Consider the following 72089-nt stretch of genomic DNA (forward strand, 5'->3'; position numbering starts at 1 on the left):
CCCTCCGGTATTGAGTTCTGTGTGCACAGTCCTGGGCACGGGACCTGCCCTGAGCTGCTAAGGACTCAGGAGAGGACAAAAGCGGAGTCAGCAGGGCCTTCCAGGGCCCTTCGGAGAAGGTTGGATGCAGATGGGGCCAGCTTCACTTTTCGACATGGGATCTTTTGTCTTTCTCAACCACAGTCTATTGTGGATGGGGTAAAGATAGGAGAGGACTGTCCTGGGGCCTAGATTTGAAATGAAAATAAAAATATGCAAACCAGAAAAGGCACCGATTTCTGAATGATCTCAGCAACAAAGAACACCAGGCCCATGTCCCCTGAGGCTGGGCATGTCCGCTTGTCCACAGATTTATTATGTGTCTGGGTACTATATGACAAGTGAATGGGAGCTCTGTGTGCCGAGTGGGGATGAATGCCCGTGAGTCACATGACGGTTGCTGTGGGAGGGGCGTTCCAGGTACTTTATTGTAGTACCTTTTGTAGTTTGACCGTCTGTATAATAAAGCCATAAGACCGCCTTTATACTTTTCTGTACTTCTAAGGTTTCTCCTACTTCATTATTTAATCTACAAACCTGGCCAGGTGTGATGGCGCAGAGGGGTAGGTAGAGGCAGGAGGATTGCTGCAAGTTTGAAGCCAGCATGGTCTACACAGAAAGACAGCCATGATTCCAGAGGGTGAGGGCGGCACAGAGTGAATAGAGACCAGGGTCTGTGGCGGTCAAGGATGAACCCCAGGTGACCAGGACTCTCTAGGTCATCTCGCTCTTTGCTCCTCCTTCCAGGAATCCCATCTTCCAGGAAGTCTCCCGTCAGCCGAGCCACTTCATTACTATAGACATTATTATAAATTTAATTCAACAACATCATTATTTTAGAGTTGTATAGGTTGGAAGTCCAACTGGGTCTCTCTGGGCCAAAGTTCAAGCCGTACCATGTTCTGGAGAAGCATGCTGGTCTTTCCTAGCTTCTAGGATGTGTCCTCCTCCTGGGGCTGTGGCCTCTTCCTCTCTCTACCAAGTCATCGGGGCTCTGCTCCTCTGCTCTCCCAGAGGCATGTCTCGCTCAGCCAGTTGGGCCTGCAGGCAGCTTGAGGCTTGAGATTCATCTTATCGTCGACACCCTGCCCAGAAAAGCTCTACCTAGAGTCAGGCCACTACAGCTCCCACCTGGCTTTACCGCTGCCATTTTGTTTTGCAGAGATGACCCTTCAGCCTTATTTGGGGCACAGAGCAAATGAATGCGCATCATCTGCTAGGCAGGCTCCAGGACCAGAGGAGCGTGGGAGGGGTGCTGGAAAGAGAAGGGCCAAGCACCTTCATCTCAAGTCAGAATTCCAGATGACCCACGGGACACACAGGTGCACAGCAACTAAAGAAATGGTCAGAGCCCTCGGAGGGCTGAAACCGAGAGTGGGCCAGGTGTAGTGGGACACCAGTAATTCCAGCCTAGCACACGGGAGACGGGTTGGAAAAGAGAATTTGAAGTCAACCTAGAGCATGTAGTGGACCCTGTCTCAAAACAACATAAGAGCCGGGTGGTGGTGGCGCACGCCTTTAATCCCAGCACTCGGGAGGCAGAGCCAGGCGGATCTCTGTGAGTTCGAGGCCAGCCTGGGCTACCAAGTGAGTTCCAGGAAAGGCGCAAAGCTACACAGAGAAACCCTGTCTCGAAAAACCAAAAAAAAAAAAAAAAAAAAAAAAAAAAAAAATAAGCCAACCAACCAATGATCTGTCCATCCATCCATCCATCCATCCATCCGTCCAGCCAGCCAGCCAGCCAGCCAAACAACCAACCAAACAACCACAGCTAGACATGTGGACATCTCTGGTTTCTGTGCGTCAAAACTGCCATTATAGGAAACGGCTCAAAAGAGCACACCCACAGTAGTGTAGCTGGCCTTTCAAAACCAACAGTTTGCTTAGACACTAGGCTGTACATTTTCTCTATGTAGCAACGTGTCCTAAGGGTCCGTCCAGCCCCTCCCGGGATATGTGTGTCCACCAGGCTGTGCCGTCCTCCAGGAAATAAATAGGAGTTCCAGGAAAATGACCAACTTGAGGGCTGTTGGTTTCTGCACAAACCTGGCAACAGCCTCCCAGCTGACAGAGTCGGGACATCTCATGGGCTAGCTCCAGGGCACGTCCTTTTATCTTTTAATGGGGGCGGGGGCACACTCCACCCAAAGGCAATTGCTCTCAGACCTACAGTATTTCCTCCTCCTCCTTTTCTAGATAAAGAACCTCACCAGTCCTCCCCAACCCCAAATTAAAACCAGAAAGAGCAATCACAACAAAACCCCGCATAAAAAACTTCTACACGAACCAGAGGAATGAGGGATTCCTGCCTCATGAGTGTTCCTTGAAAACCCCTGAAGTCCTTGGCTGGGAAAGCCCAGGACAGTCCCTTGAACAAGGTCTGTGGTATCTGAGGCCCATTGCTACATAGCAATATGGATGCTTAAGGTTCACCGATGGGCACTGTCCCCGTAAAAGCTGAACGGTGTCAGAGGCAAGACTTGGCTAACTTGATGTGTGGGAAGAAAGGCAGGTTTGTGGGGCCCAGCAGATCCTGCGTGTGTATTCATAGAATAGTACGTGAGTTTGGGACCAGACCTCACAAAGGGACAGAGGGGAGGAAGGGAGAGATGGCAGAGAGCCCTGGGGACATTTACACACTTTGGTCATTACAATCCCAGGCCACACCATCACTTAATTAGGGGCTAATGACAAAGAATTATCTGACTCATTCTCTGCCTGCAACACTCTATATAATGTAGGTAACAGAGGCTTCCTCTGTAGCCCCCACCTCCACTCCATGGCCAGCTCCCTTTCTCTCTTTGTGGTGGCTGGATCTCCTGAGGGTGGTCACCGGGCACAAGCTAGCTAAAGGCTGGGAGCAGTTGCTACCTTACACCCAGCTAACGTAGGCATAAATATGTGTCTATGGAATTGGGGAGGGGGGTCAGGGTCAGAGGGGACAGAATCAAGCTGCACTGTAAGGTCACACCTCATACACCCAGGACACTGATGTTTGTGCGTTGTGGTCACACACCCTGATGAATCCTCTGATCCACACAAGTCACTATACCTGTAGCCGAGGTATAGGAGAGACTAGGCTGGCGCGTGACTCTCCTCCAGCACTCTCTTCTGCTGGCATGGCCGCCGTGGCACCGTTTAACCAACACATTATGATTCATAACAGTAGCAAAATCACAGTTATGAAGTAGCAATGAAAATAATTGGATGGTTGGGGGTCACCACAGCATGAGGAAGGTTGAGAACCACTGTGATAAAGCAACCAAGGGGGACTGAAAAAAGATGATACAGGAGCCTGTCAGGGTCACTCGGAGGCACATGTGGCAAGATTTACGTCGAGCTGGAGTTCCTAGGGCAAACAGTGACAAAAGTGGTTTTGAGTTCCCAGAGGTTCTACAGCTACAACTATGAGGTCCGTCAAAGGCTGGAAGGGGTTCAGGTGACCTCACTGCACCCACTATTTTGGAGGGTGGGAAACCTCATGGGCTTGGGTAGTTCTAGCTTCCCCAGAGGATGGCCAAGGCTGCCTACAGGTGAAGACCTCGCAGTGCATTGTGGACTTGTTGGTCTCTTATAAGGTACAGAATATTTGGACTTGGGTGGATCTGGGGTCCGGAGTCTCGGCTTCTGAAACATCAACAGCAGTGGGCATCCACGGATGGATGTGGAGATAGAGGGCTATAAAGGATTAAGCTTGTCTCAGGTGTGGGCAAGTATGTTCATTTCTCACCTAAAAGAAGCATTTTGAGGTAGAGATTGTTCATTCTGCTTGAGGCCCTTGTATCAGCTAGTCAGGCCTGTGGCATCAGCCCCGAGCTTTTCTGGTCCCCTGCCCCCAATGTTCCTACCTAGCTCAGGTAAAGCATGTTACTCTATCAGCATACCAGGTAAAATGTGCCCATAGGTGTAACTGTGGCATGACTATGATGCGTGCAACCAATGATGTTCAGATTAAATTTCAGGCTTACTCTGCAAGAGGTACCACGTTTGGTACTGTCAGCCTAGGCAAACACCTTGGCTAGGGAAATGATAGACCCCAAGGGGCAAGGGCAGCTGGGGTGTTAGGAAGCTCTGTCCTCGGAGCATGACACAGCTGTGGTGCTCTTGAAATCAGAGCACCAGTGTTACCCCCATGCGCCCCTCACAACTGCTGAGGGGAGGAAACGGTGGTATTCTTACTCTGCCTGTGTACAAGTTGCCTGTTTTCTGTAAGTAACTCCTCACTATGATGCTGTAAGTCTCAAACTCTGGTTCATCAAACTAGACTTGGGTGGAACTGTTTCTTTGGTTTCTCGTTGCCTTCTCTATTTGGGGTGACTATAAATAGACTCCCTAGGAAATTCATGAAACATATAGTCATGTCATAGAGAGCCAACCCCAGAGACATCCCTTGTGGGAGCCCACAGAAGTTTCCTAGTGAGATCTGAGCTTGCTTTACCCAGCAGGGCTGCATAACGGGATGGACTGACCACATACATGGTCACCAGGTGTTTGGAAGGGTCTACACTTGGCTGTGCTAGGGGGAGGTCTTTTGCTCCACCCTTTGGCATTCCTATAAATAGCCCTTTAGAAGAGACAGAAGGGGCCGGTGGATAAGGATCCAGGCCCTCCTGAGGCTATTCTATGTTTCTATCTGTTTCTCTCTCACCTCTATATTTTTATCTAAATCTCTTATCCCTCACTCCTCAAGAGTACCCTGGGGGAAAAGGTCGGGGCGGGTCCCCCACAATCCCTTGCCTTCCCCACATCAGAATCAGACTGCTTCACTGTGTGACTGGTACCCATTTTAACTTGTTCTTACCAGCGAGCCAGTGAATGTGAGGCCCAAGCTGAAGGTTTGCTCTGTCTCATCGCCTAAGATGACTTTTCTCCTCAGGGACAGTAGCCCAAGGAAGCCACTCTCCATGGATGAAAGCAGGACAAGACATTGGTACAGCCTACAGTCTATCCTTGTTCTCACTTGAGAGTGCGGCAGGACAGCTCTCAGGGGTCCACAGGAACGGCCCTTCTGTAACCCACTGGAGAATGTGGTGAACTCTGGTTGGCTGCTGGCCTGTCCATCAGGCTTGCTGCTCAGTGAATGTGGGTGGAGCTGGCTTAGCATATTTTAAAGCTGTCCCGCGCCCCAGGGGTCCACATACTGTCAAAATCTGTTTACTGGGTTTGGTGACATCCGCCTTTAATCCTAGCACTTAGAAGGCAGAGGCAGGTAGATCTCTGAGTTTGAGGCTGGCCTAGTCTGCAGAGTGAGTTCCAGGCTATAACTTGAAAAAAAAAAAAAGTCAATGAACAAATTGTATTAGTAAAAAGAGCAAATACATGTGTTATATTTTAAAATCAGAATCTTCTCATACAATTACTGAGCTCCATTTTCCATTTTACTTTTGGTTTCTGAAATACTGTGTAAATTTTTGCTGGGCAAATATTCTTCTATATTATTTTATCCTACCTGAGTTTTATGAGCTCTGGTTTTTAATGTGAATAAAATTTATCAAAAGTAATAGTGATGATTCTACCACTAAATATTCTATTCGTAAGAAATTGTTCCTACTTGTAACATTCTCAGAAGAACTTTAGTGTGTGTTGGAAGAAAATTTTTTAAAATGTATTACATCTTTCAATGTCATAACAAGGATCATCCAAGTTCTGATCAAGAAAGACAGACAACATTTTAAAAAAGGTTTTAATGTGTTGTTTTTGAAAGTATTGGGTGGGTCTCTAACTAGGAAGGGCTGAAACTATTCATGACTTCTTAGGAATCACTTTTTAACATTTTTTGAGACAGTTCATGCTGCTGAACTCGCCATGAACTTGCTCTCCTGAGGTTTGTGTCCCACATCCTGTGATTACAGGTATAAATCACAAAACTAGCATAGGACTCCAGTCAATTGAACAAAACAGCCATCAATTCTAATCACATTTGTAAGTGTTTTACAAATGAGTAATATTTTTATAAATTCCAAGAGGATGATGCTGACATTATATTTTATTACACACTTAATCAAATATTCTTTTATTTCAATTTCATAATTTTTTTGGCTTGTTGGCAATAGCTCTTTTGTTTAGGCTGAGTATATTTTTGTAGGTTCCTGAAGAACTCGATAGCCTTGGATCTGGCCTCTTGTGCCAGGTGCACAGACAGGTGCTGACTGAGTGTTTAAATGAACACACCCAACTAACGCTGAACCAGAAATCACTTTGGTGATCACCATCACTTAGACATGGTTCATGGTAAAAGGGGGATTGCTACTCCCTTGGAGGCAGATGCTTTCAGGTGGAAAGCGTGGGTCAGGGGTCAGCTGTGTCAGGTGTATGAGCAGGAAGGTAGCTTCCATGCTGACAGGATCCGGCCAGTTTTCCAAAGTGGCCCACTGGGTGTTAAATGTGACACCCAAACAGGCCACCCCATGAGCCCTGGACGTTTGAACTGGGGTTCAAGGAGTCTGTCACTTTGGATGACTCCATAACTAACCATCACCTGGGTCCCGCCTTTTGCTCACCTGACCACGGTCACTCCACAGAGGACCAATCAGAATGCTGCTTTTGTAGAAGTGAGGGCAGGGGTGGTACCTTCAGTTCCTCAGGAACAAATCAGGAGCCAAGTACAGGCGCAGTGACTTAAGGGCCTGCCCCAGCTGGAACTGGTAAGGGAGCGAGAGAAGCTTGGTAAGATGGGGAGTCGCTTGAACAGGGACAGTTCCTGCCTGATCCAGGGACGACCTTGAAGTGATGTGCTCCTCGGAGAATGTCTACCCCAGGCAATGGGCTGGACTTTCACACTGCCAGTTGCTCAGCCATGGCTGAGGCTGTTCCCACGGGGTAGTAAGCTCCAGCCGGCTTTGCAACCCTGCTCTGGAGAAGGTGAGCAGGAGCACCGAGGCAGGCTTGCCAGACTCGAGTGAGTGATTCACACAGCGCCTCTTCAGAGACTGGTTTACCAGGCCTTGTCCCGGGCTCCGGATGGGCACCCCCAGTGTTCAAGGCAGAACATGAGTGTTCAGGCTCACCCTTATTTGCGCCTCCCATTTGCTGCCTACTCACCTATGGCTTGAGAATTTCCTAAGCCCCGTCTGCTTTAATCTGTGAAGTGGGAAATAGTATCCCTCTCTGTGACTGGGAGAGTAAACCTCGTGTTGACAGTACTGTGCTGGGTCTGCATGCACCAGGGGCTCTGTGAACAGCAGCAGTGGTTTTTGTTGTCAAATGAGAGTGTCTAAGAGGCGGGTCTGGCATGCACCAGGGGCTCTGTGAACAGCAGCAGTGGTTTTTGTTGTCAAGTAAGAGTGTCTAAGAGGCTGCACCATGCCCTCCAAAGCACCGACTCTTCCTAAGCATGGCTTGGCACTCTTTTTAGCTTCTGGATAGGTCTCTGACTAGAGGGTTGAACTCAGGAGGCTGTGGACCAGTTGTTACTGGGAACACGGATTTTCCTGCCCCTCTTGGTGTGTGTGGGTAATTGTAATTTCCCTGAAAGGAAAGGGGCTGCTTTTTCAGCTCCTTGCCATCAGCGGCTGAAGACACTCTGGCTAGGGTGCATACCGTGGGCTTTGCTACTGGCTCCACCCTCTTGAGATCTTATAGACAGCTTTGCTGGGCCTGGCATGGACCCTGACACCAAGACCTCCCTGGGTGCTGCCCTAGGGAGCAGAGATGGGGCCTCCTTACTTGCCGCTGGGAGGCTGTTTAGATGTGTTAATAGCTTCAGAAATGGGGTACAACTCTTCTGCTCCCCCTCCTTGGCTGCCTTTCGTCATGCCGCCTATGTCTTCACTATTTCACTTTCCTATCGCTCTCAGCCCGCTTCGGATGTCGCCCAGATCAAAGAAACATGCACCAAGGGCTCCCAATTTCCTACTTTGTCTCCTTTGGTCTGTCTATCCCCCAAATGCTACAATGCTGTCTCAGAGTCAATAACTGGGAGAACCTAGAGTATCTCCCCCTCCTGCGGTGGGGGAGAGCCCAACCTAAATGCCTACACCCACACGGAGCCTTCTGTACGGAAGTGCACACATGTAGTTTGTGGAAGGATTTTTATACATTCCTCTAAGAAAAATCGAACCAATAGAAAGGTAAGCAACCCTCCGTAAGATGAGAATTTCCCTCTAGGGAACCAATGATCCTTCTGAAAGCAGGAAGGACTTTTACCCCCACACACAGTACATTAGAAGGCAGGCTGTGTCTCTTAGACCTCTAGTGAAAGTGAGATTTAAACAAACACTCCAAACTGAAGGTTTTTGTATAAATTTGAGGACAGACTTGGAGGAGTGATGTTTACTCCTTGGCTAATTTGTAGGTTTTGGCCCACTGTGTTTCTAGACCTTTTCTTGTCATTGCTGACTTGGTTTCACGTAGAGGCAAATGTGGAGACTGCAGCAGCATGGATCGGCCACAAGGTGGCACAGCACCGCTATATTTGGTCCCTGAGCAAATACATAGGGGATCATCCACCGGGAGCAAGGATGTTGGAATTCCAGAATTTATGCAGTAAATCTGAAAAGTGTAACTGACTGTCGGGCCTTCCGTTACTGAGGCCAAAGCAGTGTATCAGCTTATTTTAACTCCTATTCCATTATGCCAAACAGCATTTAAAAAGCCATAGCACCTTCATAAAACACCATCTATACTAAGACCCGTATTAACCAACACCAGTACTGATACCAAAACCTTATGCATGACAGTCAGATAGTGGTGACCACACACAGGAAAAACCAAGTTTCTTTCTTACATTTACTTAAAGGATTAGAGCTGATATAGTAAGACACTGATGGTAAGTCAACATAAAGATGACAGCTTTGGTTATACTCAGCACATGCTACAATTCACTACAGAGGTAACACACGCACAAGCGTTCCAAGTGAAGCTACGTGGGTGGTGGAGGTGGGCCCCTAAAATAGCAGACAAACTTGAAAGAACTGTAATCCATGAAGTACAGCTAAGACCAAAGACAGAAGGAGGAGCCACACCTAATGCCTGCTGCCACACTGGGCTAGCAAAGTGCACTTGCTTTGAGAGTGGACTACACACAAACATTAAGGCTACAGTTTTCCAGTATTCACCTCTGTAACACCCCTGTTTCTGACACATCACCTCTCACTATTCATGGACAGCATTTGCAGCCTGTAGTGACCCAACCAAGCTGGTCACAACAAGACTAAAAATCTCTACCGAACTGGCCTAGTGTGTCTCCATCCTGATCCATCAAGGGTACTGACAACTGGTTAGTAACAAACTAACCAGTTTGTGGGGCTTAGAGGTGGATCCGATGAGGAATCCAGGAGCTCACCTGGAGCTGTCCTTTCAGCTCTGATGGGTCGAGCATACGCTAATCTCCGTGTGACAGGAAAACCAACCAGGAATCCCAGAGGTAGTACAGCTGCCTTGAGAAATGTTGACGACACATGAATTATGAGTAACCGGAAGAGAAAACGGTGCCCAGGCCCCAGAGTGGGCCAGGTGTGGGTCTGCTGGTTTACCCCTTTGCATTCTGCAGTGCCCATTTTATGCCAGCCCTAAATAGCCATTTTATGGCTGTGTTTTCTAATTTATAGGAAGGCAGATTTTAAAAGTAATCTTACCTAGGCAAGATACTCTAGCAGTAACAACCTGCAGTAGAAAGCTAGCCTAAGAGGTTTTTAGTAACTGACCTTTGCATTTTTTTGTAGCTTACTGATTTTACTCGTCTTCCTAAAATCTTTACTAAACAGATGGGTTAAGAACTTGCTTTTAAAACAAACTCAGTAACATGAAATGGGAGAACAAACATAACAGGATAGTCTAGTGGCTTGTTATACTTAGTTAATACATGTCTGTAGCAAACAGAGGAATCCTATGATTATTAGGTCTAAATCTATGCCATGGTTTTACTAACTATGTGGGTAGAAAGAGAGACCGCTGTAAGAATAGTATTTACTGTCTGAAGGTGCCTGAGCCATCCTACTTTAAACATGAGCTTTAACAGTGTCCACAAACACTTCAACAACCTCCAACTTCACTCTAAGAACTCCGGTCCCCGGACAAGCTGATGAACACACCACACCCAGGGATTCTGCAGACACTGAAGAACTGAGTAGCCCCGAGAACCAGGTGGGGTTTGCACTCTTCCCTGTGTCTGCTTACTGTGTTCCCGAATACCGACTCAGGCTTTGATAAGGCTTTCTGCTGGAGTAGGTAAAAGATCGAAATCGTATAGTTTTGTAATCGTGATTCAGCATTAAATCTTTATGAGACGATGGCAGGATGTGGAACCTATGGTGACTTTTCCTCTGAATCCTGAGGCAACTGCTTTAGAAGTAGTGAACGAGTTTCGGCCACCAGAGAGGCTGTTTTCTGATGTGCCTTATTTTAAACTACACTTTTACACGTGAAAGAATTAAAGAGTAACTACACACTAGCTTTATTAGACTAGTTTTACACAAAGAAGCCAGAATAGTTTCTTTGTCTACCTAAAATACAAGGTACATGCATCCAGATTATTCTAAAACATGCTGCAGCAAAGTCTGTATTTAAGATGAGTTTCACGATTGGTTTTTCTCTCTCAGGGCAAAGCTGATCCATTATACATTTCCTGAATGAGTTTTCATGCAGTGGCCACACTACCATCTCCGTTGGTGGGGGCACTGGCTCACTGGGACATTTTCTGAATGGGATTCAACATGCAAACTTGCTTTATTTTGGTCTTCCTTCAATGGTCGCTCATTCTCATTCATAAACTCACACTGGATAACTGCCCCCCGCCCCCAGTGCAGACGTCACACTACAATGTTCACAGCACCACTATTCAATGTGAGGAAGGTTATAGCTAAACATGAATACAGCAACATGACTAGACTACCTCTGTGAGAAAACAAAACATTTACAAGTGTTAATTTCTTGACATACATACATAGAAAATTCAGTCTTGATCTGGACCAGGCTTTGAGGTCCAGTTTGAATGTGATCACGCCACTGCTCTGTAGTGTGAATTCTGGTCTCTTTGACCCTACCTGACCTCTCTGCCCCTGACTTTTCATCATCTACTTTCAATTCTGCCATTTTCTCAGTTTCATGTTGGTTCTGCCAAGTGGGCAACTGACTATAAACAAAAATATAGAACAAAGTGTCTACTGTCTCACAAGGATTATACATGTGAAGGGACTCAGAAAAGTATTAGCTATTATAAAAATAGAAGTGATAACATATATCAGCAAATCTAATATAAACAACATTCTGAGAGTAAAAGGTAAAACTGCATCCAACTTAACGAGTATCATTTTTCGTAGCCTTTTGCCAGAACTACTCAAGTGTGCCCATGCTCTGAAACTTCCCAACTTTTCCTGTGAGCACACTTAGTGGTGACCGGCCACTAACGGAGAAGCCCCTTCCTGTCCACTCAGCTTCTCCCTTTAGCCCCTGGCCAGGTCACACTGGGAAGTTAGGCACAAATACATTAATGGCTTTAGTCCTAACCCCTGGATTGCCTGGACTGTCCCTTCACAAAGCAACCAGAAGGACTAGGTTTAAGATACTCCTAAGTCACATGTAAAACTCTACCTCAGCAATGGCAGATATTAAAAATGCCATCTCTTGTTGGGTGTGGCAGCACACACCCCAAGTCCCAGGTACTCAGGAAGCTGGGACAGGAGGATCACTTGAGCCTAAACAACATAATGAGATGTGTGGGTGGGGAGCTCAGTGGTAGAGTGTCTAGCATGTACAAGGCCATGGGTTCAATCCCCACCCAGCAAACTCTACAAAACCCTACAGCTTCTTCAGCTCCATTCGACAAGGCCCTCAGCCACTGTGGCGGCCATTAAGACGGCTTGTGTTCTGGGGTTCTGCTTGGGGCTGTGGTGAATGCTGTCCTTCAGTAAACACCTTGCTATTCTTGAAAATAAAAACAAGGTGGAGTCAATTAAAATCATTTTGAGCTGAATACATACTGTATAAAGTGCTTCCTCAACCAGCCTTTGGAATCATCTGTCCTGGTGTTTGTGTGCATTCAGAAAACTGTCAGCAGCTTAAACAATTTTGTAAATGCTTGAGCTGGTTTACAGCTGGAGTTCACTGCTAGCCCTATCAGAGCCCTGGTTGACAGCTGGAGTTCACTGCTAGCCCTATCAGCGCCCTGGTTGACAGCTGGAGTTCACTGGAGCTCTATTAGTGCCCTGGTTGACAGCTGGAGTTCACTGGAGCCCTATCAGCACCCTCTACAGGGTTGGTGAAATTCACTTTAAAGAGGTTATCAATGAGCAGAGTTGTGAGAGGTCTGGGGTAATAGTAAGAAAATGGGAACTTCTCTGTTGCTCATTTTTAAAGTTCGTCCTTTCCTTCAGTAACAACGGGCAGCTCTGATAGAAACAGCAGGGCAGGCAATGTTCTCTAACTGTAGAACCAGAAACGAACCTGGCCTCACTATTTCTTTTGCCAAACGACAAAATCTGGACAGTCTGCCCCATGGCCCTTTTAAATGATGCTGCTGGCTGAAGAGGGTCTAGACCTTTGCTCCTGGCATCTGGATGACTAGTCTTATTAAACCAGCACGTTGTACTATGCCTCGGCTCATTAGAATTCTGCTTTCTGTGGAGCAAAACAAAAAGCTTCCTAAATCTCAGACACACTTTGTTTTCTTCAGTGCAGACATCCTGAAACAGTCCTTCAGCTGTTCAGAGGATGAAGTCAGTTCATGTAGTGCTTGGAGGAGAGTCCCAGACATCTGGAACGGAGATGCCCCTTGAGACTTTGTCCTCAGGGGCAATGACAATTTTCAGGAGTGAAGCTGATTTTTCATCTGAAGTCACAGACGAGGATTTTAGCTTCCCTTCACAGGACCTGCTGAGGCTGTGCAGGCCAGTCTTTCACTGCGGCATGTAGCCACCTTGTCTTACAGTCTGAGGCAAGTAACTCTTGGGAATTTCTTCATCCATGGCTGTCTCCATTCCAACCGGTTGAAACCGCTCTACTTGTCCATCAGTTCCTGGGCCAAGAGCGTCTGCTGCAGGGCCTTCCTGGAACAGCCTCCGCTGCTCAGACCCGCAGGGCTGGGAGATGTGACCTAAGACCTGCTGTGGCTTCAGTCTGACGGAACCCTCCTCACTGCCCGACCTCTCAAAATGTGAACTATCTGGACTGGCTTCCGGCTGACTGCAGTTCTGTTTAAAATACTGTTGCCTGGGCAGAACCTCCTCACTGACGTCCACGGGATCCGCCAACTGCAGCTCATCGGGACGCTCCTCGGAGTCCAGCAGGGGCTGGGTGGACTCGGACCTGGAGAAGACCTGCACCGAGGGAACCTGGTGCCGGTAGCCACTGTGCACCACGGTGGAGTACTGCACGGTGCTGGCGGTGTTCTGAGCAGACCCCGCCTCCTCGGTGCTGGAGATGCTGGGCCTGGACGACGACATGCAGGAAGACCCCCCAATGCCGCTGCTGTGGCCTTCCATGCTCACTTTCTCCTTCTTGAACAGGTCCAGGGACTTCAGATCGTCCGGACAAGGCTTTTTGTTGTTGGCCTCTATTTCCACAACGCTCACATCAGTGAAATTACCATCCGAATACATTTGATCTTTGGAGCTAAAATTGTGCTGGAAAGAAAGACAAATGAATGATTACTTTGGGAATATTCCAACTTTTTTAACCACTGAGCCATCTCTCTGGGCCCTCTATTATGACTTTTTTAAATAAAAAATTCTAAGAGTTAGTGTATCTTTAAACTTTTCAGTGATTTTCAGGAGTGGGATCATCCATCTCTGCAAGTCTATAACCAGCTCAAGTGCAGATAAATAAAAGAAAGTAGTAAGTCTGAGTCAGTCTGTATTTCCAGTTTCCAGATTAATATTGTTGTAAGCTATAAATAGACTATAAATAATATGGAATATTTCATACTTACAGCAGGCCTAGAATTAAATAGAAAAAAAAAGCCTTGGAAACATTAAAAAACTGCAACTTGAATAACTGAAGTTTTGTAAACTATGAAATTTTACAGGTATAATTGTTAAAATTAAGTTCAAGGATTACTAGGGGATAGAGGCAGGCCTGCCCCTGTGGGGTGTTTTTGAAGTGTAAGAGTCTAACACAGTTCCCTGAACGCATCTGCTCAGTGTGAAGATGGAGAACGTTAGCCAGCACTTAAACGATCCAGTCCAGACCCTGTGTAACAGGTTCTCAAGTTCCACTTTCCACCAAGTGTCTGTTGTGTTTACTCAACAGTGTGAGAAACAGGGCACAAGCATGCTACTGTAAACAGTGTCCTAGAGTGAGTTGGCATTATTTATGATTTTGACAACTGCCAGTTAAGAACCAACTGACTTTCGCCAGGTCCGAATATCTTCTGGTTAAACCCTAGAAATGTATCCTAATAAACAAGCCTGCATACTAGAGACAGGAATGTAGCTAGAGTTTTCCTGCCTGGCCCACAGTCAGGACAAATCTCTGTCACCCGCCAGTCCCACAGCCGCTCAGACCCAACCAAGTAAACACAGAGATTTATATTGCTTACAAACTGTATGGCCGTGGCAGGCTTCTTGCTAACTGTTCTTATATCTTAAATTAATCCATTTCTATAAATCTACACCTTGCCACGTGGCTCGTGACTTACCGGCATCTTCACATGTTGTTAGTCATGGTGGTGGCTGGCAGTGTCTCTGACTCAGCCTTCCACTTCCCAGAATTCTTCTCCTCCTTGTCCTGCCTATACTTCCTCCTGCCTGACTACTGGCCAATCAGTGTTTTATTTACTAACCAATCAGAGCAACACATTTGCCATACAGAACATCCCACTGCACTTCCCCTTTTCTTTTTTACAGGAAGAAGATATTATCTTACCCTTGTGGGGGTATGAGGTGACCACTGCGCGATATGACTCTTTGAAGGATCTGGAACATTAGGCCAGATGTGTTTTTTAATTCTGAAGAGAAAAGAAGCAAGACAGATGTAGAACCATATGTAACAATGAGAAGCCTTTTTCTGTCATCCAAGAATCTTAAGTACCAAACCAACAAAAATACCTGTTGTCCTAAAGCCAAACAAATTATTACTTGTAACCAAGAAAAAGATACTGCCAAAACCACATACGGACTGTCTGTACAGTATTCCTAATGAAATAGGGTTAACAAGGCTAATTATCAGTATTCAATTAAAAAAATCTCTGATCAGATCCTCTAATAAAAACCAATTAAGAACTTTAGGTCATAACAGGTTGTGATCCGTCCCAATAGAAACAAATGCAAAGACACTTAACTTTCAACTAAAAGTGTCTAGTCAGAAAATTAGGTAACGAAATGGTTTACTGATACCAAGTAGAATATGATAAACCTGTTTTCCCCCCAGGAAGACAAGACACTGTAGAGCAGATAGACAAGGGGACGGTGGTGGCACACTCATGTCATAAACTCAATACTCAGAAGGCAGAAGCAGCAAGAACAGGCGTTCAAGACCGGTCTGGGATATGGAAAACCCACTCTCGAAACATAAAAAACTAAAAAAGAATAAACGAGTTTGGGGGAACAGAAACCAGAGTCTAGAAGTAACATGGACTTGCAGAGACAACTGATCTGGGGCCCAGGAACAACAAGAGACCTATTTTCAAAATCAACAGAACTAGACTGGGGTGGGAGGGGTGGGGGGACCTAACTCTGATCCACAGCATGCCCCCAAATTAATTCAGGATGGATTATAGATGTTAGAGCTAAAACTAGTGACCTAGAAAAAAACATAGGACACTGGGTTAGACAGATTTCTTAAAAAGGTTACAAAATGCAAGAACCACAGGGAAAAGCCTGGGAAAGGGACTTCAAAATTAGAAACTCCTGCTTTTCCAAAGTCAAAGTTAAACAAAAATACACAAACTGGGACAAAATTTGCAAAACTGTATTTGACAAAAATTTTTGTTCTCAAGCAAAAAGAACTTTTACAACTCAGTATTTGCAAAACAACCCAATTTAAAATTGGACAAAAGACTTCAGTCGATATACTATGAACAAGGCAGGTGACTCCTGGCAAGAGCCACTGGTAATGAGGAAAATGGATATGAAGTGTACTTCACTCACACCACACTTTCAGCAACAACCAAAGTAAACGTCAGGACCAAGTGCTAGTGCTGGTGGATCACCTGCAAGATGGTGGAGGCACTGAGAAGCTTGGGCTGTCTCCTTATCCTTCTCCTCCTGTGGTGCTGGAATTGGAACCTAGAGCCCTGCACATGTCATCTGAACGCTCTACCACAGAGTCACACGCCGGGTTCTCGCAGCTTCTCATCAAGTTAAATTATCTGAGCTCCATGAAGACATGTACCCATACAGAGTGTGGAATATGGATATTCACAGTGGTGTCATAAACAACAGTCACAGTAAGAAACCTCTAAACTCTCTCCTGTACCACACTACAGGTCAGGACACAGCAGCATAAAGGAGAGAAATTAACACACGCAAGAGCATGAATGAGCTCACAAGTAGCTAAACGTGAGACTCCCAGAAGACTGCAAGCCACCTGACTGCATGCACATGAACTTCGAGCTAAGACGAAGCTGTCACTGGGAACACAGCTCGTCTGTGTGGGGCGGGGGCTGAGAGGGCAGACTAGGAATGAGGGAGGAAGTGTTGTAGAAGTGGGGTGGATGGTCGGGATGCATCTGTGCACAATCCATCCCGCTGTAGATGTCAGACAGTTCGATACTATTACGTAAATGAACTGCAGCCCAATAAACAGTGAGGAGAACCGGTACTTACAGGTCTCGTTTATTAAAGCAGAACAGGACGCCCAGAAGAGTCGTCAGGAGGAATGCTAAACACACAGGCACGACTATGGCTTCTATTTCTCCTTGAGCTAAAAACCAAAGGGCAAACAAAAAGTAACTGTTAACACATACAGAAAGAGGAAACCACACAGTGTCCTCACTGGACGCTGCTTGCTTTTTGTTTATGGAAAAAGTGTATCACATGCACCCAGAATGACCTGGACTCTCTCGGGAGCCCGCCCAGGCTCTCCTGTCTGTCTTCCAAGAGTCTGCACTGCAGATTATCGACAACGTATACACTCCTTTCACCTGCCCTGTTGCTTTTCAGGTCTGAGGCGGCCTGTCTTCCTCTCTGTCCTTGGTTAGCCGCAGCCACTTGTCCTTCCACTACAAACCTGGCTATGTAGTAAGTATAAAACACACACTGGCTGGGAGAATACGGTGAATTCAGCTCACTGGTAATAATCATCACAACGGTAATACATCTGCTACGGGGCCAAGACTTTCAAAAGGGATGCTCACAAGGCATGGGGGTGGCAGAGCAGACAATTTAGCTAAAGAGCAGCAAGGCCGGGCATGCTGGTGCTTGCCTGCAGTCTCAAGTAGGCAGGAGGTGGAGGCAGGAGGATTGGGAGTTTGATGCCAAACTTGATCCTGGGCTATATCACTAGAGACACTGTCTCAAAAACAAATAAAATATTTAAAGATGCAAATAAATCTCAGATTCCTAAATACCACACAGATCTCTGAATGCTTTTAAAAGAGGACTTAAATGAGTCACTGAGGGAAAAATGTTGGAGACATTTGAAACGTTCTCCCTGTGGTAGTTCCTGGTTAAGTCCTCCAGCTATCTCCACCTGCCTTTTCCCCTGGTTCAAAGAGTAAGTCTTCAGGAAGGCTACAGAACAGCCACACAAGAGCATAAGGATGTAAACAAGGACAGGATGAGGTAAAGACAGTAACGAGCCTCTGGTCAAAGCGGCACGTTGATTTCAATGCGGAATGAAGCACAGGCAACCCGACTTTCTTCAATTATGCGAGAGAAAAATACAGACATTTACTGCAATTACAGTTACATTTCTGGTTTTCGCAAATAGTTGGATGGTTGCGGCAGGAAGGGGAAGGTAGCCGAACCATGTAGGGAGTCTAATGGGCACATATGGAGACTGGACCAATGACAGAGCTCTGCAGAACAGAACTTGTAGAAGTGCTGTGCAAGCAGGAAAACAAAAGCATGGCTCTAAGAACCAGGGGCACAAGGGAGCTAAGGCAAGGGAAAGCCAACAGACTGTGCTGAAGCTGGGAAACAAAGGTGAAGATGAAATTCAGCACGGGGAGGACGTGGGTCCTCGATGAGTGACAGACACTGGGGTGAAACCCGACTTCAGCAGCACAGTGAATGAGCCAGACTAGTTTCTCAAGAAATCTGTCGTAAGCAGAAGGACCAAGTGTAGGAAGAATGGAAAGTTGACACAAGGCACCCTGTGAATAAGGGAACCCACGGAGAATGGTCTGTAAGCTCTTGGGATTTACAGTACAGGTGGACTCAGCCGCCCCAGTTACGTAGACTCCAAAGGGGGAGGGGTTCCTATACCGCAGCATCTAAAGCAGATGACAGATGACCACCATAAGCATCCTAATGGACACATGCCTTTCTGAGTCTCACCCCCGCCCCCCACAGCCAGGGCTCTGATGCTGTTAGCACTCTACCACTGAGCTGCACTGCCACCCTCAACCGTACACTTTTAAACAACGCTTTAGCGTAGCAAATCCATGTCTAGTCAAATTCAAGTTAAAACAGACAAAACCTCCTGACTTCTTACCAAACTTTGGTGTTGTGAAAGTGAATTCCGGACCTTCTTTTCCACCCTCATCTGTGTATGCTGCCATTTGGACCATGTACAGCGTATCACTACTCAAGGAGGACAGTGTATATTCTGTGTGGGAAGAGTCCACATGCACAACTGCAAGGAAAAATGAGGCTTCTTTTATCCAATGTTTTTGATTTATCTGTCATATTTATAACTAAAAATACTTTAAGGACAAAATAATATTTATTTAAAGTTTAAAATTGTTGCAAAATCACATTTACTTACTCTGTATACGTATGTGAGAAAGAGAAGGAGAGAGAGACTGTATGTGTGAAGGTCAGAGGACAACTTCTGAGAATCAGTTCTCAATTTGCTCCCCTCACCTGCTGCCATGTGAGGCCCAGGGGTTGAACTGAGCTCATGAGGCTTGGTGGCAAGCCCTTGACCTGCTGAGTCACAGCCCACACTACTACCAGACCACAATACAGTATTTTACAAAACAGTCACACACACAGCTGCAAGAGACATTTGTGGTGTCTGCTAAGGATGCTGCATACTATAAGACACATTATATGAGAAACTAGTATTGAAAAAACTTAAGAAAAAGTTTTAGTAACATGGTCTTAGTAACTGCTACAATTTTATTACCAATTTCATTTCCAATGATGGTTCTATAAGAGATAGAGTAGTTTCTAATAAATCCATTCTGTTCATCAACAGGAAGCTGGTCCCATTCTAAGACAGCTTCATTTTTCCCCACTTTCTTTGTCCGAACAATGGGTCCTCTAGAAGGTGCTGTAAGACAGTAAACGCATTTGGTAACTGAAGTAACACACATCAGTAAAGAGTCTATTCATACAATTATTTGAACATAGTAAGGATTCTGATTTAAAAGTGATCAAATGTTTTTGTGAATGGTAAGCATTTCCAAAGCAAGCACGGGTGGACTCACCGGCCTGTTTGAGGTAGGCCTTTACTGACTCGGAGCTCCCGGGCCCATTGGAGAACACCGGAGTCACGGTGATCAGGTAACACTTGCTCTCCAGGAGGCTTCCTACAGGAACAGAGAAGTCATTTCCCCCAAATGAGAAATGAAAATCCAGGATGTTTACATTATCATTTCATGACTACTGCCATTTCCTTCCTTCTAAAAACCGCAGTTTTATAGATAAAGTTGCCTTTTCTATTCCAAATGCAGACTTAATGCACTAAAATGTCGGTTGTGTAACTCTAGCACTCAGATGGCTGAGGTGGGAGGCAGATAACGAGCTGGAAGCTATCCTGGGCTACACTGTGAGTACAGGCTAGGATGAGCTCTCTAGAGACAGCAAGGACTAAAAGAAAGGCTATGTTTACTGTCAACACAGCAAACCGAAAAGCACAGAGTGTTTACACTGTTCACAGAAGTAAACTGCCTTTACGTCAGGACGCATAAGTGAAACACTTCCAATTATTCTGGGACAGCTTAGGTGTTTTAGCTCATTTTGAGACTGCCAAGCTGCGAGGGAAAGATCGTGGGGTGAGCACTAACGCACAGCTGTGGTTGGCCGGGGCCTTGGGGAGACGACAGTGAAGGCTGGTTCCTGCTCGATTTTAAAAGAAACAAATCTTGAATACACTACTTTATTTCTAATCCTTCCAAGTGATCAAAGTAAGTTTTAGCAGGCAGTAAAGCATGGTTTAGCAGGCAACAGTTAAAATGGTCTTTTATAAACTATGTCTCATATGTACCAGAAAATAAGGTGGTTATTATACCATTTACACCTTCAACATGAATGTCTATTTCCTTCACTAACATCCATAAAAGTATACAAACCTTTTGTCTTCCTAAAAATAGCAATTTTACCTTTTCTTGATACCTATTATCAAAAAGTGAGCCATTTCTAAATGTTGCTCTAATAACAATGCTTCCAGGGTACTGGGCCTTGAATCCTTGTTTCTAGGAGATGACCCTACACTCATTCAGTTCCCGGGTTTGATATGGTCAGCCTGACAGAGGAGACACCCAAGCTTATTACCAATGAAGAGCAGGTTGGTAAGAGCCAAGCATGCCCCTTCACAAGTGAAGCTTGTGGTTTGCAGCAGCCATCCCTGCTCAGGGTGCCCTCTGTGCCACCCACTCTGATGGTCGCCTGCTTTAGGAGTACAAGAACACATATGGAGTGAGCTGTTTTTCCCTTAACGCTGTTCCGTGACTTTACAACCACATGGTAGTAGGTAGAAGCTACAATCACACAGAAGAGTGTGTTTGGAACCCCGCAACATCATTACCACTCTAGGGCAGAACCTGAAAGAATGTGGAAGCCTGTGTTCTGGTTGGGCTCCCTGTACTCAATGGTCCTACAAAATCAAACTAGGAACTATTTTACATCTGGAGGATTAGGGAGTTAGCGGAGTTGAGGACACATAACGAAAGGAAAGGCCGGACTTAATTCTCTATTAGTTTTGCAAATGTCTACAAAAGCATTAGCCCTTCTCCACAGAGACCCTAAGAGAGGCTAAGTGTTTTATGTAACTTGACAGGAGTCACACATCTAGTCTCTAGTGCGGCTCTAAGTCTTTCCAGTGGCTCACAACACCTAGAAAACAAGAACAGCAGCATGCAAAGGAAACAGTCTCAAGAGTCAGACAGACGCGATCTACTTAAATGGTCAGGGAGGAATACCTCTTAAGTAGGTCTGTGTCACGGTGCCACCTTCCTGCTGCCAATCTGGGACACAGGGTGAGTTATCTGACAACACACACCACTCGATTATGTATTTCTTCGCAGGTTTTGGTGGAGGAGTCCATTCTACCCAGAGCTTCTTATCTTTTGGGAATGCGCTAAGATCCACTACAGGGTGAGAGGCTTGAAAAAGAATAAAATCAGTCAACACTCACAGAGCTGACATTTCAGTATTTTACCGTCATATCCAAAGCATGTGGCTTATAAAGCTCCAAAAGAAAAAACACTTACACACAGGCAGTCTATTTTTAAACTCAAATTCTCTCTTTCTCCAAATCTCCAAAGGTTTTATGATTTTAAGTTTATAATTGGGTCTTTGTCCTTAACAGCTAGAGGTAAACAATATATTTGTGTCACTTGCAAAGAAAGTTCTGAGAACCTTGAAACAGTATTTCAAAAAACCAAATAAATCACAAGGAAACCCTTGAAGAATTAGTAAGCTAGCAGCAGAGTTTACGTGAGCCACACAGTGTGGGAGTCCTTCCTGAGTCCTGATGGACAGAGCCTCCTGACCTCAACCTGTGGCCGCTGCCGCGGCGGGCAGGGAAGAGCTTCTCTACCATGCTTTCTGGGGCCCTGTCCACACTTAACCCTGACACCCACAAATGAACCTCCGCCTTATACGCACCTTTGAAGTGGGAGCTGGGGATGGTGAGGACAGCTGGATCTGATCTGCCAACCTTATTTCTTGCTGCTAGAGATGCTGTATAGCGATTATTTGTGAGATTTACTATCAATTCTGTACCATTAACTGTGTAATTTTGTGAAAATGATTTCCACTGTGTAAGAGTCACTTCATAATCCAAGATTTTTCCATTGGCTTCAGAAAGAGGTAATTCCTATAATAAAATTTTATCAAAAGTTATTTTATGAATCTTGAATAATCATTTTTTTCACATCCACAAATTCTGCCAGTATGTCAAACCTGTAAATATTTAATTGGAAAGAGAAGACAAACTCATTTTTAAAAAGATATATTTATGTTTATGGATATTAGTGTTTTGCCTGCATGTCTGTCCGTGTGCTTTGTGCATGCCTGGCACCATGGAGTTACAGACAAGTGTGAACCACCATGTGGGCACTAGGAACCAAACCTGGATCCTCCAGAAGAGCAGCCAGTGCTCATGACTGCTGAGCCGTCTCTTCAGCCTGAGCTCATTTTGAATTTAGTACTCCTGACTAAGAATATAAACCAACAAAATAATAAATAGGAAAAAAAAAACCCTTCAAATGAACCGGGGCTGCAGCACGGTCTAGCTTCTGGTTCTGCAGTGTCTACACAGCTGAGATGTGGGTCTACATTATTTAGGCTTCAGCATTTTTTTCTCTCTACCTTTTAAAGTATGATGTATTGAATCAGCACATGTATGGCCTCATCAGCCCACAGCCTGCTGTCTCCAAGCCTCTGCTTCTTTCTAGGAGGCTCTCTAGGGAGTTCAGAGAAGTTCAGAACATGGGCCTTGTTCTTACAGAGGTTACCATTTTATGAACTGTGCTGAACTCCCAAATGAGGGGTCAGCTCAGTTCACGAACTTGGCTGGCCTCACCATTAGCTGAATAAGGCTTTGTGTTTCTATACAGTAACATTATTAAATGCCTGGAGGAAATTAAGATGCATAGAATAAAAATTTGGGTGTTAAAAAACTTCAAATAACATTTAAACACATTCTACGGGATGAGTATAAATCGTTGTTTTTAGTTTTTTTACCTTCCATATGAGCCGTGCAGTTCTAGATTCCGGAGTATGGGGTGGATTTATCTTATACCAGAAACTTGGCGGTTTGGATGGGCCTAAAGAAAACACAAACTTCATAAAGTAAAATGCTTTTTATCTTAACAATACAGAAAAACCCTGAAGCGACTCTTTTTGTTCTTAGTGGTCTTGCCCTTCAATCACAGTGTTTCTCTTCACAGCAGCAGGCCATGGTGGCCTGCAGTACAATGCACTTGGGTCTTCATTAGTCAGGTGACAGCTGATCATTTAGATCACTGCCATCTTTCGACTTCTTTACTTGAGATGGAGTTTTGCTTTGTTACTCAGGGCTGCTCAGAACCTCTAGACTCAAATGATTCTCCTGCCTCAGCCTCCTGACAGCTGTGCCATGGTGCTTGGCTGTGGATTACAATGGAATTCTTTTCTACTCTTAATGCTATAGAGATATAAGTATATTCTAGTCAGCAGACAGAAAAGCATTCCTATTTGTCTCTTGTGTGTGCACGCTTCCTTCTGTGGGGTGCTTCACTGTATTCAGACACACACCTTCACCGCACACAGCAGCCTCCTCACTTCACTGGTCTCCTCATTTGTCTGTTTTAACTGCTTCTTCATGGTCAGAAATCCACCACTTACATTCATGCAAATCTTTTCTCATTCTACTGACTGGTATAGCTTCAATTATATTTAACAGTAGTGTTTTCTTGAAAAAACTGAATGGGATCCTGTGGCTGGCAAGGCTGGGCCTGAAATGGTCATATTCCAACCTCAGTTTCTCAAATAGCTGTGATTCCAAGAACATGCCACCACACCTCATCTAATAGGTCTGAGCAATCAGGTGACAGTATTGATTTTTAAAAAAAGAAAGGTGTGTGTGTGTGTGTGTGTGTGTGTGTGTGTGCATGTGCATTCATGTAGTACAGTGAATAGAAAGAAAAAAGTCTTAAAAACAAAGTTTTTCTTTCAATACTGATTAAAAAATGAAACTGGAAACACATATGTAAGTATATGGCTGAAGTCTAGAACGGTATATATATAAAGACAGCTCAGAGCACTGGGATGCTGTGTCACACACTAACGCAGCAGCCCCTCTAATCTGTGTTCTGAGAACCCACGTGGACACCAGGAACTCCAGAGTACTGAACATTACATATGCATTGCTTTCCTGCTGATACACTACTCGTGCTAAAGTTTAACTTGTAAATTAAATACAGTAACAGATTAACAACAATGAATGATACCAAATAATGGATAATAAGAAAACATACCAAAGTTACTTAAAATTTATAAATTATTACTTCCTGGAATTTTCATTTACTATTTTTAAACTGGGGTAACTGAAGACAAGCAGTGAGCACTATAACTACACTAAAGAATTCTTCTAGGAGGTAGGTGAGCACGGTATCTCATTACCCAGCACTGGAGATGTGGAAGTAGAAGACTGTGACCAGCCATGGCTACCTAGCAAGTTTGAGCATGGGCCCATTTCAAACAACAAAACAAACAGTCCTGACTTTTCAGAGCTGTGTTGAGTATAACTGCAAATATAGTACTCACTAAAACAAAACAGTACTTGGATGAAACACAAGAGGTGGTGTGCTGGTTATGAAAAGGCCGTAACGTAGTACACAGTGAGGGAGTGAGGAGAAGGCGGCAATCAGGAAGGTTTGTGAAAAGCTGCTGGTGCAGGACATTCGGATCTAACGTACTCAGATGGAATAAAGAACATGAGAGCACACAGGAAGTGAGCCAGAGAAATGTCTTAACATGAACAGCATCCAGAAGCTTCATGCTGCAGGCTTATGGAATACCTCCTCTGCTGGCTTGTAAGGTTTTGGCTCTAGAGAACTCTGAATGTACACTTAACCAAATTTTGCCTACATACTGAGGTGTTTCATGAACTTGTACAAATGTACCCATAAACCTCTAAAAACCACTTTAAGAACTCCCAGTTAACAACCGGGCGTGGTGGTCTATATTCCTACCATTTGGGAGGCTGAGACAGGATTGCTGAGTCTCTAAGGCCAGCCTGTGTTACAAAGTAGGAATTCCCCTGCAAAAAAATTCTGTCAAGCTAAAGCTTAGTTATTTGATTGATCATCTTTATACTGCCCATAGTAAGACTGCTTTCTTCACAGTATTTATGAGTGAGAGAAAAACATTATAGAACGAGGGGACTTTTCTGCCTTTGACATTCTTAGTTAACAGAGTGACCTAAACCACTAGCAAGATGGTGTGAAGGAATGGGGTTTGTAAGCTTACGCTGCTTTTATGAGGCTATGGTAGGAGAAGAATCAATGCCAAAGGACTGTTTCTTGGTGGCTACACAGGAGCTCAGTAACGCTAGCAGTTCTGAGAAGAAAGTTCTTTCTTCTGATGTATGTGTTCTTATTTTATGAGGGGTTTCCCTGCATGTATGTCTATACACTATAGTATGCAGTGCCTTAGAGGCCAGAAGAGAGTGTGGGATTCTCTGAGGTGGAGTTACAGATTACGAGCTGCCATGTGGGTGCTGGAAATTGAACTGCAGGCCTCTAACAGAGCAACAAGTGCTCTTACTCACTAAGCCACCTCACCAGACCCAGAAAGACCCTTTTTTAGACTCTATACCATTTGGGGTTTTATATTCTGTATAGTATATGTAATTATGATTTAATCAATGATGAAAAAAGGAAAATTAAAGCAAACCAACCCAACCCCAAATCATTCCTTTTCCAAGGGCTTATCAAATGCTGATAGGAAAAATAAAAATGTGTAACATGTTTTTTTGGGCAGTGTTTTGTTTTGTTTTGTTTGAGACAAGGTCTGCGTAGTCTTGGCTGGCTTGGAACTCAGACTCACAGAGATTTTCCTGCCTCTGCCTCACCAATGCTGGGATTGACGGCATGCATCACCACACCCAGCTTTGACAGTGTGATTTTTTAATGAGTTAGGAAACAATTCTCTAGTTAGGGGTATCTTGGGACCACCTTCTTTGAACAAAGTTAAGTGAATGGTTTTTTAATGACAACTAAAATATTCTTTCATAATAATGTAACCTAATTAGGTATCAAATAGATTTATACTATCAATAGTACACATCAAGTTCTATTTCGTGATGTCCTTACAAATGAAAGAATAAAACACTGGTTTGACTAAGATGATCCTATCTAAGCAGCAGTGAGGTCTGCAGCTCTAAAAACAGAGTTCACTGGCGCTTTCCCCAGCCCGTTCTCTGTTCTCTACTCACGGTCCTCATACGTGACCCCACCCCGTTCTCTACTCACGGTCCTCATACGTGACCCCACCCCGTTCTCTACTCACGGTCCTCATACGTGACCCCACCCCGTTCTCTACTCACGGTCCTCATACGTGACCCCACTTGACTCCTCACTCCAGTCGCTCCAGTAGCCTCTGCCATCCTCCTTTATGGAGCGGATCCTAAACACATACTCTGTGAAAGGTTTAAGGTCCTGGATGGTGAAGGAAGTTCGGGGAGACTCTGTATCTTCAAGAGGAACCTGAAAATAAAGCAAATTGAGTGACATCGTCATCAACACCCCAATATATAAGGTTTCCTAAACTGAGTACAATTTTAGGAATAAATTTAACATGAGATTAATAAATTTAGCCTCTGGAGAGAAAGAAATGAAGGTAAAAATATGACAATCTACATCCATCTGTTCTTCCTTTTCTTTCTTTTTTCTATGAGACCTGTATTGCTCAGGATTCTCAACATGAAAGAGATGACACGTGCTGTAGTATCAGGCAAGACTGCACTAGTGAAGACAGAGCAAGTAGCAGGTTCTAGGCCAGGCCAGACTATTTAACTGAGATGCTGGCTCAAAGAACCACACCAAGCAAACAAAGGACCAAGCACATAAAAACTTTTATAAACAAAACCAAACCAAACAGTAAAAACAAACAAACAAACAACAACAAAACCCTTCAAGGAGGCTTAGTAAAAAGATATGGGCAAGACCATATATATTGGAATCTCAGTTAGTATACTAGGAATACTGTTACCAACTAACTCGATGTCCAAGGGGAAAAGAGTCTGGAGGAAGAGTCAGAGGGGGCAGCCTTGACAGGCACAATCTTAGAGAGGCAGCTTACTCCACAGAAAAAGAAAATTAACATGTTCTCAACTCTATCCCTCTTCTTTCCCATCAAGACCCTTCCGTGCATTAACTCAGAGGAAGGTAGATGGAAAGGGAATCCACAGTGAAACCATACAGGCCAGCACACCAAGACAGGAGTCGTGTGGAGAAGAAAGGATGTGCCCCTGTCAAAGAAAAGGAAGCCATTATTCAACCCCATCAAGAAAATAAAAGCTAGGGCTGATGGGATGGCTCAGACCATAAAGGCGCCTGCCACCAAGTATGACAACATGAGGTCTGGGGTCCACACAGTGAAAAGAGAAAATGCCTCTGTAGGTTGCTGTGACTTCCACATACATAATGTGACGTGTACACATGCACACGCACACGCGCACACCCCCACACACAAATAAATAATGCTGAAAAAGTAAAGAAAACTAGAAGCTAGCCTAATAAATAAAGTTGCCTTTATTTGGGCGTAGAGAGATCAAATATATAAAATTACTATTTTTTTTCTTCCACTCTGAGATTTTGATGCTGGATACAAAAATAGATGTTAAGTTTGGTGGGCTCTCTTTTGTACTACTAAATTAAGATTCTATAATCTTAAAGTATACTTTGAAGAACTTTGGGTACACGTCCTCTCTATACAGTATGAGTCATGATCCCGATTCTGTTTTGTTAATTTGGAACTGTATTCCGAGCCCATAAGAAAGTGGAGCAGCAGAAAGTAGTACCAAGGTTTGGGGCTCAACAGCCTTCTAACTTCATAATGCAACCAGGGTAGTAAAATAAATGAATGGACTAATCACTCAACTACAGCCAAAGTGGGCTATTAGTAATAAGTGGAACTGCAGCAAAAACCAACGTAGGGAGTCAGTGACGTGCTGGCCTGGAGACAGCGGCAAGTATCCTCTGCTGAGCGTCAGCTCAGGGCATGCCGCCCCTTCCCTTCCCATTTTAACATTCCCCTCCATCTTTTTTTGTACTGTAGGAGCTGGCAAAGCCTCTTAGAGCTAGAAAGTAAGGATCATGGGCTGTGGGCAGAAAATTTGTTACACCTATTCAACTCTTCCACTCTAGCCCCCAAATAGAGATAACCAACATGTTTTAGTAAAACTCCATTTACAAAAGTGGTGGCAGGCTTTAGCCCACTGTAGCAAAGACAGTCTGAACTATGTATGCCAAGCCCTGCTCTATGTCATCCTTAAAATCTCTGTATTGACCCGCATGCCTTTCATTTCCATCAAAAGTGCTCTTCCTAAGACCCTGCATCACTTCCTTAAAGGTCACTGTGTGTTTCTATCGGCATGTCTGTCAAATGACATGTTCACGTGATCACAAACTTCAGACATTGAGAAAAGAGGTAAGACTTGATATTAGCATTCAAAAACAAAACAAAACACTGTTGGAATAAACAGCAACTTTCTATTTACCTGGATCCAAGTTGAGGCATCTTTGGTCCTATATTGAATGTCGGATTTCAGCCTTGAAGAACTGCCAAAACCTGAATTGATCCATGTTAACTTTAATATACTGGATAATTCCTCTGAGTTGCTCACTGATAAATTATGTGGTGGGCTGGGTTTCACTGAAGAATAAAACAAGTCCTAATGTTGGTTATACTTTAGTTTTATAATTTCATATACAAAGTCAAACCAACTATAATCCTCTTTATTAGATTACTCTTCCCAAATGAAACTTCTCTAGAAATGATGCTCTGCTATACAATGGGAAAAGATGTTAAGGAAAATTTCCTTGTCTGTTTAGTATAGTTACTAATTTTCAGGTGCTGGTATAAAAATACTGAATTTTTTTTTAAACAAAACATTTTAAAAAGAAAATAAAAATAGAATAAGAAAGTCACTGTGATTGTAATGGTATGAGATGCTGGAAAATTGGATGAATACCAAAAGGCAACATTCGGAGAATCAGTTCAATATTAGCCTCAGACACACAGTCAGTTTAAAACCAGCCTGGGCTACATGAGACCTAGTCTCACAAACAAAACAACAGAAAACAAACAAACAGCAATGATAAAACATTCCAAAAGCACATTGAAAATGGCTACAAGTGTGGCCAGACTACAGCTATTTATAATATTTATAATATTACATTTAATAATATAAAAAGACTACAAAAATCACTGTACTAATAAGCATTTCTATATTAACTGAAGTCTGAAAAGTAATTACAAACCATTGAGTAGTCTCAAATTCAGGCTTATAGGTACCTTTATCCACGGGATCAAAATTGATACCCTCTGATGAGACCTTCCCGAGGGCATTTTCTGCTTCCACCCAGACTTCAATGTTGACAAAATAGATAGGAGGGTAGCTAACCATGCACGAGGTGCCATGCTTTGTTAGACAATCAGGAAACTTTTCTGTTGCCCTAAATATAAAATTGGAAGAAATCAACCATTAAAATAAATTTAAAAATACAAAGGTAAAAAAAGTTACTGGAAAAGAGTTGGATATAACTCAGACTGTTGCAGTAAAGTCTGCAATAAATGTTGGTCACCAAAGACAGATCACATATTTTTAAAATTGTACTCAATCTATATCTATGTCTTATTTCCACATTTGAATCTGAGAATTTAATTTCAGAATTTTATGCTATGTCCTTATTGACCCGTCACTAAAAATTATCTATTTCTTGTGATCTTAGAATAGCAGCCCCACCTCACCCACAAAGACATGTTTCAAGATCCCCTGCAGATGCCTGAAATGCTGGGTAACACCAAATCCTAGGTACACTATGGTTTTTCCTAGCATGCTTCACTATGATGGTATTTAATCTCTAAATTAAGCTTGGTAATGAACAACTCTACCATGTAACAGGTAAGTGAATGCAGTCTCTCCCTAAATACTGTAGTGTGCTCACTTTTCTTGTCATGCTGTAAGGTGACACAGCATGGAAGACGGTTTGAATTGAGGTGAATGACATCAGTCCTGAGAGAGAATGTTGGGACACTACTGACCTGACAATAATTCTGAAAGAGGACTGTGGTGGTCTGAGCAAGAATGGCCCCAGAGGCTCATAGATTTGAATGTTAGTCATTAGGGAGTGGTGCTACTTGAGAATAGGGGCTGTGGCCTTGTTGGAGGAACTGTGTCACTGGGGGTGGGCTTTGAGGCTTCCAAAGTCCAAGCCAGGCCCAGTGTCTCTCTCTCTCTCTGCTGCCTGTGGATCCAGATGTGGAACTCTCAGTTACTTCTCTAGCACCATGCCTGCCTGTGAGCCACTGTGCTCCCTGCCGTGATGGTAATGGACTCGGCTCTGAAACTGTAAGCCAGCCCCAGTTAAATGTTTTCTTTTATGACAGTTGCCTTGGTCATGGTGTCCCTTCCCAGCAATAGAACACCTTAGTTCTTAGGACCATCTGTTTCAGGTGGTGCCATTTGGAGCAGATTATGTCTATGGTTGGTGATCTATTGTTTATAAAGTGATCCACTGCAAGCTTCTAGAAGAACAGTGTAAGTGCAGCTTGCCTGTCTTTAACTCACCAAAGGATTGCTTAGAAAGGCAGTAATCTGCCTGTGATCAGAGCATGCCTTTAATGTTGTATTTCTCCAAGGACTATATTCTATACTTTTGTTCTTCAGTGTCTGTGTGATTCAAACACTCTGCTGATTCCCTAAGTTCTTGAACTTTTGTTCTATGAGGCTGTTTCTATAATGTGTCCGTTGCTGGTTATACTTCAGTTTCCTCTTCATCTTCTTCTGTAGGTGACTCAACAGGATGGACCATTCCTCATTCATTAGTACTTCTCAATGGCCTTCGACGCTGTTCCACACGTCAGCAAATCATTCTCTACCAACTTATCTGCCATGTGAATGATTTCCCTGTCTTCTCTGTAAACTTTTGAAAAGCATTCACAACTACACTCTATAAACTTACCAGCAAGCATTTACATGTAGTTTTTGGTTTGAATTCACCCACAGCAACTCTATGGCTGTTACCATCCCAGAGACAGTAAATCACCTACAGCACTGCCTATGTACAAACTAGGGTTGAACACAACCAATACCAGGTGGGCACAAGTGGCCTCTGCCAGGCAGCCAAGGCTGTAGTAAGAGGCAAGTACTACTTGACACCTTGGTAACAGCCTATGCACTATCTATTGCTCGTAGGACTCTAAATCTTCTTAAACTCTTCTTCTTCCAAGGGTTTTTCCACTTCTTGGATAAGGCAGTGACAGAAGCACCCCACACAGGAGGGGTATCACCTCCACATTATAATTATGCTACCAGAACGCAGGCAGATAGGCATGTAGTCTGCACTTTGTACACTACACCAGGCTTACTCATTGCCTTGAACTGGGACCACACAGTACCAGATAAATCTATGCTTCATGGTTTGACGGCATCACCCCATCTTAATGACTGTATGCTCTACTGGGCGCCTGCAAATGTAAAAGCAGTTTCTTCATTTACAGACAACCTCTTCAGCAGGTCTGTATGTTTCAATTTAAACCCACTTTTGAATATGCATAACCATCCCTTACTCACAGTAAGTGGCTTGGTGTCACTCCCCTTAGGAATCACTTGAGATCCCTTGCAGACTCATCTGGAGCATGATTTCTGTTCATATCATCCAGTCACAGATTTAATGCCTTTCTATCTTTACTAAGTATTGCATACTGTGGTAGTAACTGAGATGTGAAATAGCATAATTTTTTCTTCTTCATAATACCACAAATAGTACATCTGTCCTTACTGCAGATTAAAATAACCATAGCATGTGATTTTCCTCTTCTTGCTCATGAACTTCCTATCTTTCACTTAAAGAAAACCACTACATCATTTCTCTTTGCATATACAATGCCATGCTTTGGGACCACTATTAGGTCAAACTGGCTTTTCTTTTTAAACACTGCACTGTGTTATCACCAGCAACCAATCTAATAACCAAGGTGACTGCTAAGTAACTAACAAGCAGGCAGCATGGATATGTGGGACCAAAGGGAGGACCGAGGGGGATGTGAAATTTCATCAATGCAGATGGGAGTACAATTGCTCGGAACTGCTTATTTCTGGAACTGTACATTTAATACTTTTAGACTGAAACAACAGATTAAGGCATTGTTCTAGTTTTCTCCTTGAAACAGAATCCCTACTAAACCAGCAATATCTTCTCTATTCAGAACAGGCTAGGTGACAAAAGATTAGGTGGAGGGGGCCTATCAAGGCCCCAAATGTCTTCAACCTTTACAGCCAAACTAGGGAGTCACTTTCTGATTACTGTCACCATAGAAAGCCTACACTATTCACAAAGTTACGCCCCAGTTTAAAACATTCATATACAATAAACCTTCAAAAAAATGAAAAGACAAAGCCAACCCTTCCTCTGGCAGAACAGCAGTAGTCTCTCTGGCCCCAATTTCAAATGTTCTAAACCAACTGATTTGACCATATATACTTGTGGCGAAAATCAATCTTAAAACTGCTTTTAGAAATTTTTAGAAATATCATCACTAGTGCTAATACTGGAACTGTGCTTGGAACTATATTCCTGTTTATCATGGGAAACGGTAACAAACATATGTTAGTACTGTTGGGAACGAGCGTTTTCAGTGCAGAAAAAAGGAGGATGTAGCTGTTTGATGGATTATATAAAAAACAAAACAAAACAAAACTATAGTCCCCTTTTTCAAAGATAAAAATATCAACACGAACTCACAATGCACCTTATCTTTTGGTGGAGAGCATTCAAGTAACTCTGAGACTAGAGGTCTAGCTCAAAGGCAGAGTGCCTGGGATGCATTTGTTCTAATACCAGGAACTACAAAATAAAATACACAAATAAAATAAAGGAGAGTGCTATCTTATGACTCACAAAGTCACAAGTGCTCACACACAGAAAGAAAGTATATGGGAAGTGAGCTCATTCGATCTTAGTAGCTGTCTCATAAGCTGGGGTCAGGACTAGAATTAACTGAGGAGAAACGTGAGAAAACTTTTCAGGGAACATCTGAGTTCTACAGGTGTGTGCACTTGTCAAAACGTGTAACAGACACACTTTGGATCTGTGCTCTCACTATATGCAAAGTTTAGTGCACTTAAATACTGATCTAATCATGTAAACACTGAAGTGTTCCACTAAATCATACTAATGCTTACAACTCCTTTGAAATTCTTTAAAGGAAGAAAGAAACTGACTGCTGGGGAGGAGGATGCATATACAAGAGATAAGGCGAATCTAGTAAAATGTAATTGTAGAATCTAGGTGACGGGTGTGGATAAGTATCCACTATTCTCTAAGCTTTGGTGTGCATCAGAAACAGATTTTTAATTTGCATAAGGCTGGCGACACTAGAAATCAGTGCTCAGTGTGTGTGTATTCGTGCAAGGGCAGTGGCTGATGGCCCGTGTCTTCCTCATCCCACTGCACTGTACTTACTAAGACAGCGTCACACAGACGCTGGACCTCAGTGACTCAGGCTGCCTGGCCAGTAAGCTCCAGCCTATCTCTAGCTGTCCCCCAAAGCTGACATCACAGAAGTGGATCATTCATTTGGCTTGATGTGTGGGTGCCAGACACCTGAGCTCGGAGCCTCAGGCCTGTGCAGGAAGCACTTCACTAAGCGATCTCCAAAGCCCTCCCCCTAACACCAGAAAACAATGTGGAAGAGCACACCATCCCTGGGAGTGGGATTTTTGAGGAAAGAAATCCAACCCAAATTTGACCAATATATAGACCTAACAACAATTTTTAGGATATGTTATACAATATCCAACAAGTAACTCAACTGCAGGGAAAGGAAACAGAAGCAGGTAGAACCTGCCATTTAAGAAAGAGAAGAATTTATCAACTTAAAAGGGTTTTTTTTGTTTTGTTTTGTTTGTTTTTAAAAATCTCAATTCAAAAGAATATTTTTATAAGAAAATATTTTTGAGAAATGAGAAAGTTAATACTAGCTGAAAGTTTGATATTAAAATATTTCAAATTGTTGGAGTAGAACCATAGTGCGGTGGTTTGGACAGGAATGGCCCCCACAGACTCATATACTTGAATGCCTGGCATTAGGGAGTGGCGCTATTGGGAGGTGTGTCCTTGTTGGGGTAAGTGTGGCTTTGTTGAGGAAGTAAGTCACGGGATTTGGTGGGGAGGCTTTGGGGTTTCAAATGCTCAAGCCAGGCTCAGTGGCTCTCTCTCTCTCTTCCTGTTGCCTGCTGATCTGGATGTAGAACTCTCAGCTACCTCTCCAGAACCATGTCTGCCTGCATGCTGCCATGCTTCCCACCATGCTGATAGTGGACTAAACCTCTGATTGTAAGCAAGGCCCAATTCAATGTTTTCCTTTATAAGAGCTGCCATGGTCAGGTGTCTCTTCACAGCAAGAGAACATTGCCTAAGACAAACAGTATGTGACTGTTTGAAAGTCATCTTTTAGAGCTATGCACCGCAGTATCTACAGACGGAACATGGCTGGGCTTCACAGAGTACACACATTGCTCACTGCTGACACTGGGGACAGGTACACATGAAGAGCACATTGATTCTCCTGTCAGAGGATGCGATGTCCTAAAATAATCACCCAATATCACTACTGACAAAACGAAGGTCCCAGCAACAGCATCTGAGAATCCAGCAGAGGGCATATCTGGAGTAACTTACCACTCAGACTTCAACGTGTAGTTTGTTTCCAGGAACGTCTCCCTTCCTGGGTCCCACTGACACAGCATATTCTTCCCCTCATTCACAATGCAACTCAAATTTGTAGGTATATCTGGGGGAACTAAAAGGAAATAAGCATACATACACAAATATTATCCAACTCATATAACACCTAAGACCCACCTCAATTAGATAAACAAACCCAAGATAAAGATATGGGCATAACGAGAAACAGATGTTAGTATCTTTTTCTTCAAACTCTTAAATACTTCTTAGGTCATATATATATATTTTCAAGTGTAACTGTCATTAATTTATTGCTTTCATATTAGTTTTCTATATAAAAATAAATTTTTATTTATAACCAGATAAATTACCAGTAATGTCTCCATTAAGTGTTCTAAAATTAATAATAACTAATAAATATTAAAAGGCAGTTATAGGAGCAAAAATGATTCACATATACTTTATTTTACTTTTCTATTTCAGGACAAGCTCCTACTATGTAGCTCAGGCTGGCCTCAAACTCTCAATCCTCTTGTTCCATGTGCCAGGAGCTGGCATTTCTGGCCTCACCAGCACACGAGGCTGCTGAAGTTTTGTCCTTCCTGCTTTGACACGGGGTGAAAGTAAGGTAAATGCTGAAACTTAACTCCCGGCTAACCCTCATCGGTCTGGATCACTGGTTCCACCCTTTTTAAAAAACATTTTTAAGGTTATAATTCCATCATTTCCCCTTCCCTTTCGTCCCTCGAAGCCCTCTCATATACCCCCCTCCTCCCTGCTCTCTTCAAACCCATGGCCTCTGTGTTTCAGGGTTTCTCCATTTTCTTCATTCAGGGGCCTGTTAACTTGAGCCTTTCTCAGTAATGAGGAGACACAGAAAGCTGCCATCAGCAGAAGCCCTGCAAATCAGTAATACTCTCGGGGATACGGCAGAGTCTCTAGTCAAGGCATTCTTCAAGAGCATGACAAATGTTTGTCTTTTAGCAAAGAAATGGCAGCCATGTTACTCTTGGATTTGTGTATAACAGTGAAAATGTACACAGTATTTCTAAACATTTTTATAAAGTAAGTATATCCAGAAGCTACTGAACCAAGTGACTGTCCTTGGGAAGGCTCACAGAAACCATTACAAATGTAGTTCAAGAGTCTGGCGAAGCTGAAAAGAAGACTCAGCTCTTACAGCCTGAAAGTACGGTGGTTCCGTACACGTTCTGTTCGATCTGCCCAAATGACAAGACATTGCAGGTGAGCTGGACCGTCGGGAGGATCATGTCTGTGAAGGTGACACTAGACGTGGTTCTGTTGATGACGGTGACCTGCTCCTTGGGAACAGCAACATGGTTTGTCTTCCACACGATGAAACTAGCATTCACGTCGTACTGCTGGAGACACTTTTCCTTTAGCACACAAATGGCAGTGAAGTTAGAGCCACGCTGTACAACCGGAAACTCGGGGTAGATATAACCACATGGTTCCACAATTTGACCTGAAAAAGAACAACAGACTGTGCTAAGTGGCCTGAGCTTGCCTAGCACATGTGATGCCTTGGGTTCGATGCCTGGCACTGTGACAGGAACAAGGCAAAGGAACAAAGACTGGATATCTCCAGTACAAAAGGGTATCTGGAGAGCAGCACTCAATGTGGACCCCACAAATTCATTATAGTAATTCTGAAGGAAAAGGAAATGTAAGACTGAAAACATTGTGGTCTGAATTAAAACCTAAATTTGTAAAAAAGTACACAAATTATATTGTACAAAAGTAAAAATTACTGAGCCCATGGTCTAATATTCTGATTTTCCTTAGAAACAGACTGCTTCCAGTACATCTCAAAGCTGCCCATCCCTCATGCACCCCCTTGACTCAGACAGCCTAACTAAACTCCAGAAAACAGGTGGGCTGTCTTCTCCAGCCCTGAATGCTGGTGGAGGCAAGGCCACAGGAAGAGAGGGATGGACATACTGTCCATATATCAAAATTCAAACTGTAGTGAGACAGCAACCCAAACAAGAAAGACTAGAAAATATGGGCAAATATGTGTGTTTTAACAAAGTGTAGAGGATAGGATTTTCTGAGAAAACAATTGGATTAGTTTTAGCAATAAATGTATTTTATCCATCAATGCGGGGAATAAACGTTTCTATTTAAAGAAGGAGGAAAAGAAATTAGATAGGATCAAAACCCACAAGCCAATTATACAGTTGAAGTGTCTCACCCCCACTGCAGATGACAGTGACAGGTCTACCTCTCATTTCATCTGCTTTCAATATCCTACTAGAGACACCTGTCTTTGCAGTTGGAATTGTTTGGGAATGCACAGGACGCTACCACTATTATAGTTACTTTGCCGTACAAAAGAACCCCAAAGCTTATTTCTTGTATTTAAATATAACTTAGTACCAGTGAGCAACCTTTCCCTCCCCCTAGTAACTACCATTCTACTCAACTTTTTATGAGATCGACTTTTTTAGATTTCACAAGTGAGATCATGTGGTATTTATCTTTCAGTGTCTGGCTTATTTCACTTAACGTGTCTTCAGTTCTATTTATGTTGTCCCAAATGACAGAATTTCGCTATTTTTTAAGATGGAATAGTATCCCATTATGAACACACACATTCCATTATCCACTTACGTAGTTCTTGCTGTAATAAAAATAGGAATGCAGCTCTAATTTGACATACTGATTTAATTTCTTTTCTATTATTTACCTAATAGTGAGAATGCAGGATCTTATGTGGTATACATCAATTGTCAATTTGACAGGATTCAGACTTGCCTAGGAGATAAACTTCTAGGCATGCCCATGAGGGGTTTTTATATTGGGTTAACTGAGATAGGAAGACACACTCTAAATGTAGGTGGCACCATTGCATGGGCTGGGGTCCTGGAGTGAATAAAAGGGGAAAGCAAGCTACATACTAACATTTATCTCTGTTTCCTAAGTGTATGCCACAATGTAACCCTGATGTATCAAACTACTATTACCAGGCCTTCCCCAGCCTGAGGGGACTGTCCACTCAAGTCCTACCTTCCTGAAGTTGTTCAAAAGTATTTTATCCTGGCAATGAGAAAAATAACTATCACAATCTGCTAGTGGAATGGCCTTTTCTTTAAGAGCCTCTGTATTAGTTTTGAAAATAGCTGTACTAATATAACACCCCATCAGTACTATGTTTGGTTTCCTTTTCTCTATAGTCCTGCCAGCACGTATCTTAGGTTTTGTGCTAACAGTCTACCTAACAGGAAGCAGGTCATTCCTCACTATGACTTTGGTTGGCACTTCCCTGATGATTAGTGCTGAGTATGTTTTCATGGAATTATTAGTCACTTGCATGTCTTATCTTGAGAAATGTCTACTTAGGTCTACTACCCCTTTAAAATTATTTATATTTCTCTACTGAGTTGTTTACATTCCTTGCATAATCAGTATTAATCCCTTATCAGGTGTATGATTTGGAATATTCCCTTATTTGGCGAGTGTCTTTTTACTTGGTTGATTTTCTTTGCCACACAGAAGCTAAGTATGACATACTCTAATTCATCTACTCTTGTTGTATTCCTATGGTTTGGGATCCTAGTGAGACACTCCTCACCTGTTCCAGTATCCTAAAGCATTCCCCCGTATTTTCTTCTAGTGATTTCATAGTTTCAGGTCTTGTATTAAAGCCTTCAATCTAGTTGGTGGTGGTGTGCACACCTTTAATCCTAGCACTTAGGAGGCAGAGGCAGCAGATCTCTGTGAGGTCAGTGCCAACCTTGTCTCTACATAGTGAGTTCCGGGGTGGCCAGAGCTACACAATGAGACTGTGTCTCAAAAATAAGTAAATAAATAAGCCTCTAGTCTGTTCTGAGTCTCAAACTGTTGACAAAAAGAGAAAAACTGGGTATCCAATTACCCCACATCTTGATCTGAAGAGACTGTACTTTAATAATATCTTAGTGCCCTTGTCAAAGATTGGTGGCTATACATAATGATTTACTTCTATGCTCTCTTGTCTTTTCTGCTGCTCTGTTTTCATGCCCACACCATGCTGTTTTAATTATTGTAGCTTTGTAAAATATTTTGAAGTCAGCTGGTATAATGTCTCCATTTTTGTTTATTTTGTTCAATGTGTAGAATAATCTTTTTGTATACTGTGAAGATTTGTCACTTGGGTTGGTTTAATAAAAAGCTGAATGGGCATTAGCTAGCAGGATTTTCAGGGCAGAGAGAATGATGGGAAGAGGAAGGGCGGAGTCACGCAGAGACACCACGAGATGCATATCGAGCAAGATGGGAAATATGTAGATGAGGTAAATGATCCTTGGAGCAGCACATAGATTAATAAGTGTGGGTTAATTTAATAAGTTATAAGAGCTAGCTAAAAACAAGCTTAAGCCATTGGCTGAGCATTCATAATCAATATTAAGTCTCTATGTGGTCATTTGGGAGTGGGCTGGCAGAACAGAAAAATCTGCCTACAGCTCAAGACTATTTTGGGTATTTGGGTGTTTTGTGGTTCCACACGCATTTTAGGAATTATTTTTTTCTAATTCTGTAGACTGCTTTGAAAAGTACAGAAATTTTAACAACTTTAAATCTTTTAGTTCATGCACATGTATGTCTTTCCATGTTTTTGTGTCCTTTCCAAAACTTCTTGCATTAGGTTTTATAATTTATATTTCAGCTCTGACTAAATTTACTTACATTTATTTTTGGGGCCATTGTTAATAAGATTGCCTTTTCAGATACTTTACTATTAGCATATGGAAATGCTGCTGACCTATGCATGTTTATTTTTTAATCAGCAACTTTTCTGAATTCATTGATTAGTTCCGTCTTTTTGTAGACTCTTTGGGGTTTCTTGTATATAAGACCATGTCATCTACATGAGACAATCTGACATCCTCTTTTCCAACCATGATGCCTTTTATATTTCTTTGCCTGATTGATTGCTCTGGCTAGGTCTTCAAATACCGTATTTAATAGATTTAGAGGTGGTTAGAAATAAAGGTAGCGAAAATAACCTCTATCTGTATCAGGATCTTGGAGAAAAAGCTTTCAGCTTCTCTCCATTCAGCACATTAGCTGTGGACTTCAGATGTGTATGTAGGGTGTGTGTGTGTGTGTGTGTGTGTGTGTGTATGTGTGCAAAACTTTTATTATGCTGAAATGTTCTTCCTATACTTAATTTATTATTTTAGGTTATGAATGGTTTTACATGGTATTTATCAGAATGCATCTACTAAGGTGACCACACAGTTTTTGTCCTTCAATCTGTCTCAAACTAGCTAATTAGCATTTAGTATTTATAAAACTCAAATAAATGATATAAAACAAATTATCAGGCTTATTTGTACTAAAGAAATTTCTCTCAATAATAACCAAGAAAGACTATATAAGCATAATTATAAAACTATTAAACATGAGCCTAATTATACAGTATATAAAACATATAAGCGGAATTTGTAGCGTTGGGACATTTCATGAACCTTACCTATAGATCCAGTGGTGAGAAAAATAAGCAAAGCTTGTGTTAGCCAAATCCTCAGTGTTGACATCTTCAGGGATGCTCCTGTAACAGACACAATGTGCAATTTAAAAACCTGTTCTCTTACACACAAGCTAAGACACAGGCTTATTTCTACTGTGCAGCTATTTCCTGAAAGGTGGAAAAAGACCTATGTGAATGCAGAAAGGGAGTATTTTTCTCCGTCCACTAAAGTTACGACAGCTGCACAAAACCACTAGATGACATCAACGGTTAAGAACCAATCCTGGTTTGTTTTTTTGTTTTTTTTTTTTTTTGTCTGCATGTATGCCTGCAGGCCAGAAGAGGGCAGCAGATCTCATTATAGATGGTTGTGAGCCACCGTGGGGTTGCTGGGGATTGAACACAGGGCCTCTGGAAGAATAGTTTTAACCTCTGAGCCATCTCTCTAGCCCCAATCCTGTTTTGTTTTGTTTTGTTTTTTTTATGATGTGAAATCATACATACAAGTAAGTAACTGTGAGATAGGGGACTTCAGAAACGGTAAAGTCCCCTCTAAAGAACCTCAGAAGGGACTAGACAATGGGAAATTTAGCTCAGTGTGACCACAAATAGTCCCTCACAGGAGGAGGATGCCCACAAAGCACTAAAAGATTATAATACCTCATAGAAAAACAAGCAAAATTTTTTGAGTAGGCAGTTTATAGAGAAAGAAATTCATGTAACTAAAATACGCAAAAAGACAATTTTAAACTACTCACAATGAGATGCAAATTAAAAAGAAGATAGGAATGAAAAATGATACACTCTGGAAAATGGCGGGGCAGGCAAGGCTTTAGCAAGTTAAAAAGCATTCTGGCATTACACACCTAACAACACATCTAAGGAAAATAAGAACAACGTATGTCCACACACAGACATACTCAAATGTTTATAGCAAATCTATTCAGAAAAATCTCAACCTGGAAACAACCCAAATGTCTATCAATTGGTGAATGGATAAAGAAAATCAGCTCAGGGTATATCTACAAAACAAAGAGTACACAGCAATAAATGGGAACAAACTAATGATATATCAAGCACAAGGGGAACCCCCCCCCCCGCCCCCCGCCCCCCAGAAGTGAGTGGAATAAAGATACCAGCCACAACAGGGTGCATGAGCAAACTAAGATGACGCAGAGCATGCTGATCAGGGAGCCCTAGGGTGAGATAGAGGGGAGGAATGACGGAGTCTGTTGGGGTGATGAAAATATTCAATAACTTGATTTGGGTGGTGACTTTATAAAGACTATAGGTATTTGCGAAGATTCACTGCATTGTGCCAATATTACAAGGCTCTGGTCTGAGACTACTCTACTTGGAAGCTGATAAATTTGCTTGCTGCAGTTACATGAATATCAGCAAATCATTGTAAGCCCTCTGAGTTAGAAACAAAAAATATGATGCGTAATAGCAGCGACAAACTATCAATAGCTTCTTTTGCTAACTACCAGCTCATTTCACAGGGTGCTGTGAAGTCAGGTGACACCCACAGAGAGCAAGTTCTCTTCCAGCACACAAAGATCTGGCTTAGGAATCCACACCTTAAAGTGAGCAGGAAGCATTCTGGCCTTTTACTCTAGAGGGGGCCATTACAGCTATGTTTTAAAACTGCAAGCAAGCCTTCCTAAGTGAAACAGTATTTCAACATCCTTCAAATGATAGTAAGGGTGGGGCAGTCAGGGCTTTTGCAACTAAGACATATAGTACGCAAAAATCATGACCCACTTTTCTTTTTAGTTTATACATTGAATTTTAATTGTAACCAAACAACACTATACAGACAAGGTGTACATACACTGAAAGAAACATGTGCTAATGTCTTCCAAAGGGTATACACATAGGATGCCCAAGGCTGGTGCAGCTCCACAGATCAGGTTCTCAGTATACACAGGACATAGGTTCAGTCCCCGGCAACAAGAAAATCAAACCACATCCAAAAGCTGATGAGATGCAACCAGACAAACTGGCAGTCAAGTGACTGAGCCATGGCAATTGGCAAGAAGAATGTACAAGTGTGCACAGCATGGTTAACCCTCACATGCAATACAGAACTAGAGAGGGGTAGGCTTGTGACTGAGCAGTGTCATGAGGAAATGGGAAAGCCTTTCACTGTAATGACTAGAAGTATTACTTCCTAATTTTTAAAACTGTCACTGAGATGTGAGGAAAGAGCGTCTATGAAACTGCCTGACATCAAAGTACGAATGTAATCTGTGTGGTATCCTATACAACTAACTTCTCTTGGGGCTTATTTTGTTTTAAAATGGACAGTATTCTGCTACATTCTTTTGATTCTGTTGAGAGTAAACATTCAAATTAAAAGTGTATTAAATAGCCAGCACGCCTTTAATCCCAGCATTCAGGAGACAGAAGCAGGCAGATCTCTGAGTTCGAGGCCAGCCTGGGCTACAGAGTGAGTTCCAGGAAAGGCACAAAGCTACACAGAGAAACCCTGTCTCAACAAAACAAAACAAGTGTATTAAATGCTCCTCTTACTCCACAGCTCTTGCAGAATATGCACATATTGCAGAAATACTGCATACGACGACTTCCTTGAATTTGTAAAAGCTTTCTAGGAAGCTTTTACAAAGCGAAAACATGACTCGTAACTGCAGATGCTTGCATCGACAGTTTATTTCGGAATGGAGTGACTCTTCTATATTGGTAATTCCTCAACTCTGGCGAGCCAACAGTGGTGTGCTGAAAGGTGTGTCACCAGTGACTTCCTCCAGTAATGCCCCTCACACAGATTGTGAATGGCTTGCTTGAGAACTCAGAACAGATATGCAGTAACTACATCACCACCCGCTCTTTCAGTCCATGGATTTTCTCAAGTGGGAAAAAGCAGTGTAATTATAACTGATGAACCTTAACAACTGTGCACTCTAAATATTTTTATTGCCTACACTGTGACTTTTATGTTTATTTCCCTTTTATAAAATCTAACCCAAGAATGAACAATGAATAAGGACTGCATTCACTGAGAAAGCTATCAGTATAAACTGTTACTACGATAAGGTAACTGTTACAACTGCAGAACCTTACATGAAGCCTGGCTGGCAGAAATAAAGCAAATTGTGTTCACTGATGAGTTGGGTAGGGATCAGGGTGACATTTACAGAATGTCTTACTATAATCCATCTGTAAAATACTGGCCATAACTACATTAAATTGAGCTACATGATTTTTACAATCGTCCACTCTTTACTCCTTTCCAGTTCATGCTAACACACTGGACTGTTTTGTTACACATAATGCTTTTACACTAGTCATTTCTATCCCTAAACCTGGGAGGCAGACGGGTAGGGCAGGGATTGTTTATTGGACTTTTACAAAAGAAAAACAAAAATTCAGACAAGACAATTACTTACCCAACTCACAAAATTAGCAAATGAAAAGGCATGAATCCGAAGCAAGTCCACCAGCACCAAATGTCATGTTCCTTCTCTTGGTCTCCCTGTGAAGACAGAGAGCCTTGTTCAGAACACTGGCTTTGCTAAGTGTTGTACGCGTGCTTCTTACTAGGATCTTTGAGAACGTCATACATGCATACAATGTATTTTGTTCATCTTCCCCCCTACTCCTCCTCTAACTCCTGGATCCACCTGTACACGTGTTCTTTAAATCCTCACTGGTATTAAGTTTTCGGGTTTGCCCCAAGTAGCACATGTCAAAGAACTTGAAAATAAAAGAATTCCACAAATACTTGGGTGAGAGTACTCAATAATCCAGTAGTTATTACTATGTCTTTTTTTCCCCTTTGAGAGAAGGTTCTGCTATATTGTCCTGGCTGGCCATTAACTACTGAGTTCAAGTAATCTTCCTGCCTCAAGCTTTTGGGATCAATAGGGCCCAGAGTTATGTTTAATAGTGGTTCTGAACCTGTGGGGTTGTGACCCCTTTGAGTCAAATGACGTTTTTTGTTTTTTTGTTTTTTTTAATCTTTTTTTAAGATTTATTTTATTTATTATGTATACAGTGTTCTGTCTGCATGCATGTATGCAGGCCAGAAGAGGGCACCAGATCTCATTACAGATGGTTGTGAGCCACCATGTGGGTGCTGGGAATTGAACTCAGGACCTCTGGAAGAGCAGCCAGTGTTCTTAACCTCTGAGCCATCTCTCCAGCCCCAAATGACGTTTTTATGGGGGTTGCCTAAGACCATCACAAAACACAGGCATTTATATTACGGTCCATAACAGTAGCAAAATTAGTTATGAAGTAGCAATGAAAATAATTTTATGGTTGGGGTCACCACAACATGAACTGTACTAAAGGTTTACAGCATTAGGAAGGTTGAGAACTGCTAGTTTAATACCTAACTATTAAAGTCACCTACACCTAATTCAACCCCCTTGATGTCTATGCAATGTCACAGGGGCATTTTGTTGATAGGAACAATAAGAGGTCTTTAGTAGAAGGCTGATATCTTTTGTTCCCTAGTGGCCCTGAGCTCAAATTGCTGACTCCTCAACTGTCCAACCATGCCCGGTACTAGATTCAGTTGAGCAGGGGCAGCTATTTTTTGAAATAACTTGAGACTTAGGCAAAGAATTGAATCCTGTATTTCCGCTTTCCACGTGTTACATCTTTGATATGACACAATAACAAAGAATTAAGTTTGTAACATTTTAAAAATTTCAAATGAAAAATGGGGTGGAGTGGGGAATGCAGGTATGTAAAGTCTATAATTTTACCAAGAAAAATAGCTGGTGAAAATGCTGCTGGTAGTCTGGAAAATTCTCCACCTACAGCTTCATACTGTGTAAGTACGTACGTATTTCTTACGTTACAAAGCCAGGTTCACCGTGTGGTGACACCCACCGTGTGGTGCGTGCTGTCGCTTCCTTCCTCATGTAACACTGCAGACTGGGGCTCTACAGGCACCACAGAGGTTAAGGTTCGCAGCCTTTGCTCTCCTCTCCCTCCTTCCCAGAGGTCTTTCTTGGCCTCTGGGAACTGCTTCTACCACCCTGCTCTCCTGCTCTTTGTTTTCTCCTTCAGAACATTTGAGACATCTGTAACAGATTGGCAAATATCTCATGGAATGAACCAGATAAATGTTTAGATTTTCCTTACAAAAAGACTACAAGCCAGATTTGGTCTGCAGGCCACTGTTTGTCGGGCCTTATTTTAAAATGCCATATAATTTTCTTATTTTGCTTACTGTTTATTGATGTTTGAACTGTGTCCCCTACAAAAGATGCACTCAAGTCCTAACTCCTGGAACCTCAAAATAGGAGCCTTTTTGGAAACAGAACCATTGCTGAGGTAGTTAGCAGAGAAGCCCTAGTGAAGTATGCTGTAGAATAGTATTTCAAGATTTGTATATGCTGTGGAACCTTTGTTTAATGATGCAAAGATGTGTTGCATTCTTTCATGTTGCATTTGTTAACTCTGTGAAGCTGTGTTACTTTGCCTGTCTAAAAAACCTAATTGGCCTAATAAAGAACTGAACGGCCAATAGCTAGGCAGGAGAAAGGATAGACAGGGCTGGCAGGCAGAGAGAATAAATAAGAGGAGGAATCTGGGAAGAAGAGATCGAGGAGCAAGAAAAGAAGGGCCAACCACTTAGCTACACAACCAGACGTGGAGAAAGAAGTAAAAAAAAAGATACACAGAAATAGAAAAAGGTAAAAGTCCAGAGGCAAAAGGTAGACAGGCTAAGTTAAGAAAAACTGGCTAGAAATAAGCCAAGCTAAGGCCAGGCATTCATAAGAAAGAATAAGACTCCGTGTGATTTATTTGGGAGTTAGGTGGCGGGCCCCCCAAAGAGCCAAAAGAGTAAAGAGTTTAAAAAAAAAAAAAAAAAAAAACACCAGCAGGAGTAGGTAAGACATTAGAATATGACTTTTATAACAGAGACACAGAAAAGTGCCAGATGACAGAAGGCAAGAGCCTGGAGTGACTACAGCTACAAGCTAAAAAAAGGTCAACACATTACTACGGGAGGCTAGGAAGAGCCAAAGGATTCTTTCCAATCTTAGAAGGACTTCTGCGGAAAATAATATTTTTATTTATTTATTTGTTTTTTCAAGACAGGCTTTCTCTGTGTAGCCCTGGCTGTCCTGGAACTCACTCTGTAGGCCAGGCTGGCCTTGAACTCAAAAATCTACCTGCTCTGCCTCCCAAGTGTTGGGACTAAAGGTGTGCACCACCACTGCCTGGCATCATTTCTGTAATTTTAAACCACCTGATTCATGGCACTTTGTTACATTAGTCCTAAGAAATGAACACATTGTGTGTATTGCCCAAACAGACTGTAAGCAAACGAGATAGTTTTCTGTCTGTGTTCTTGACATATCTCTAGAATTCAGAACCATATTTTGTATATGATACAGTTATTAAAGACACAACAATCAAATGTGTACATAACATATAATACTGCAACTTTTTTGTTTTTGTTTTCAAGACAGGGTTTCTCTTTGTAGCCCTGGCTGTCCTAGAACTCACTCTGTAGACCAAGCTGGCCTAGAACTCACAGAGATCCTCCTGCCTCCACCTCCCGAGACCCGGGATTAAAGGCATGTGCCACCACCTGACTATAATACTTAACTAGTGTTGAGTCTCTGTGTGTACACATGCTGTAATTTTGAGAAGTGAATACTAGGGGTAGAATGGCTGGGCTATGTGGTAGGTGTTATGTTTAGTTATACAGCTTCCTAGATGGTATGACCATTTGAATATTCTGCTAATTTTTAATTAGACTTGTTTCATTATTATTAGGTTTGACAGTTTGAACGTATATTTTGTATATAAGGCCTTTGTCAGAAATTTGATTTGTACATAACTGTTCTGCAGTCTGTGACCTGTCGTTTTATAAAACTTCTTAAAACGCTTTTTGTTTTTAGTATGTGCATGCATTATGTTCTTACACTACTTTATAAAACCACCAACAACAAAAACCAAGAGGTGGGCTGTAGTCTGCCTGTTCCCATCTATTCTCTTATTCTCATGCAACCTTTTCACTGTTGTGACAAGTAGTTTACCAGTTTTGAAATATGTAGCTGCTACAGTGTCAAACAAAAACCAAATGTTAAACTAGCAGGACTCCTAGACATTTAATGTAGTGTTTAAAGAAATGATTATTTAAAAAGTAGTACTCCTGAACATCAGCAATAACCAACTAAGAAATACAATAGAAAAATCCACCACTCATAATAGCGCCAAAAGCAACACTAGAATAGGAAAAATCTAGTCAGAGCTAAAAAGAATTTCACAATGTAAAAATGCAACACAATTTTAACCCAAATAGCAAAGTGGTTCATTACAGAACTTTATATCTCAATTAAAATTTCACATTAAAAATGAGACACTAAGGGCCAATTTTCAAACAACAAAAAGAGGATTTGATGTACCCTCATTCAGACCTGCCATAAAGAATAAAACACGCATGGGCACAGACAACAGACAAGTCAACAGAATAAAGAAAAGAAACTCAAGTCAACAGCATAAAGAAAAGAAACTCAAGAATATATAATTGCTTTTAGAATTTGGATGTAGCTTGGTGGTACACAGCATGCCTTCAAGTGTATGACTTTGTTTTGATCCCTAGTACCACAAAACAAACAAAAACCCTCAGATAAATCATAAAGAATTTATAAGCCGGGCATGCACACACCTGTAAGTCTCAGGGGCTGGGGGTGGGGTGCTGAGGAAGGAAAATCAATTGAACCTAAGACTTGGCAGCTAGCCTGGGCAATACAGGGAGAGCATGCAAAAAAAAAAAATCTGTTATGGCATCTCATATTATTCAAAGATATTTTTTTGGTACAACTGGTCCTATAAAGAAAAATACAAAAGATATTTTTACTATACAAGCATATTCTGAGTTAATATATTACCTATTTCGGTTTCATGAGTACTGTGATAAATGTTCTCACCATCACTTAAGACATAAAACATTACAAATACAATTGATGCCAAACAGTTCTCGGCTACAGGAAGCTCAAAGCTAACAGGTAAAATAAATGCAAAGTGCTTTGGGAACAGATAATATCCTACTCAGGGCTCAGGGGCACTCAGCTATAAGATAAAGTCAGAGTTTTGTGAATGAGAAAACTGTATGTTTGGCTGAAGACCGCCAATGGGAAGGTCTACCAGCCAGCACTGGGCTATCTGAAATACAGCTCTGATGAGCTCGGCTTGCACTAGGGGGTGCAGTGGCTGGGGATGTACATAAGACAGAACATCCAAACAAGATGGACTGTGCAGGAGAAGCAGTATGAACCCACTATTTATAATAATTAGCCCGCTCTTCCTTAAAGCAAAGGATGAAAGTGACTATTAAAGAGAATATGAAATTCCAGAGGCAAGACAGTTTTGTTCTACTGAAAGGAATTAAGCTCTTGCTCTGGATATGAGTACAGGCAGCTTTAAAGCATCAATCTAGTTTCAGCGTACACTAACAGATACAGCTCTCTGTATACAGCGGAGAAACTCACAGAATCCCTCTGACGAGCCAGCCACAGAGTGAAGTCCTGGTGGCCCTGTCACCACAAGTGTTCCTGAGTCTCCATTTACCACCCTGCTTTTAAGCTCCTGGTTTAAAATGCAACCATACAGTTGGTTCTTTCCTTTATCCACTTTTTGGTATTCTTGGCTAGCTTTTATCTGCTGGCCATGAATGTACCCAAAGATGAAGTACTCAGGATCTAATTTTCTTTTAAAATATTTACTTTGAAGACATGTAACTTCAACTAGTACCTTACCTTCAAACCAAATTTCAAGAATTCTGGCTTGAATCATCAATTCTAGTTATGTATCATCTTAGATATCCTGCATCTGATGCAGGTCAATTTAATAAATCTCCCCACTTAAAAGTACCTACAAACACAGTCCAATATTTTTAATCATAGAAACTTACCCCGACCCCCCCCACACACACACCTATAAACAACTCATGGTTTTCAGTTGCTCCAGTCAGTAAACCCTTCTGTTCTCTGATCAACCCTTAAAACTTGACTTCTCAGTTACGCATCTTACCAGACTTCTTTCACGACCTTCTCACCGGTCTCTCTTTATGGATGACTGGACCTGGACCTGATCCCAGCACTTCCAATGGCTCCCAGCCACTCCTCTACCACGAACTCCTCCTACTCCGATCATGGCACTTCCAATACTTCGTCTATCAGAGAACCTAGGAACCGTTTCGTCCACCTGCACTGTCCAACTGACCGCCAATATTCAGTTCTATTTTAAACTAACAGTAATGGAGGAGGCTGGGGTACAGTCCATGGTAGAGCACTTGCTTCCAATGGGGAAAAGCCCTGGTTCAACCCCCCAGCCCATTACATAAATAAAACCCTTTCCTTAGATGTCATTCTCTCGAACTACTGTGCTATAGTCCCAGAGAGAATTACGAACAATTGTCTGGCTTTTTACTCCAATTATGCTGAAATTATTCTTTTAGTTTTCCAACTGCAAAGTAAATATTTAAGCTCCTCGGTTTTCTGTGGCCTCAGCAAACTGGTCCTACCTTTCATCATTTCCATGTGAGCCACACCTAGATGGTAAGCTCCAGTTACAACAAACTTCTAACTTCCTCTAGAACACTTTCTTGAATGTGTGCTTGTACACGCACTACGGTTTGACTCTACAATGCCAGTGCCCTGCTGACTCTGCCTTGTTCCGTTGTTTATAACCCAAATGAACATCTCTTCTGTGGAATTTCCCCCACATTCACAAACATCTGTTTCCACTGCACTTTCAGAGTTCCCTAAAAGGATACAAAATGTAGCACAGTAATTACACAACTTCATATGCTGAGAATCTTGGAGCATTTGGTGAACAGCTAAAAGAATGCTTAATTTACATATGTATGCACATATATAAGTGGTACTGATGGAGAATGTATGTAGTATGTAGTGCTGAGGATTGACCCCAGGGCTGCTGGCACATAATAGGCAAGCACTCTACTATTGGCTACATTCCCAGCCTAATAATGAGTTTTAAAAGAATTGGTATAACTATTTTACTCTATTCTCATGTAGACAATATGAAAAAGTAACACGTATTACAGATATAAGAGTTCAGCCTGAGCCGGGCGGTGGTGGCGCACGCCTTTAATCCCAGCACTCGGGAGGCAGATCCAGGAGGATCTCTGTGAGTTCGAGGCCAGCCTGGTCTACCAAGTGAGTTCCAGGAAAGGCGCAAAGCTACACAGAGAAACCCTGTCTCGAAAAACAAAAACAAAAACAAAAAACAAAAAAAAGAAAAAAGAAAAAAAAAAAAAAAAAAAAAAAAAAGAGTTCAGCCTGAACTCAGGATATCTAAGCATAAATGTAGAATCTGACGATAATGTCTGTGTTTGGGGTTTACCTTTGTGTAGAAGAGGGTAGTGGACCTACTTCAATAAGGCTATGTTCAGAGACTGACATACAAAACTGCCTAAGTTACTGGTTATTAAACTGAATATACTGTGGTAACAGCACATGGCAGTCCGTGACGAAGTGCTAGTCTCCATTCTGCCCTCCATTCTATATTTAGAACAGGATCTCTCTAATTTCCCCTTTATCCAGATCTCAAGGCTGGCCTCTAGGAAACACACTGACTATTTCAATTCCAATCCTTAAAGACCCACAGTACTTTCTACATCACTCATTATTTATTTGAAACTGCTCTGTATCCAGGTAATTTTTTACACACCGGTTTGTCAGCTCAATTTTGTAAACTTTCAGGAACCTAGACACTATCTCAGGCATCTTTATTAATTCCACAGCAGGCTGAGTGCTTAGTAAAATAATCTCAAAGGAAATCTCACCTGCAATCAAACCACTTTTACAACCAAAAACAAGGAGAAAACTGTGAGAACTTCCGTGGTTCTTTAGCAGACAAGCTGCAAATATACCAGGGCCAGGTGATCTGCAGCAAAATGAGGTCTGAAATCATGTCTAGGGAAAAACCCTTCCTGCTACTGCAGTGCCGTGGGCAACACGCAACTTCCCAGATCGAATTATACTAATGAATTTTCTGTAAGAAATCTGCCAATAGGACAGTCTGTGAGCACAGGATTGGGAGTCATACATTTTTTCAGCCTGTTTCCATTTCTAAAAAGGAGATACTGTAACAACTACTTCATAGGTATATAATAATCAGCATTCATCCTAGTATTTAACCAAAACGTCACATTCTCTTAGGAAAAATATTTTTAAGTGAAAACACAAAGTCATAAATAAAATAGAACAAAATGTCCAGTTACATAAGAATGTTGCATTAAATTAGCAGGTAGCAGTATTTGTAATATTTTAGATAACCGTGTCAACAATACAGACGAGGAGAGTGAAAAAAAATTCTACCATAAAGTTTATGCTTATCTTACATTACCCCCTTGCAATTTTTTTTTTCTTTCACTTGTGAGTAGAAGCAAAGGGGCACAATTATTCCCCAAAAGTAACCTGTGGAAAACACAATGAAATCTACTATCAGATCAGTCCTATAAATATAGCACTCCAGTTTAGGGTTCAAAAATAATTCGAAATGTCAAATATGAACATGAACTTGGGAGATTAAGGCGATCATCCCCTCCGATAATGAGTCAGTAAGTTCAAATTAAGAGATGTTCCAACTGGAAGCTGGCAGTCACACATGGTCTGAAAGGGTTTGTTTACACCACTGACCAGACCAAACAGCTTAAGCTTTCAGGATTCACCCTGACATTCCAGTATCAACTGTCTACTTTGAAGCAACACAGCTGCTGGAACATCCCATAACCATACAAATTAAGCCCAAATGAGCTTCCTTTTGATGGAAACAACAACAACAATAAAAGGAGCAGTGGGCCCAGCCTTCGATGTTATTTCTGTTTGAAGTTCTGAATTAAAACGTCGTTCATCCAGGAAAGAAGAGAACCCTCTGCTACTTGGAAAAGTTAACGCTTAGGAGAAGAGGTGAAAATGTATAAAGACAGATGGGATTGCGCTCCGGATGTAAAGGCACGCGGGATTTACTAGGAAGGGACCAGAGAGGGAGCGTTAATATTTACAATCACCGAACTTGTCATCAACGCCAAAACGTTGCGATTTGCGGGTGAAAAGTTCGCTCTGGGTAAGAGAAATCCAGAGCAGGGAGTGTAAGAGTCACGTCTGGGGCGGGTGTTATTTCAGGGGACACCGAAGACTAGACTTTCTGGGGCCATGTCTACGGCTGGTTCAGGGGACGGGGCACGGGAGCTGGGAGGACGCGGGACGACGGACGCGGTCATCCAGGACGCGCGCGATCCCCAGGGAACTTTGGGGCGGGGGCTCCGGAACTGTGCGTCAGGAACCCGGCTGGAGGAGACGAGTGACGAGGCCCGGGAAGTGGGAGCCGGGAGCGGGGAAGGAAGGAATGCGGGGATTCCCAAGCCGGCCTGACCAGCTCCGGGCGTGCGCCGAGCCGCTCCAGCCCGGCCCCGCTGGGCCCCGGCTGCCAGGTGGCGGCGGCGGCGGCGGCGCCAGGCAGCCCGCACCCTCCCGCGCCGGGGCCCTGCCCTCCTCACCTCAGGCCGCGAGCCTCGCCGCCCCGGCGCGTCCCCTCAAGCCTCCCGGATCCGGGCCCACTCCGCCCGCCGGCCCCTCCGCGGAGCCGCAGCACGGCTGGCTCGAAACTCCCGACGGCACACGCCGCCCTCCGCCCGCGGCCGACCAAGGCTCTCCTAGCCCCGCCCCCTTGTGGGCCCGCCCCCTAGGGCGCGGAGTCTGGAGCTGATTGGCCTGGGTCGGTCCCGGAGCGCGCGGCCATTGGTCCGGGGTCGCCGGAGACGAAGGGGCGGGACTGCGCGCCGCCGCGATTCCCGTAACGCGGCTCCCCGCGTCCCGGATTCCCGTGGTTGAGCCCCGGTCTCCTCTCCCGGACGAGATCGAAGGCTTCCCCGCCGCTCCTCCGCGGGTGGCCGGGACGGAAGGTTCCATTTTCCCCGAGGGTAATGGGGTCTTGGACCGCAGCCCAGGCCTCAGCTGCCTCCCTGGGCGGTCTTCCCCGAGGGCCTGCGAGCCTCCGGAGACAGCCCGGAGGCCCTTGGGACTCCGGAGGCGAGGGAGCTCCCTGGGGACAGGGCAGGGCTTAGTGGCTGTGACTGCACACGCCAGTGGTGACCGCTCCGGTCCTAGGCTTAAGTAAACGAACCTTGCCACTGTGCTATTTTTTTGTTGCTAGTAAATGAGTTTGGGTGTGATTGATTGATCCGTGTGTCCCAGAATTGGTGACCTGCCAAGAAACTCTTGTTTTTTGTGGTTTGCATCTCCTGGTCTGTGATTAGAAATACCGCGGAAAAGCCAATTTCATTGTAACTCATCACTCTCCCCTCGACTGGAAAATGAACCTAAAGGCTCATTTGTGTGTGCGTGCGTGCGTGTGTGTGTGTGTGTGTGTGTGTGTGTGTATACCCCGCCCCTAAGCAAGGTGAGAAGCTTAAAAGATAAGGGATGTGTGGCTGTAGAGAAACACTCCAATTTGTGTTGGTGAACTGAGCGTGGGGCCTGCCCTAGAGTGTGGTTGATATAATCAGTGTAACTCCGCTGATGAAAAGTGATTCTCTCTTCCCCAACATCTTTTTGTTTTGTTCAAAGGAGAGAAAGAACCGGAAGTTGGTTGGATGGACAGGTGTGTGGGAAGAGTTGGGCGACAGCAGAGAATGTGGTAAAAATATACTGTTTAAAATTCTCAATAAAATGTTTTTAAAAGATTAAAAGTGAAGAAATTATTCAAAATGAGGGACTGTAGGCAAGGGGCTTTTTGGAAGAAAAGCTACAATAATGGTACAATTATGGTAGGCTACAATAATGATTTAAGGAGCAAATAATCCCCATGAATTAGTCATTTTAAAGTTCTTTGATATGTTGAAGATTCGGCTGGAACAAAATGGATCCAAGTGCAATATCTCTCCCTACCCCCTTTCCCTTCTCTCTCCGCTGCAGATCTCTATAACCCCAAGCTCTAAATTATGACCCTTCAGCTGTTGGTGAGATACTTTGAAAAGACACTGTAAAGGAATCCCAGACACACTTGAGGTTGATGCTTCAACTAAAGATGTGTTCGGCTCCTGCCGCTGCTGCCTGCTAACCTTCCGAGTGTGAGGAGATAGACAGGGGTGGAGAGACTTCTAGGAGCCATTGATCTGCTGGAACTCTTACAAAGGGCCAGCTAACGTGGCTTGGGGGCAATGCAGAGCGGTTCAGTGGTACTTCTGCTTTCAGACTGTCGAAGGGCAAATCCTAGCACTGCTACTTTGCATCGCTGTGACCCTGGAAAAGTCTTGAGTTTCTTTGTCTGCAAAATGAGGATAAAGGTTCTTACCTGCTAAGTGGCAAGAATGAATTTTTTTTAAAATACAGAAAGGTTTTGACGCATGCTTCATGTTTAGTAAATATCCGTTATCCTTGACTGTCTCTTGTGCCATTGCTTCTCAGACAGACCTTTCTGCATTACAGCATTTATTTAGAATTCTGTTTCTCTGAGTGGTCATGGGTAGAAGAAGGTCAGTATCTTATAACACACTCACCTGCCTTGACCCATTGGTGGAGAATACAAAGGTCTATGGCGCCCCTCGCACATGTATACCTTATCACTTTATTTGTGGCTGTTAGTATTGACTCAGCTCAGGCCTTGGCACTAAGGAGCTCACATTTTGTGAGAGTAATTAAAATCCTAAGCAACGGGGCTGGAGAGATGGCTCAGCAGTTAAAACACTTGATGCTCTTGCAGAGGATCCAGGGTCCATTCCCAGAACCCATATCAGGTGGCTCCGTTCCAGGGAATTCAGTACCCTCTTCTGACCTTCTGACCTCTAAAGATGCCTGCATACACATGGTGCACGTAAACTCAAAAGGACACACACACATTACAAGAGAAAAACAACCTTGACAAACAATCCTAAATAGAAACAATTAATGTTGGACATAGAACTCCCAGAACTGCAAGACACTAGGAAACACCCACTCTGTGGAAGTTGTTTGATTTTTCCAGACATGTCTGTAGAATGCTGATCCTGAAACAACCACTTTCTTTTTTTTTTTTTTTTTTTCTTCTCAGACAGGGTTTTTCTGTGTAGCTTTGCGCCTTTCCTGGATCTCGCTCTGTAGACCAGGCTGGCCTCGAACTCACAAAGATCCGCCTGCCTCTGCCTCCCGAGTGCTGGGATTAAAGGCGTGTGCCACCACCGCCTGGCGAACAACCACTTTCTGGTTAAGAATTTGTCATTAGAGCCGGGTGGTGGTAGCTCATGCCTTTAATCCCAGTATTGGGGGGGTGGGTAGAGTCAGGTGGATCTCTGTGAGTTCAAAGCCAGCCTGGTCTACAGAGTGAGATCCAGGACAGGCTCCAAAGCTACACAGAGAAACCCTGTCTTGAAAAAAAAAAAAAAGAATTTGTCATTAGAAAGCCCTGTCAAACATTGCAATGTGCACTTTTCTTTTTTTTTTCCAGGTGTAACACCTTGTTTCTAACTACGATTGATAATAAGCACTAGTTTGTGGAAGAAAGGATGGGAGAAGAATGGGCGGAGGAGTGTCCTATGACCCGCCCTCCAACTGTGTTTGGGGTAGGTGAACAAAGCTAATGACACATGCTGAAGGAAGAAGGGGACAAAGGGGACAAATGTTAAAGACACACTCTACCTGTTTCTGTTTACCTGAGTCTGCCCTGACCAGGTTGTAAGTGTGATTCTTTGTCTGTGCCCTGTAATGTTTCTGAAACTCTGTGTCAGTCCTGCAGCTAATCACACACCCTGTTACCTAAGGATTTCAGCCTCCGTGTTGATGATTCAGTGACTGCTCTGAGCTCACAATTTCTCATCCTTTTCCAATGATCATTGGCTTCATTTTATATGCAAATATAAAGGTAAAGCCACACCTTCATCCTAGTCATTTAATGAAATTACTCCATCTCCCAAACTTGGGGCTGTGTTTCGTTCTCAGTATCCTTAGCCACCTACATCTGTACCCCCCTTTTGTGCTCACTCCCACGGAATCTGCAATTTGTCCTCAGTGTGACCTCCCGACTTTGTTCTCAGAGCTTACCAGTTACTTCCTACCTGCTCTTATCTTCCTAAGCAATGGGAAACTTTCTAGTCAGCCATTTTAACTATACTCTCACTTATATCTTCAGTTCCCTTGATCTTCAGCCACATTTGCCTTATCAACCTAGTTGCTAATATTCCCTTTCCTCGGACTGTACCCAGTGCTTATCTTAGTACAGAAATGCATTATCCTCGGGAAAGATCAAGTCTACCATTTGTGAGCATCTTTGACTTTTTTTTTTCAGTTTAGGATTCAACTACTGTAGACGTGTATCCGTTTCCTCTTTATCCTCTGTCTTCCAAAAAGGAAGGTCCTTCACAAAAGTGTTCATAAGGAGTATGATTTTACCTTCAATCAAACTTTTCTTAAGATCCGCACCTAGAGAATGAAATTATATCAAGCAGTGGGCTCATCTCCTCACTAAACATTTACTATCAATTATGTGCCAGCTTGAGATATAGATCTAGAGAAGACATACATGTTCCTCGAGGGACAAAAAGTATAATGCAATAGATAAACAAGCAGATAATGATGATATTGATGTCCCATTGCAACCAAGAAGGTAAAAAGTATTCTGGGAGAACTCACGCTTGAATACTTCAGGAACACGGTTCTCTCCTCCTCATATGTATACCCATATACCCCTGGGTGGGCTAGAGACAGCCACTAGAGACAGCCACAATCCTTTAATGCTCTAGGGTAAAAATTAGAACTACACGGTTCTCTCCTCCTCATATGTATACCCATATACCCCTGGGTGGGCTAGAGACAGCCACTAGAGACAGCCACAATCCTTTAATGCTCTAGGGTAAAAATTAGAACTAATTCCCTTCTTGAATTTGAGCTTGAGTCTGCACTGATCAAGGAAGTAGTGAAAAGTGAGCCTGGGTGAACTGGGGGCTTCCACTGTGGCCTCTGAGAGGGCTGAGACACCATGTACAAAATCCAACTAGCTTGGCAGAGCACTTCCAGAGAGCCAAGACTACCGGGGAAATCAACGTGGTCCTGTATGGTGGTATTTTATTTGTACTGAAATGTGATTTTAATTGTATGTTAATAAATAAAGTTGCCTGGGGGTCAGAGCTATTAGAGCCATAGCAAGAGCGTGGCAGTGGTGGCGCACGCCTTTAATCCCAGTACTTGGTAGACAGAGCTAGGTAGATCTCTGTGTGTTCAAGGATACAGCCAGCATTGGAGACACACGCCTTTAATCTCAATACCAACCATAGAAGACCTAGAAGTCTCTACAGACAGGCAATGACGAGGCAGTCATGTGTTTGGGTTTACAACCAATGAGAAGGCAGAACAGCTAGACTATATAAAGACATACACACAGGAAGTAGGTCCCTTTTGGAGAGCTCTCTTCGCTGAAGCAGGAAGGGTAAGGCTCTTAGCTCTGACCTCTTGGCTTTCTTCTCTGAATCAGCTCTGTGTTTCTTATTTAATAAGACGGTTGGTTACATCTACAGTCCTCCTGATGTCCAGCTTGCTGCTGCCCCTGCTTATGGACCAAGCATTCGAGTGAGGCCCGTCTTGGAACTTTTAGAGATGAATACATGACCCCAATCAATGACACCAAGGCAGAATTGTCTAGATGAACCCTGTCCCAATCTCCAGCTCAGAAATGATAGTACATGTTAAAATGTAACAGTAAATCACTGTTTTGGTAAGAGTAGTAAATAAAATGAAAACCCTCAAACTAGTCGAGCAAAATACTGAAAACCTGGCCATCTTACTTGCCTGCACTATCAGCAGTTCCTGTTACCTAAGCCCTTTTTATATGCCGTGATAGTCCTCCACAACCTGACCTCTCCTGCAGCCTTATCTCCTAACAAGACCTCCAGCTGTAGGTGCTCTAGGGGTTCCTGTTACCTATTAATGGTTCCCCGGGCCAAGATCCAAGACTCTGTTTCCTGCTTCCATGCCAAGAAGAAGACAGCTTATGTTGTTCCCATGGCCTGTTGTGGCCTAACTCGCTTGCCAGTTTCAATATTCATCTAAGGACTGTTTCCTCCCAGAAGTCGACTCCAGGCCATGAGAAACTCACAGCAAAAATTCAAATAATTTCAAATGAATGACCTTTCATCTTAGAAAAGGAATTGAGGAGGATGGAGACTTCTGACTACAGAAAAAAAAGGGAGTTGGGGTAGAAGAGAGAGCATGATTTGGGTGTGATGTTGATTGGAGTCTCTTCCCCAAGGTTTGGTTGTCAGTGTGGTGATGTTGAGAGGAGATGGCACCTTTGAAAGTTGGTGCCTAGTGGAAGGTCTTGTTACAGGGGCAGCACCTCAGAGGCAATTACTGTTGATCTCATTAGAGAAGGTTGTTATGGAGCTAGCCCCACGTTGGCACATGGCATTTTCTCCTACTGTCATGCCATTTTGTGATGCAGCCAGGATAGCTTTACCAGGAGCCATATAGATGGAGTCACTCTACCTTGGACTTTCAGCCTTCATGAATGAACTTTTCTTTATAAAACAAAAACAAAACAAACACAAAACAACCAGCATCTGGGACTGTGTTATAGCAACATGAATGAATACACCATGTTCCATGATAAACTATAAATTTTTTTGTTCCTCACCTTAGTCTCTGACAACACATACAATAGTGTGTGTGTGTGTGTGTGTGTGTGTGTGTGTGTGTGTGTGTACTTGAACGCTTGTGGTTGTGTCTGTGTGCATAGGGGGCCAGAAGTCAGAAGCCAGTAGTATTCTGACTATATTGGATATCTTTCTCTATTGCTACTCACCTTAATTTTGAGACAGGGACTCTTGTTGGGGAATATTACTTTAAAGTGTGTTACTTTTGTTTATGTTGCGTTTGTTGAACTCTGTGAAGCTGTGTTACTGTGCCTGTCTAAAACACTTGATGGTCTAATAAAGAGTTGAATGGGCCAATAGCAAGGCAGGGGAAAGGATAGGCAGGGCTGGCAGGCAGAGAGAATATATAGAAGGAGAAATCTGGAAGGAAAAAGAAGTAGCCAGAGAAGGAGGAGGACTCCAGGGGCCAGCCATCCAGTTACACAGCAAGCCATGGAGTAAGAGTCAGATTTTTAGAAGTAAGAGAATGAGAAAAGCCCAGAGGCAAAAGGTAGACAGGATAAATTAAGGAAAGCTGGCAAGAAACAAGCCAAGCTAAGGCCAGGCATTTATAATTAAGAATAAGCCTCCTTGTGTGATTTATTTGGGGGGTAAATGGCGGGCCCCCCAAAAGAGTAAAAAAAACAACCAACGCTTACCAAACCTGAAGCTCACTGTTTTGGTTAGACTGGCTAGCCAGCAAGCAGTCCGGATCTGCCCCTCCATCACCCTAGTGCTAGAGTTAGAGACAGGTGCCACTACGCTTGGTTTTCATGTGGGTGATGGGAGTCCAAACTCAGGTCCTCGTGCTTGTGTGGCAAGCACTTTAGCCACTGAACCGTCTCCCAGTCCCTGAAGCAAGTTCTTGAAAGATGAACTCAGCAGTTGAGAACTCAGAGGGAGGTAGTTCCAGGAAGAGGGATCAGCAAGAGGAAACAATAAGAGGGTGAAAAGACAAGGTGTCAGGTGATGAGAGCAGCAGAGAGTCCAGGGGTGAGACATAAAAGGGCACAGGAGGCCTTCCTTAGGTACCATGCCACGGGGAGAATTTGGACTTTATTTTGCAAGGAGATACTGTGGTGCTTTTATTGGTTGTTGTTTTGAGACAGGTTCTCATGTAGCCTCGGCTGACTGCTCCACCTTGATACATACAGACCTTAAATTTTTCATCCTCCTGCATCCACTTGGGTTTCAGGCTTGTGATACCGTGCCCAGTACATGTGGTGCTGGGCATCAAACCCAGGGTTTGTGCATGGTAGACAAAACACTCTACCAACTGACCTTATCTCCAGCCTAGAAGTGAAGCTTCTCAAGCAGAAACTGGCTCAAAGTCAGTTCTCCTAGTTCTGTGGAGGGTGAGTTTGAGGAGTGAAAATGGAGGTGATAGGTTATTTCAGGGTGTGTGCTGGAGGGCTTGACCTAGGACAATGCCTCCTTTTGTGGGGGAAGGAAGGTGGCCAGTCTGAGGGATGCCAGTAAGACAGAATAGATAGGGCTGAAGAAGGGGTATGGGGAGGAGTATGTGGACAGATCTCTGTTGAGAGTTTGACTCAGACACTGCTCACTAGCAGTTCTTAGGTAATTTAGAACGTCAGATTCCTCATCTACGTAGGTGGTTACACATAGTACGTGCATTCTAGATTTCTTGAAGGCTGACATAACATGAAAAGGTGAGTAGCATAGGACCTAAAGAGTGGACTCCCACTGTTTAGGTGTGATTTTAATTTCCTTTAGTCATTGTTGGGAGCAGGTAGTGAAGTTAGGGAGCCAACAGGGAGATGCAAGGTTTGTATCTTGGGCAGGATGGTGGATGGTGCTAAAGGGTGGAGCACGCTTGTCAAGGAAGAAGTCACATTGTCGTATTCTGAGACACAGCCTCTTAAACTGTGCTGTTTAAATGCAGAGTCTCAGAACCGAATGTGGGGATCACAGAAGGGTTGGCCATTGTAAAAGGCTTCTCAACATGCAATGACCAACAATTCATTCAAAATCAAAGACGTCACAAATGTGAGGAGTTTCTAGTAGCAGTCACCTGTGTTACCTTGGAGACCACTACAGCCTTGGTTCTTCACACACGGCCAGCATGCACTGAAAATTCCATATGCCATCAGACCACACAATGCCAGTGAATGCTGCCCAAATAGCGAGTGTTGTGTAGTATGGATTGCATTGCTTTTATTGAAAACACACAATTTTCTGCTCTTATAGAAACAATGACCTAGTTAGGAAAACAAAAACACCATTTTCCCACTGTCATTACTCAGCACATGTTAAATAACTTAATCTTTGGATTGGGTTAAATTGTCTGCTGTTGGACTTAATAACTTTGAGTTTCCTTTAAAAATTGATGAATAACTTTTGGCTTTGATTTACAAAATAAGCCTGAACATACTTCTGCCAATTTCATTCCCCATTTGTATGAAATGTGAAGAGGTATTGTTAAGTTCTGAAGATTATAAAATTGAAAGATAATCAACTGGCTGACACTGAAGATGTTCTGTGTCCTGAAGCATCAAATATTGGGATTCAGGACTGGGGAGATGGCTCAGTGGAGCTTGCTGTGCAGGCATGAAGACCCAGCACTCATGTAAAAGCTGGGCGTGCTGTGTACTCAACTGTAACCCCAGTGCTGTGGGCGGCAGAGACAGGAAGATTGCTGGGGCTGGCTTATTGCCAGCCTGGCTTCAGGTTCAGTGAGTGTGAACTTATCTCAAGGGAATAAGGTAGAGGGTAGTAGAGAAGAATACCTCTAGTTTCTGTGTGGGTAGATAAGGGCATGCATACCTGCACACTTATACACAATTGCACGTGCCCACACACACACACACACACACACACACACACACACCACACACATGACTTTTGTAAGATGCAAGAGATGTTGAACTTCTGTAAGATACAAGAGAGGGCACGTCTGGCTCTCTGCATATAAAAACACTGTTAGGAAAAAAAAAACACTAAAAAAATGCACCAACATGGTAATACCCCAAAATCTAAGATGTTTATATCATTTATATCATAAACAAATGATATAAACACACACACACACCAAAAACATCCACATGAACACACACAATCATAATAAGTAAAATTTAAAAAGGAAATCAGGATGGCGATAGTAATGTGTTGGTGAAATTATTAAGGCCACTCCACGTAGTTAAAAGGGAGGTTTATTTTGTGGGGTTAACTTACAAGTGAAGGGATAGGTTACAGGGTCTGGGAAAGGTGTAGCGCAGTCCGCGGTGTTCTCTGGAGAACTCTGCTCTGTCTACCTCTAACATCCTGGGTCCAGACACCAAGAGAGCCCGCGCATCTGGATCTCGGGTCTTCAGGGTCCTCTCTCAGCCCTGCCTTGTAGGTGTGACCGTTACTGAAGCCTCAATGGGGGTTGGAACTTCCAGGTCAAAGCTGGAATGGCTACCCACAACAGTAATGTTCACTTCTGTGCTTTGTATCAGGGTAGTTAACTCTTCCAACAGTGAAATAGCTAATATTTCATTGTTGGTATACTTCACAGACAAAGGAAGTTGACTGTCGTCAGTAGGTAGGCAGTGTCTACAGACACTGGGTTTGACTCCCATGCTCGTAAACACCGTGGAAATAGTACTCACAAATTACAGAGTAGACAGTTACTTTTACAATCTAGAATTCATCTTCAGAGAGAGCTATGTATCAGTGAGAGCTCCCTAACATTTCTGAGAGGTCCGCAGGCCTCAGGGGAGCTTTGACCCACATTGTGGAAAAGGAGCAGACTTCCCTTCATCTGTCCATTCAGCCTTGACAATATGGCTGGAGCCTTGGTTTCTACTTTGTGGTTGCCTGAGTCATTTTTGTGTTTTCACTCTGTGGTAACTAAATGACTACAGCAGTTTCAAGCCTACCACCAGCACACCATTCCAGCAGAAGTGTGAACTCTTGTCTTTCCTCGAAACTCTAGAAAACGCCTCCCAGTGTCTCTTTAGATTACATGCCCATACACAATGGACATGGGATGATTGCCTTCAGTTCATTGGATCCCCTTTCTGTAACTCCTCCCAGCCCCACTTCTAGGAATGAACGGGGTGGGACGGTGTTGTTTCCCCAGAGCAAGGACAGGCTTCTAGGAGGAAATGGACACTGGCAGGAAGAGAGAACTGTCCACTGTGCTCTTACGACTTCCGGGTACAGTGCGTTTATTTAGGTTTTTTTCTAACAGTGTTTTTACATGGATTCACTTTGTTCCTTTTGTTGGCCCTCTGGCCTAAATAACGCCCTGTGTTGTCTGTAAAGTCATTTACTGACTACACTCATGACATCTTTAGTAGCCCAGTGAAATCTCCCAACAGAGCCTGCACAGATGCCCGCAGTAACATAGCTGGCAGCCATGGTATCTTCAGAGTGGCCTGAATTAAGGTCCTGGAAGGAAGAGCAGCCCAGTTGCTCCCCAATTAGTCTCACCTCTGCTACAGTCAAGCCTTGACAGTCCTTTCTCTGCATGGCTTCTGAGGCTTGGTTGGGGAGGGGAGAAGATGGAGAGAAGGTCGGTTCAAATATCAGGTCCACACTGTGGCTCCATTGCCTGTCGCCACCATTTTCTAATAACAAGAACACTAGACACCAATTCACACGTCCTCATTACTTGAGACACTTTCCATCTTGAGTAAAAACACCCCAGAGTGGGAGAAATCATCACTAGGGTTCTGGAGAGCCTAGGTGGAAAGAGCTAGCATCAAATGACCCTGAAAAACCATTGGCACTCCCTGGCATTGGTCTTTTAAGAAACACAGGAACACCTCTGTGAAATGTGGTTTTCATTTGGGTTGGACTTTTCATGGGTAAGAAGGCCAGTTGCTTTAGGCTTTTCCCAGAATGTTTCAGGTCCTAAATTTGTGAGCCCAAACTCATGTGTTCATATTCGAAGCAAAATAGCCAAGTTGAACTTGGGAATTAATAGTTGACAGTGTGCCAACCAAAATATTTATCTTCTTTGATACAACTAGTGAGTTCCAGTATTTTTCATGAGCCTTTCTTATATAAGGAAACAGGGCATTTCATTAAAACTGCTCTGGAGGAAATTATACGACAGCCTTTGTAAAAAAAAATAATGTTCTAGAAAGGAGGGATGGGACAACTCCAACACTGGGAGAATGATGGGTTGCATTTGGTGACTTCAGCTGGCTTGATGCTGTGTGTGTTGCCAGAGCTCATGGTAGCCACACTGTAAGCAGAGGAAGGTTCTGGTTAAGGGGTGAGGGAGAGACAGTTGGTTCTGTTTTCCACTCTGCTGGGCCTTGGTGGAAGCAACCTCTAGAGAGGGAGAGCCAGGCATGCCGTCTCGTACATCTGACGGGGTAGTAATCTTTGCTATCTCTGATGATGAATCCGGGAGGAATGTCTAGATAGAAGACTAGGAGGCCCTGTCATGGAGACTCAGAAGCTTGGTTTCCTTATCTGTACACTGGGACTGCAATCTCTTCCACCAAGGGATTGTGAAATTGAAAGAAGGTCATCTATGTGGAAATGATTTCTTTTTCCACAGTTTTCAGGTATATTATTGTCATTGCTTTTTACTTTAATGCTTGCTTTGAAGACTGACAATTTGACTGGTGGGCTGTGATAGCTTACGTTGGAATTTGTGGTTTAAGGTCTCAAAGTAACAATGAAAACAGGAACGGCAGATCCTTAACACACACAGACATGAACACACACACACACACAGTGTAACTAGGGCTCACCTTGAACTCACAATCCTCCTGCCACAGCCCACTGAGTACTGGAATTGCAGACCTGTGACGCCATGCCTGGCTGCAGAATCTTTTGTCTCTACATATCTGAAATTCTCTCTAGCAATGGTGGAGGCTGAAGAGTAACTATTGGATTTTTGTCGTTTGCTTATGTTACTTAATTGTATCAGCTGTGAGGGTGTAGCTTAGACAGCATTGCTTACTCATAGCTTAGGATAAGAAGTAATAGCATGCAAGACTCTGCACCAGGTAGTCTACTCAGAAAACAAGCTAAGTAGACAGCTTAAACCTTTCACCTTTATGGATATTAGTATTACTCTCCCCTATTACAGATGCAATCAAAGATCTGGGAGGCCAAGTGCCCTGTGTAGTGGGTAGCCATTCCAACCTTGATCTGGAACTTCCAACCCCCATTGAGGCTTCAGTAACTGTCACACCTACAAGGCAGAGCCAAGAGAGGACCCTGAAGACCCGAGATCCGGATTCACGGTCTCTCTTGGTTCCTGGACCCTGGACGCTGGAGGTAGACCAAGCAGAGTTCTCCAGAGAACACCGCCGGACTGCGCTACGTCTTTCCCAGACCCTGCAACCTACCTATCCCTTCATTTGTAAGTTACGCCACTAAATAAACCTCCCTTTTAACTACGTGGAGTGGCCTTAATAATTTCACCAATAGCCCTGGGTTTTTGTTGTTGTTGTTTGTTGGTTTTGTTTTTTTTGACAACTTGACACAGGTAGAAAGTTATCTGAGAAGAGGGAACCACAACTGAGAAAAATGCCTTCATAAGTTTGGCCCGTGGGTAAGCCTATGAGACACTTTCTTAATGAGTGATTCATGTGGGAGGGCCCAGCCTACTGTGGCAGTGCCACACCTGGGCACGTGGCTCCGGGGTGTATAAGAAAGCAGGCTGATCAAGCCTTAGGAAATAGGCCAGCAAGCAATGATCCTCCATGGCTCCTGCCGTGAGTTCCGGCCTTGGCTTCCATTGGTGATGGGCTGTGATGTGTAAGTGTAAGATGAAGTAAACCTCCGCCCCATGCTGCTTCTTGTCATGGTGTCTTGTCACAGCGATAGAAACTGACTAGGACACCAAGGAACTTGCCGAAGGTCACAGAGCTATTGGGTGTCAGAGCCGGGATACTAAGTTGGGTCTTAAGATCCTGACAGCTTTTCCACCACATACACTGAGTGTGTATGGATGACTCAGAGACTGGGACCGACTGTTTCAGAGTGGCCACATCCGACACAAAACTTCTGTGCACAGATTGGCAGGCCCTACGCAGGGCTGCCTGCCTGGTACTCTCTGCACTGTTACGAATCCACTGCAAACAAGGGCTGACCGTCCTTTTCATGGAGCTGACTCCCAAACCTTTCCCATTGATTGTGGTCTCCCTCCCCAGCCTCCATAAACACTTGAGATTCCTTCCTCGAAAGTAAAGGAAGGAAGACGACAATTGTATACATTAAATGTGAAATCTTGGTTGAATAAACACAACAGGTAAAGATGAGGGCAAATATTCAGGTTAACAAGAGTTTGCTTACAATTTAGGATAAGTTAGGAGAGTAAATAAATATATTTTTGTTTGTTTGTTTGAGACAAGGTCTCTCTGGGAGCCCAGGCTGGCTTCAAACTTTCGGTGACTCTCCTGCTTCAACTTCCTGAATGCTGTGATTGCAAGCATGTGCCCCTATGCTTGGATGACAGTAAAGACAGACAATTAGTTGAAAGGTCCATCCCTCTTTATGTTGGACACATATACAATGGGTCCCAGGGAGTTCTTCACAACTCTGTTATACAGCCGAAAGCATCTTGTATGTAGAACATACCCATTATATGTTTCACTGGAAAATCCCATGGCATGTACAGGGGCACAAGGTCATGAGGGGGTGGGAATGACTAAGTCTGGCCCAGGGCATCTGGGGCTGAGCTCTGACTGTAACTTCCTGACCCTAAGGTCTTTGGTAAATTGCGTAGTCGCTGGACTTTGCATTTATAATAGGTGAAAGGAGACTTATCAAAGATTGTTCTTAGCTGTTATACAGGGCTGGTGTGAGGGCCACATGGAAGAAGAGACAGAAATGGGCTGTGAGCACTAGGAAGTGCTGGGTGAATGCAAAGGGCAATGTCTACCACAGAACTCTTTAGTTCTGGTGGGTTAGAGAGGTGGTGCTGGAGGTTAGGGAACATGAGAGGAGGGTGTTGGCCATGTTTTTACATCCACTTGTTAAAGCGCAGCAGCTGAGCAGGCAGAATGCCAGGGCAAGCTGCACTCGAGGTCCTGGCTTCTTCTTTTCATTGTCCCTGAGCTTCCCTGACTATGAACAGCTGCTACAGTCTGAATCTCGAATGTCCCCTGAAGGCCCGTGTAATGAAAGGTTTGCCTCGTTAACTATTGGTGGTGATAGAACTTTAAGGAGGCAAAGCCAGCGGAAGAAATTAAGGCATCGGGGCCTGCTCCTGAAGGAGATCTAGGCACCTGGACCCTTTTTTGCTTTTCTCTTTGCTTCTCGGTTGCTTTGTAGTGAATAAGCCTCCTCTGCCACACACTCCTGCTGTTGTGTGTTTTGCCACCACAAGCCCAAAGCAACAGAGGCAAGCAACCATGAATCGAAGCTTCTGATACAAAACAAACTTTTCCTTTATTAAGTTGGCCTCAGATGTTTTATAACAGTGGCAGAAGACAGACTAACACAATAGGAGAGTGTGTAGAGGCCTTCACCTCCCGTAGTCACAGAGGAATGGGAAGCCAGCGCTGAACCACAGAGACGCTGGGTCCCCAACAATGACTGCTATTTATTGGGTGCTCACTGTGTGCCAGACAGGATGCTAAGTGGTTTATGAACGTGACCTTTTAAAGAATTTCTCATGTCCTAAAATGAGGCCAACATAATTAGAATGCCCATTTTACAGACATGGAAACAGAGGGTCAGAGATGTCACCTAACTTGCTTGAGATTGTAACTAGACAACAGCCTCCTCCTAGAGAGTCCCATTCAGGTGCTCTGGTTCTAAAACCCACATCCTCAAACACCAAGCTACACTGCCACCCCCAGCTCTTGTACAATCCTCACACTTGCTTCCTGCCATGAAACACAGACCTGCTGGTGCTATCAAGCTTGTTAGGAGAGCAGACACAGAGGAAGGGCTGGGTGCTGATGTGGGGCCGGCACCTCCATTTCTTCCTCACTGGACAGGTGTCCCTCCTTATCTGACTCCAGACAGATCACAGTAGGGTGAGAGTTTACAGTTATAGTGGGATTTGATGAGGTGACCACAGTTAAAGAATATCCATGGCTTAATGATGGAGGCAGCATCTGGTACCCCAGCATTTTCTTCTCCAAAGACCAATGCAAGTCATCATTCACATGTCTACTTAGCAACTGTGGAATGTCACGTTCAGTGCCCGGTGCCAGTGCACATAAAGCACTTAGACAGGAGAGGAAGCAGAAGGCCATATGTGACGGAAGCAGACTGGGACTTTAGAAAGTAAGTGGGATTGAAGCGAGGAAGGGAGACAGTTTGGAGGGAACAATGACATCATCTTGATTGACCTATGAAGGACATGGGAGGGGGGTGGGATTTGACTCAATGAAAAGTGGAGGAGACTGATGGGAGAGAACTCAGAGAAGATGACGTTGTGAGAAATAGATAGAGCAACAGGTTGCAAACCAGTTGAAATGAGTGCTGTCTTGGGATGCCTTCAGCTGCTTGAAATGGACATGCCGTAAACAGTCAATCATGATGGTGTACGCCAGTGACTTCAGTGCTCTTCAGGGGAGGCATGGAGGAAAGGTAAGAAAAGAAAACACAAGAAAAGAAAGAACTGGCTTAAAGGGGGTATTTGTTCCCAGTCTAGAGGTCGGGTGGACGTCTGGATGGATTGAAACAGTAACATGGAGTACCGTTAAAGAGCCAGTGCTTAGGTCACAGCAATCAGGCACATCCGACAAGAGAGATTTGTTATCTTTCCCAGATATCACAAGATGGCTTTCCTTTGTATTCCATTGGCTCAATCTCGCTTTACCACCATCTGTTCCTATATAAAACAGCGATAAAGGGAGTGGAATATGACTGGCTTCCATTAGTGGATCACAAGCATCAGCCTGTAATAAAAACAGCATTGTGCTCCAGGGGTTCTGATGCAGCAGGTCTGGGGTTACTTTGCATCCAAAATGAGCTGCCATGCCATAATAGCATTGCTGTTCCGGGGCCACACTTTAAAGACGGCTATAAAATATGCAAGGGTGACACATGATGACGCATCAGCCGCTATGTCCCCTAAAGACAGTGTCCCCAGTGTCCTGCTTTGCCTGTCTCTTTATGCTGGAGTTGCTGGGGTTACAGAACTCCCCACTCTCAAAAGGGCTTCAGCCGTTTTCACACAGACATTTGACATCCAAATGATTGAGGTTTATTACAGAGTCTGTTTGGGTTTTGAGAATACAAAATATTTATTAGAGATTGATACTTTCAAAGGGAGAGCAGAGTGGAGTTGGTGAGAGAACAGGATTGGATAGAGGCAGAATTTGAACTCTAATACAGGTCCAACAAAGCCTCAACCAACTGAATGGAGAATGGAGCAAGTGTTAACTGTCAATTTTGTGATAGGTTACCTTGACAGTCTTTTCTAGCTCACAGAAGAGAAAGTGGATCATCAGAAATACAGAGGCCTTGGTAAGCATATGGCATAGGGGTGGAGACACCAACATTTCTAGTGCTCTCTTATTTCTTTTTCTATACCCAAATTGGGTTGATGTTAAAATGAGTGAATTTTTCAAATAAATGGCAGATAATAAATTTAAGTTGTTCTTCCAATAGAAAGAAATCATTACCTATTGATCCATTTTTATTGGGTAATCAGAAAGAGATTGGTGATAGGCCTTGGGAATGTCAGCTTCAGGAAGAGCCTAAAGTGATAGCAACTCACAGGCTAGCCTGGTCTACAGAGCAAGTTCCAGGACAGCCAGGGCTACACAGAAAAACACTGTCTTGGAAAAAAGAAATAACAAATCATTCAGTTACCCCACCTCAAGAACTTCTCAGAAGTAAAGATCATCTTTAAGTACTTGAATCCAAGTACCTACAGGATGTCTGTGGGAGTTGGAGTTCATAGTTGGCTGGTGTGGGTTGAGTGGTCCAGGTTGTAATGTAATTATACAAACAAATCAATGGCCCCAAGAATGTGTGATGAGAAAAAGCAGGATACATGAGCTACTGTGAGAAGAGGCTGGGAAATTGCTCAGAGGCAGGAGTCAGCCTGGTGAGAGAAAGTGTGATTAAGTTAGTTAGTAAGTGAGAGAATGAAAAGAAATATTATGAAGTAAGTGTGTTCCTCCTTGACATGCTCCTAACCTTTCAGGGGCATTCTCTCACTTAAGACAACTGACTGAGCTCCCAGGCAGAATGTATTATAATTCAGCAGAGACGACCACAATTGTTCAAAGTAGTTGCTCTTCCTGCCTGTTGCTATTTTTCTTGGTTCCAAGAGAGATAACAGAATGGAATTCAGAGGTGTGGTGCCTACTCTACTGCACATAAGCAGAGATTCCACCATGTTCTACATAGGGCCAACGTGACTCAGCATCCCTTTTCTTACTTTTCAGTTGTGTATGTAGAACAAATCCACTGATGATAGAAAGAGTGTGAATTCACTGTTGGGAGAGTGTAAACTAGTGCAGCCAATATGGAAATTAGTATGAAGGTTCCTCAAAAACCTGGGAACACACCTTCCAAAAGACCCAGCTCTACCACGTCTGGACATACATCCAAAGGACATTATATTCTATCATAGAGACACTTTCTTTTCCACACTTGTTGCTGCTCTCTTCACAGTACTTAGGAATTGGAACTAGCCTACATGTTCATCAACTAATGAGTGGACTATAAAAATGTAGTACTCATGAGTGTAACTCTGAAGGATCCTCACAGCTCCAGAGGACAGAAGTTGAAAGCACAACTTTCTGATGGACTGATTGCTTCTCTGAAAGCACCAGGTGAAGATTCTTCCTCCCTCCCCTTCATTCCGCTGGTCACTGGCAGTCTTTGGGAGTAACCTGACTTGTAGAAGCTTCGCTTTAATCACCCCCTCTGTCTGGCTCTTCTCCTAGTCTAAGGACATCGTTCATACTGGATCAAGAGTCTCACACCTCTTAGAGAAGGCTCTAAGAAATTATTGAAGAATGCAAACCTGGCAAGGAGAATAGAAATGAACACAATTGTAGGTCTTTTCTGCTGTCTGATGAGCTCCCTCTAAATTGGAGATGCTTTGATGGAAGTGGGTAGCCTTCTCTGAGGCAGCAACTTAGGGGACAGAGCTATTGTACAGCCTAAGATTGCTCCTGGTTAAGGGTGCTCAGCTGAACATCAGCAATGAAAAGGAAGAGGAAAGAAAGAATATTACGCCTCTTCTTTTTTTCCCATGAGAGCTAACAGTAATCAGATAATACGCAGAGAGGATTCTTTTTAATTTCTTTACAAAAACCTGGCATCATTGGCAAGAAGTTTAAGCAACCAGACAATCTCATATATTTTCTTCCATAGTAAAAACAGACTTTGGGCTCTCTTGAGCCATTTACACTTCTGTTTTAAATTGTTACCTGGTGTGTGTATGTCCGTGTCTGTGTGTTGTATGTACATGTGTGGTATGTGCATGTGTGTGCATGTTGTGGAGGGGAAGGTAGAGGCCACAGGATGACATCTTAGACCTTCCTTCATTGCACTATTTTATTAAAATAGGGCCTGCCTAGACTACACAGTGAGTTCAAGGATATATATATATATATATATATATATATATATATATATATATATATCTTGATACTCATTTTGCTCAATGTTCTTAATAGCATGATTCATTTACCAAACAGTGGGGCATCAATTGCAACTAACTTGTTTTATTGTCTTATGTCCAATGTCTTTTACTAATATTGTATGTTAAGCTAAAATAGCAGTATGTATAAACCAGCTACAGCTCAGTTCACAGTCAGAGTTCAGAATTAGTAAATAGGGTTGGTCGCCAGGTATTTATGGATGAGCCATAATTCCAGGTTTGGTCTAGTGGACTTACTACATTTGTAGATGTACTGGAAGGTCATGGAGTTTGTGGGAGAAGAACAGTGGAAGAATATTCTTGCTTTTCTTTCCTAACCTAGTTTCTTTTTCTGGGCCTTTTCTGCCTAACAGTTAGTAAGCACCGTGTCTGGAATGAGCTTACCTGATAGATACTTCTAATCTCACTCATGGAATCAGACTCAACCTCTTTGAAGGTTTTTCTTAAGAAACTGATAAGAAGAAGTGTTGAGGATACTGTTCAAGAACTGACTTAAACCACACCCCAAAGCCCTCGCCAAGTTTCAGACCCATGCACAATCCAGATTAGAATCAGACCTCAGAGCTCACAGCCAAGCCAAGAATTGTGAAATTTTCGTTCATCACACATTGTCTGAATGATGTCTTAAGCCTTCTATTGGACTTTCTCTGTGTGATGAAAGAATCTTACATGGAGCCAGTCTTTCAGAACAAGAGCAATTCATGGTGAGTGTGCTAAAACAGCAATGTCAAAAAAATTC

General features: G+C 43.3%; 1 protein-coding gene across 2 annotated transcripts; it reads right to left on the bottom strand.

The window, feature by feature from the left end:
* Positions 1 to 10408: 10408 nt before the first annotated feature.
* On the bottom strand, positions 10409 to 52843 carry Il6st (interleukin 6 cytokine family signal transducer). 2 transcript variants are annotated; one of them, XM_059276127.1, is made up of 17 exons: positions 52699 to 52843; positions 43592 to 43677; positions 40185 to 40262; positions 35886 to 36191; positions 34700 to 34820; positions 29310 to 29470; positions 28513 to 28667; positions 26338 to 26497; positions 22992 to 23074; positions 21912 to 22122; positions 21224 to 21406; positions 19511 to 19612; positions 19207 to 19353; positions 18571 to 18711; positions 16740 to 16836; positions 14839 to 14920; positions 10409 to 13598 (listed from the first exon to the last, which is right to left on the bottom strand). In XM_059276127.1, the coding sequence occupies exons 3-17, from the start codon at positions 40246 to 40248 to the stop codon at positions 12873 to 12875; spliced, it is 2739 nt and encodes a 912-aa protein (XP_059132110.1). In that variant the 5' UTR covers positions 40249 to 40262; positions 43592 to 43677; positions 52699 to 52843; the 3' UTR covers positions 10409 to 12872. The 2 variants fall into 2 exon arrangements, with proteins under 2 accessions (XP_059132110.1, XP_059132111.1); XM_059276128.1 differs by lacking the exons at positions 28513 to 28667; positions 29310 to 29470; positions 34700 to 34820; ... (2 more) ...; positions 43592 to 43677; positions 52699 to 52843 and adding an exon at positions 25690 to 25729 and having other exon boundaries at positions 26338 to 26397.
* Positions 52844 to 72089: the final 19246 nt, after the last annotated feature.

This window comes from Peromyscus eremicus, chromosome 11, assembly GCF_949786415.1.
Source record: "Peromyscus eremicus chromosome 11, PerEre_H2_v1, whole genome shotgun sequence".
Classification (NCBI taxonomy): Eukaryota; Metazoa; Chordata; class Mammalia; order Rodentia; family Cricetidae; genus Peromyscus; species Peromyscus eremicus.

Excerpts from the sequence above, each read along its gene's own strand:
- Il6st (XM_059276127.1), bottom strand. The coding sequence starts at position 40,248 with ATGTCAACACTGAGGATTTGGCTAACACAAGCTTTGCTTATTTTTCTC. Across the intron at positions 22,123-22,991 it reads CTGCACGGCTCATATGGAAG|GAATTACCTCTTTCTGAAGC; the intron begins GTAAAAAAACTA and ends ATTTTATTATAG. Across the intron at positions 13,599-14,838 it reads CACCTCATACCCCCACAAGG|CACAATTTTAGCTCCAAAGA; the intron begins GTAAGATAATAT and ends CTTTCTTTCCAG.